We start from the raw sequence: 72,089 nt of genomic DNA on the forward strand, positions 1-72,089 counted from the left end.
CCGTCAAGATTCACAGCACAGCACAAGTCAGAATACATCTAAAAGTTTATAAAGACTTACTAACACCACAAACAAAATAGTATAAATACTTACACTACAATAATATGACATTAGATGCTACGTGAAATACCAATGATTATTTGTTTGAAAATACGACATAAAATTGTATATGACCTTGGTTTACTATACCCTCAAAAGCTTTAGCCCTTGACTGTATTTATAAATCTCCATTCATATTCACTTTTATCTGACTCTAAATTTGTCACTGCAGCAAAGCCTTGGAGAGATCCATTCCTAACTGTCTCCAGAAGATCAACTCTGTCTGCAGTTCTCTGGCAAGCTGTCATGTAGTCAGTCATAGAGCCATGGAGCTACATACCATACAGAAACAGGCCCTTTGGCTCAACTCATCCCTGTTGACTAACTTATCTACCTGAGCTAGCATAATTTGCTTGCATTTGGCCCATATCCATCTAAACCCTTCCTATTTGGAAATAGGCAGGCAGGTGGGACTAGTGTAGCTGGGACATGATAGCCAGTGTGGGTAAGTTTGGCTGAAGGGCCTGTTTCCACACTGTATCACTCCATGACTTTATCCATGTATCCGTCCAAATGACATTTATATGTTATAATTCTACCCTCCTCTACCACTTCCTCTTGTTGTTTGTTCCATATACTCACCATCTTCTGTGTGAAAATGTTGTTCCCCAAATCCCCTATAAAGCATTCCCCTCTCATCTTCCTGTGTTAGAGTGATACAGTGCCTTTTAGCTTCGGACTCCCCTATATTGAGAAAAAGGTCCTTTAACTGTAAATATTATTCACTCTTTAGCTTTAGATGATTTTGTACATAAAAGTCACCCGACCAATAACTCAGAGCAGTCTGTAGCCAAGTGTCCAATTCTTTAGTGACTGCCAACCCCTCATGCCACTGCGTTCAAACTGGAAGTGGACAGGTTTTGATTTCCTGAAACAGCTTTTGTCACGATACTAACCAACTTGTTTACAAGAGTTAAGATGAAGCTGGTGATAGCTCTTTCTTTCTACATGTCTGATGTCTGACTGCTGAATGCTTCAGCAAAATACTTTATCTCAGATTTCCAGCGTCCACAGTATTTTGCTTCGTTATGGGTTAGACAATAGACAATAGACAATAGACAATAGACAATAGACAATAGACAATAGACAATAGACAATAGACAATAGACAATAGGTGCAGGAGTAGGCCATTCAGCCCTTCGAGCCAGCACCGCCATTCAATGCGATCATGGCTGATCACTCTCAATCAGTACCCCATTCCTGCCTTCTCCCCATACCCCCTCACTTCGCTATCCTTAAGAGCTCTAATTGTCCAAAAAAAACAACATTCCGAACTGATGAATTATGACCTGAAAAGGTGATAGGGCAGACAAAGACGCTGGTATTTATGCTTACATTTAACCACTGTTAATGCCAATAGTTTATCAATATATTTCTGAAGGAGATAATCCGATAGGATTCTTTGAAACAAAGCATCTACATAAATAGAACCTTACACAAATTCCAATCTGCATACTGATATGATACTGATATAAAATTAGACATACTTATGAGCCAAGACGGTAAAATATAAAGGACAGTTAAATCTAGATTTATGGACATTTAATAAATGTCAGGCAATGGATACTTTTTGACTTAATGAACAATCCATAAAATGAGGGGGGAGGGGGTTGGGGGGGGGGGGGGGGGGGGGGAGCAGCAGGGAGAAACGGTTTTGTTGATATTAGCAATATATTAGCCCACTGAGTCTACATTGATCATTATTTTATATAATTTACACCATTCCTATACAAACCCTGTTTTATTTTGCCTACATTTCCCTTACATGTAGATGCAACTACTTGCCTTTACATTAGAGGCCATTTATCATGGCCAATGTACCTATCAAATCTGCATGGCTTTGGAAGTGGGAGGAATCTGGAGCACCCAGTGGTGATCCATATAGTCACAGGGAAACCATGCAAACTCTGCGCAGGCAGCACCAGAGATCAGCATTGAACCTGCGCCGCTGGAGCTGTGAAACAGCAGCTGCACTGGCTGCAACACTTTGTTTTTTCCTGTGGCAACAGACAATTTTCCTGAAGTGCTGAAACGTATCATTGGGGTAGGCACTTATTCTCCATAAAGCAGTTAACATGGTCTTTTGTAAACGGATGTCCTCATGGATGTTCATCTCAAGGGATGGTACATTTGCTCCAGGGTTCAAAGTAGCTTTGCTCCGCTTCTTCGAAGTAATGCGAACGGTGACTGTAAGCTAAAGTCTCTTCTAATTTACCATGCAGAGAACACAAGGGTTCCAAAAGGTTATTAAAAAAGGCCAATCATCCACTGGTGTAGTGATCTCATTAAAAATTCTGGATGACAATAGACAATAGACAATAGACGCAGGAGTGGGTCATTCAATGTGATCGTGGCTGATCATTCACAATTAGTACCCCGTTCCTGCCCTCTCCCCATACCCCCTGACTCCACTATCATTAAGAGCCCTATCTAACTCTTTCTTGAAAGCATCCAGAGAATTGGCCTCCACTGCCTTCTGAGGCAGAGAATTCCACAGATGACAGTACTGTTCCTCCACAATATTATCACTAAATGATATTATGGAAGGACGAAAGAGACCTGCTTGTTTAGTTTAGTTTAGAGATACAGCATGGAAACAGACCCTTCGCCCCACCGAGCCCATGCCGACCAGCGATCCCTGCACACTAACACTATCTTACACATACTAGGAACAATTTACAATTATATCAAGTCAATTAACCTACAAACCGAAACGTCTTTGGAGTGTGGGAGGAAACCGGAGCACCTGGTGAAAAACCACGCTGTCATGGGGAGAACATACATGAGACAGCACCCATAGTCAGGATCAAACCCGGGTCTCTGGCGCTGTAAGGCAGCAACTCTACCGCCCCTACTCCATAATGACAATGACTATCAATGACAATATCCATGGATGTCTGGTTAATTACGAGGAGATGGCTGACAACATCCAGGTCCAGATCCAGATCATAAGTATGGGAAGGTAGAGAACAAACCAGAGCTTGCATCGATGACTCAGGAAAGTTGGAGCTCATTATGATCCGTTGTTGGCTGGGGATGAGGTGTTATTGAAGGAATACATAGAGGAAAAAATCAAGTGGGCCTGAGTGATGAGGAAATGTTACAAGAATTACACATTAAGGAGCAATGAATGAGGTTTTGTTAGAACGTGGGTGACAGGCACCACTGGAGGATCAAAATTCCATCAATATGGCACCACAATTCCCAAAATCACTCACCATAAAGAGGTTTTCTGAGACATTCAACAATATTGAGAAAGTGATAATAATCTTCAAGGACGACGACTTCAACATGGGACACAGTATTAGATGTGGCTACATGGGCGGCACGGTAGCGCAGCGGTAGAGTTGCTGCTTTACAGCGAATGCAGCGCCGGAGACTCAGGTTCGATCCTGACTACGGGTGCTGCACTGTAAGGAGTTTGTACGTTCTCCCCGTGACCTGCGTGGGTTTTCTCCGAGATCTTCGGTTTCCTCCCACACTCCAAAGATGTACAGGTATGTAGGTTAATTGGCTGGGTAAATGTAAAAATTGTCCCTAGTGGGTGTAGGATAGTGTTAATGTACGGGGATCACTGGGCGGCACGGACTTGGAGGGCTGAAAAGGCCTGTTTCCGGCTGTAGATATATGATATGATATGATATGATGATAATGCTGTATTTTACTATGGAACACTTTATCAGATGAAGAAGAAGTAGAGAACAGTTAAAATGCTATCACATGTTTCTAATTATATGCTTGAATTCTTTATGAGCACAGAAAATTGTTGAATATTGGCTGGCATTGGAATATCCTATTAGTGGCCAGTAATCTATTTTGATGAAGATCATAGAATATAAAACAGCATATAGATTTAAAATGGTATTCTTTGAACTAGAAATAACAGCTTTTTTAATCTACATATCTTCAATTCTCTTTGTTTTCAAAATACTTCTGATTTTGAATGAAAAGCTTCTCAAAAAAGAGGTCGGAAAGAACGTTCACAATTTTCTGAATTATTATCTTGGTTTGAACGGACATTTATATTTCTGACTATTTTCTCATTGTCCAATATAAACAATAATCAAGATTTTTACAGAACTTCCATGCAGGTGCTGAAGGCAACATCGAATTGTTCTCTTTTCCCTTGTAAGGAAGTATTACCACTCAAACTCCACAGTTTAACACCCCCAATCTCTATCCCCTTGCAGACCAGATTCTAACACAACCTCCACAACCTCACAGCTCAAAAGTCTGCCATTTCTTCCCTAAACCTCTCTTTTTCTCTATAACACCCTGCTTTAGGACGCGTGAGAAAACATACCTTTTTGAGGCTGCCTTCGTTGCCTAATGTGACATGTGGTTCCAATATTATTTCGTCATTACTGTTGTGTAACTCTTTAATTAAAGGTGCTATATGAATGTAACTTGTTTTTGCAATATCCTGACATTGAGTACCTGGATTATAAATATTGCAACATGTGGTAGCTCAGAAATAATGCTCAACCTGTTAAATCTCACACACAGCCGTCAAGTTGGTTTTATGATAATTATAATAGACTCTAATAAAATTTTCATTAGAAACATATCGCTGACATAATCCTTCCCTGGTGAGATTTGTCACTTATCACATCTAGTATTAAAAACAAATTTGTGTAAAATTGCATTCTCAAGCACATTGCAAAATTAACATCTGTTGTCATATTTACTCTAGACCGCCACTGAATCTGAGTTCTTGGAAAATGAAAATTCTTAAACTCAACAGTAGTGTCTCTTCAATTTATCTGCATCAGGAGAACAACCTAGCGCGAGTTATTTAGTGAGACTTGAGGCCTTTAATGTTTCAATATGCTCTTTTGCATTTTTATACATGTGTTGTATGTATGCTTGCAGGTGCTGCTTACAATGTATGTTCATGAGTTTCATATGTTGCAAGTTCCCAGTTCAAATGTAATACCGTTGTGTTGTACCATTAATTTTCGGAATAGATTAAACATTGTCAAAAAATAACGCAAAAATAAAATAGAATATTTTATAATGTATAAAAATTCAGACAAGATTTGTCATGAGGTGATGAGATAGGATATAATTCTCTCAGTTGTCCGGGAAATTCTACTTTGTGAATAGTTGGTGATGAGGGAGCAAATTTGAGCAAATCTTTAAGGATGGATGACAGGTTAATAAAAAGTACATGGGAATGATTCGGAATTTGTATTGAGATAAGCGATCAGCTATGATCATGCTGAATACTTGACTAGGTTTAAAGGGCTGAAGAGCCTTCTCTTGTTCTCTTTTATCTATGTTTCTATTTACGATACGATACGATACGATACGATAGAACTTTATTTACTCCAGGAGGGAAATTAAAAACACAAAATACATGAAACATGAAATTAAAGTGATGAGTGGAAAGGCTTGGGGAATGTGCAAAGATTGGGGGGGGGGGGAGGGGGCGGGGGTGCGAGTCAGTCTCAGGCCATTGTTAGCTGTTTGTTGGGTGAAAACGACAAGCTGGTGTGACTTGGGTGGGGGAGGGATAGAGAGAGAGGGAATGCCAGGGTTACTTAAAGTTAGGGAAATCAATATTCATACCACTAGCTGTAAGCTGCCCAAGCAAAATATGAGATGTTGTTCCTCCAATTGCATTTAGCCTCACTCTGACAATGGAGGAGACCTAGGACAGAAAGGTCAGTGTGGGAATGGGAAGGAGAATTGACGTGTTTAGCGACCGGGAGATCAGGTAGGTTCAGGTGGACTGAGGGACGGTGTTCAGCGAAACAATCGCCTGGTCTTCGTTTGGTCTCGCTGATGTATAAGAGTCCACATTTTAGAATCACGGACACAGTAGATGAGGTTGGAGGACGTGCAAGTGAACCTCTGCCTATCCTGAAAGGACTGTCGGGGTCCCTGGACAAAGTTGAGGGAGGAGGTATAGGGACAGGTGTGCATCACCTGCAGTTGCAGGGGAAGGTACCTGGTGAGGGGGTGGTTTGGATGGGAAGGGATGAGTTAACCAGGGAGTTGCAGAGGAAATGGTCTCTGCGGAAGGCGGAAAAAGGTGGAGATGGAAAGAGTGCCCATAGCTATGCCTTGGACTTGGAAGAAGTGAGAAGAGTAAAAGGAGAAGTTGTTGAGGGTGAGGACCAGCTCCGCTAGGCGGAGTAGAGTGTTAGTAGAGGGAAATTGGATGGTTCTGCAGTCGAGGAAGAAACTGAGGGCTTTAAGGCCTTCCTGGTTGGAGATGGAGGTGTAGAGTGACTGAGCGTGAATAACGATTAGTGCAAGATAAAGTCCAATTGAAGATAGTTTTCATGGAGTGGTTTGCATGGGAAAAACTATGTTCCGCTAGATCTCTGGTGAGAGAATTGCACTGTGATTCAGGAAACATTTCTTCTGCCACCAGGAGGAGATGGTTAAGGAGGCAATGACATTCTCGTGAGACTTCTCCATAGTTATAGCAGTCAGATTCCTTCCTTGAAGATTATTATGACTTCAGCATATCTGAGGTTCCCTCCATGTTATGGAAACAGTCATCAGATGATGCAGCATAATAATAATAATAAATAATAATAATAAATTTTATTTGTCATATGTAGGTTGGCACTGGGTCAACGGTACAATGAAATGTATTTGACAAAACAACGGGTCACCTCAGCAGTAATATTCCAAGGATAAATAAGATTTAAAAAATGACATTAGTAAAGTAAAAAGACAATATTAAAAATAGGTAAAAAAAATATTTAAAATAATCAACATATATGATTTGAAATGTGTTTGAGTTCAGAAGCCTGATGGCCTGATGGTAGAAACTGTTCTTAAGTCTGGTGGTACGCACAGCCATACTCCTGTATCGTCTGCCTGACGGTAACAAGGAGAACAGCCTGTGTGCTGGGTGGCTGTGGTCCTTGATGATGCTGTGTGCCTTCCGCAGGCACCGCCGGTACAAAATGTCCTGAATGACCGGGAGACAGAGAACTCTTGGTTTTCCAGGTTCTGACTCTAGTGCATTTCGGGTTACATCTTAAATGTGGTTAAGGTACTGTTTTATAGTCAGAATACTGTCAAAATGCTGTAAAGTGCTTCATTGGAACATGTTAGGAAGGCAGTGAGAGAGATGTGTGATTTTGTTATTCCTGTGGGATTCTTCAATACGTTGCAGAGACTGTTGTTCTTCTTCTTCCACAGTAGATATATCAGTAAATGTCTTGTACTTATTGTTCTTAGTTTGTTATCTTCCCATGTGAAAACATTCTCTCCATATCCATCTTATCAAATCATATAAAATCTTAGAGGGGCCTGATAACATTACTGAACCAGCATCTACAAGACAGAATCATTGACCCAGAAAACTTAAATCCCACGGCTGCTGGGCTATTTAAACTCAAGTAATTAAATGAATCTGGAATTAAAAAGACAGTTTCAGGGAAGATGATAATGAGATGACTGTATTGTTGAAAAGCCCATCCAGCTCAATGATGTCCTTCAGAGAAGAAACTCTATCTGATATCCATGTCAAAGAGTCATGGAGTCATCGATGCATAAGTTAGACACAAAATGCTGGAGTAACTCAACGGGACAGGCAGCATTTCTGGATAGAAGGATGGGTGAGGTTTTGAGTCGAGACCCTTCTTCCCCACATTTTAGTCATAAAGTCAAACAGCACGGAAACAGGCCCTTTGGCCAAACTTGTCCATCCCAACCAAGATGCCCCAGATATGGGGGTCCCATCTGGATGCTAGTCTACAATTGGACCATGTAATTCTAAATATTTCCTATTCATGCACCTGTCCAAGTATATTTTAAAGAGTGGCGCAGCAGTAGAGCTGCTGGCTCACAGCGCCAGAGATCCGGGTTCGATCCTGACTACGGATGCTGTCTGTATGGAATTTATACATTCTCCTTGTGACCGCATGGGGTTTCTCTGGGTGCTCCCACACACACCAAAGACGTACTGGTTTGTAGATTAATTGGCTTTTGAAAATTGCCCCCGAATGTGTAGGATGTGAACGTGGAATAAAATGAACGGGTGATCGCTGTGCAGCTTGGATGCAGTGGGCTGAAGGTCCTGTTTCCACGCTGTATCTCTAAACACATAGCTAAACACAAATGCTGTTATTATTCCTTCACTGGCAGTTTGCTCCATATACCCACCACCCTCTGAGTGAAAATGTTGCCCTTCAGCTTTCTATTAAATCTTGCCCCACTCACCTTAAACCTATGTCCTCTGGTTCTTGATTCCCCAAACCCGGATAAAAGTCTCTGCATTCACCAGACCACATGACTCCAGATGCAGCAATGTGGCTGAGTTATTTGGTAAGGGCAATTGTGGATGGACAATAATTGCTGGCATTTTAGTTGTGTCATGTATAATTGGAAAAAAAAGACAATCACTTATCCACATTGGTCTAATCTCCCCCTTGTGAGATTCAGGCTCTTTTACATACAGAATACCGAGTCAAAATAAAATGCTTCATTGGAACATTTTAGGAAGCAAGCCCTCTCTTAAGAGAGCCCCCAGTCTGAGGATTAATGCTGTGCCTTTCATGTTGAATAATAATTATAATATGTAATTTATATATCTTTAATTTTTCTCACAATTAATTCACAGAGCCTAATTGATTAAAAAAAATTGACTGACTTTAAAGTTGATTACAAATTAGTGCTCTGGTAAGAACCCCCTGAGGAGATAAGAATAATATATGTATCTAAAATGGAAAATTACCCTGTTGTTGCACGCTGTCAACTAACTGTATACCTCATGTCACATCTTGCTCACGACACATGTGCTGGCCTGTTTCATCACCACCCCCAGCCTTTCACGTTATTTCTCATGTATCCTGATGTAACCTGATTGGAGACATTCGGACTATTCCTATCTGTGTTCACAATTACTGGCTTCATCTTGCACTAAACAATATTCACATCATTCCCTTTATCATGTATCTGTGCACTGTGGATGGCCCGATTGTAATCATGTGCAGATGCTCCTCGACTTACCATGGGTTTACGTTCCGATAAACCCATTGTAAATCGAAAATATCGTAAGTTGAAAATGCACCTAAGTTACCAAACATCATAGCCACCTAACCTATGGTTTCTACTGAATGTTTAGTTTAGTTTAGTTTAGTTTAGAGATACAGAGCAGAAGCAGGCCCTTTCGGCCCACTGGGACCGCGCCGACCAGAGATCACCGCACATTAACACTATCCTACACCCACTAGGGACAATTTTTACGTTTACCAAGCCAATTAACCTACAAACCTGTATGTCTTTGGAGTGTGGGAGGAAACCGAAGATCTCAGAGAAAACCTACGCCGGTCACGGGGAGAACGTAAAGACAGCACCCCTAGTTGGGATCGAACCCGGGTCTCCAGCGCTGCATTCGCTGTAAGGCAGCAACTCTACCATGCCGAATGTGTATCTCTTTTGCACCTTCGCAAAGTCGAAATATCGTAAATCGAAGCATCGTAAGTTGAGGAGCATCTGTATTGTCTTTACGCTGACTGGTTAGCACGCAACAAAAGCTTTTCACTGTACCTTGGTACATATGACAATAAACTAAAAGCTTTTCACCATACCTCAGTACACGTGACAATAAACTAAACTCATGTTTCAACTACAAAAGGCAGTCTTCTTAATTGCCTATCACTCGTTAATTTCACATTTCCAGCTCTCCCCCCCCCCTTTCCATGGTTATATCGGAAATCAGAAATGAAAGAAAATCATGGGAAAGAATAGATTGAAAAATAAGTTCCATTACGACAACTCTCTGCTTGCATATACTCAAGGTTAGGTGGTGACTCTGGTGCAATTGAACTTTAAATCCTGCCTATAACTTAATGAGTTGTTTTAAAGTTCTGTGATCTATAATGCTGATACTCCAATAACATCAGAATTGGTGCTGAAGATGGACACAAAATGCTAGAGTAACTCAGTGGGACAGGCAGGCCAAGAAATGTGTGTCATTTCTGTTCGAGACCCTTCTTCAGACTGGAGAAGAGTTTCGACCCGAATCGTCACCCATTCCTTCTCTCCAGAGATGCTGCCTGTCCCGCCGAGTTACTCCAGCATTTTGTGTCTATCCTCGGTTTAAACCAGCATCTGCTGTTCCTTCCTGCTCAGAATTGTTGCTGCTTTTTCTTGCAGGATTATGAATACAAAGATTATACAACCTTGCATTCATTTGGTAACATGATTAATATTGAATAATATTACAAAGTAAAATTAGAAGCCATCATAAAATATTTCACAGAACTGTCTGAATATTTTAGCAAAAAGCTACTGATGTTGGGAGAATTTAAATTTTCAAAGCTGAATCTGATAAATTCTTTTTAGGCTGACATTTCTGAGGGAGGAATGTTGCTAAATCAAGAGCAAAAGCTGAAGACATAAATCAGATAGTGATAGATTGTGTTTAAGGGGCTGAATGGTTCACTGTTCTGTTGAAGAATAAAGAAGCTTTCTAATGACATTTTTCTCATTGCTATTAATACCTTGCACTGCGATAAATGTGCTGAGGAAGTTTTTGTTGAGAAATGGAAAGAAGCCGAGATCAGTTTTTTTGATAATTAGATTAGTCGAACAAACAAAAACTCATCTCTTTTTTCCTCTCAGTGCATATATTTGATCCTATTTCATTTCTAATTCAAGAAATAAAAGTGAATAATTTTTAAATCATGGAATTCGAAACTGAAAACAGGAAATGGTGGAAATAAACAACAGGTCAGGTAGAATGTGCTATAAGCTAATTCCCCTTTGAGCTGTGGATACCTCTATATTGTCAAGGCAATGCAGAAAAATGCCTGATGTTGTGCAGGAATTTACAGACAATTGGACAGGGAACCGGGACTATCCCTGCGATCACCTGTCAGACTCTGAGGGAGGAATGCATCACAGACTTTGACAGCAAGGACATGAGTGCGACTGGGTACATTTCCATGGAAACTAAGGAACTATGGATTAACTGGAAGGTTCTACACTATCTACATACCAAAATTGTGGAGTAATGGTGAAAAGTGGCTATGCTACTATACCTGAGGCCAACATGTAGAAAACAATGCCACATCGTTTGGGCTGCCAGCTGCCATCTGTTCCATGTAGGACCCTGCATGGGTTTCAATCCTGCTTTAGCCAACTCAGAAGTTTGCATCGGGCCCCTCAATGACTTTGATGGTTGGACTTAAGAAGAAGAGAAAGTTGATTTAGAAACTGTGTTGGAAGGAATTGCAGATGCTGGTTTACACCAAAGATAGACACAAAAATGCTGGAATAACACAGCGGGTCAGGCAGCGTCCCTGGAGAAAGGGAATAGATGACATTTTGGGTCGGGACTGCAATCTGAAGAAGGGTCTCGATCCATAACGTCACCTATTCCTTTTCTCCAGAGCTGCTGCCTAAGCCATTGAGTTACTCCTTCATGATCTGGACACTGAAGGATAATTAATTCCTGAATAAATATTATACAGTCATAGTGTGTACAGTATGGAAACAAGCCCAGTGGCCAACATATTTGCTGACCGATTTGCCTAGCCATGCTAATCTAATTTTCTTGCATTTGGACCATATCCCTTCATTCCTTCACTATCCATGTTCCAGCTGAAATGCTTTTTATATGTTCTGATTTAATCTGCCTCGGCCACCTCCTCAGGCATCTTGTTCCACATACCCACTTGTTCTGTATGAAGAGCATATCTCCTGGATCTCCTTTAAATATTTCCCCTCTCCCCATAAACCTATTTTTAGACTCCCATATCCTATGACTAAGATGGAGATTATGTACCCTATCTATGTCGCCCATAAATGTTGTAAACTTCTGTATTGCTCAGCCTCCTGTGCTCCAGTTGGAATAATCCCAACTCATCCAATTTCTCCTTGTAAGTAAAGCCCTCCATTCCAGCCAAACATCCTGGTGACTCGCAACTGCACTCTTTCTAGTGTGATGATGAGAACTGCATACAATATTCCAAGCCTGTCCCAACCAATGTCTTGTACAGCTGTAACACAATGTCCTGACCCTCATACTGAATTATCAATACCCCTTCCTATTAAGGCAAGTAAAATAAGTGCATTTTCATCACCCTATCCACCTGTGTTGCCATTTTCAGGGCATTATGAACTTGTATATCAATGGTTTTAGCAGCCCTGCTGTCTACTACATATGTCTGGCAAATATTAGATGACCCAAAACTTGTTCCCTCACACTTGTCAAGATCTGCCGCCATTTGGCTCAACTTTCAGTCTGATCTGTGTCCCTCAGTATCTTTGGACAACCATTCTTACTATCTTTGTGTCGTGAGGAAACGTTTTGCTGAGACGCCCAAATCTTTTCAAGACCGGATATCTGTTTTCTTTACTTATTTCAACAACTTCAGGAGGGCTGGGAAAGCCAACATTGGATTGAGACTCATGAGGGCACCATAAGTGCAGGGCAGGTCTAACTATTGCAACTACTGGCTATTTTCCAAATGGAAATAGATGAAACTCCTGGCTTTGGTAATTGATAAATTAGTGACTGCTTAATTTAAGTGCTGACTGCAGTGACTGTAATGGACACCACATGCCACCTCCCTGAAAGGAGCCTTCCACATTAACACTCAGCCTCTGGCCAGTCACTGCGGTGTCAATTCTTGCAGTTACTGACCATGGGATCTCACTCAACCTACTTCTCAAATTTAACGATTAGTGCATTGTAATGTTATGGCATCATTCGTGATTCACCACTTGGACAGTGTTTTCAGAACAGCTCATATATGGGGTCTTAGCCCTGTTACGTGAGCAATAGAATAAAAATAGACTGAAGTATCTAAGGTGCAAACACACATTTGACAGGCATGTGTGTTTTGATCCGACTCTTCCCAGTTAGATGTGCAGAGAGAGAGGTTTGCCCATGGGCTGAGTAACAGCTGCACAAAGTATCTTATTACCATGTTTAGTTGCAATAGTAAATACAAGAGCCAAGAAACTGGGATAGAAATAATCTAGTCACACTCGTCTTTTAAACATAAACAGTGCACATTACATAATTTTGGGCATGTTTAAAAGCGTTAACACATATCTCCTGGTGAAGTTCGACCTATTGTGCAATAGTATTCGGCACTTCACTCTAATTTCCCCAGTATATTTTGCACATGTGATAATGTTATCCATGTGCACAGCAAGCGTTATTTATTTAACGGCAGAAATTGCACCAAAGGTCACAATTTATAATCTGCACTATTGAAGCACAGTTCAAGAAGGAAGACTTCATGTTGAAAGTAGTGAAACCTGCAGGATTTAAAGTGTCTCTCCAGTCTAATACATTAAAAGTCTTGCCTTTCAATTTATATTTCTAAAACCAATTTGTTGCTGGCGCGCTCTATGGTTGGGCCGATGAAAGGGTGGCACGGTAGCGCAGCGGCAGTGTTTCTGCCTTACAGCGTCAGAGACCCAGGTTCCTGACTATGGGCGCTGCCTGCACAGAGTTTGTACGTTCTCCCTGTGACCATGTGGGTTTTCTATGGGTATTCTTCCCACATTTCAAAGACGTGCAGGTTTGTAGGTTAATTGGCTTCTGTAAATTGTCCCTAGTGTGTAGTGTGCAGGATAGAACTAGTGCACGGGTGATCACTGTTGGTGTCGTGTCCATGAGCCTGATTCCACGCTGTATCTCTAAAACTAAAACTAAAAAAACTAAAGCTGCTTACTGATCCAATAATCGGTGACCAACGTGACCCAAAGGGAGATTGCATCCCCGAACATATTCTCCCTTCTCACCTCTGTCATTTACAATTCTCCCTCCCACCATTTTGTTTGATGCCAAGTCCATGATTGGCCAGGTATGTCGAGTTTCGGCATGCCCTAAAATGGATAAACCACAGCCACATTATCATGCAGACAGAAAATCCCAGGTCAACCATATATTCTGTGTTCTATGATTTTTGACATTAGTGTTAAACTTATTAGTGCACCACAGATGGGGGCAACCCAGTTTCTAGGCAATGCAACTGTAGGCAGGACCACTCAAAGATAAAGGAGGGAACCAATGCTTTGAGTCGGAGGATGTAGGTGAGGTACCAATTGAATACTTTGCATCTGTATTCACTGAGGAGGAGGACTTGGAGGACAGCAAGTTCGGTGTGGAGACCACAAATATGCTATGGCAGTTTGAGATCAAGAAGGAGATGCTGTTGAGGCTCTTGAAGAGCATTAATGTGGATAAGTTCCCACACCTGATGGGATATATCCCAGGTTATTGATGGAGGCAAGAGAAGAGATTGCGTGGGCCTTGATGAGGATTTTTGTTTAGCCACAGGCAAGGTCCTGGAGGACTGGAGAGTGGCCAGTGTTGTTCCTTTGTTTAAGAAAGGAAGTAGAGAGAATCCTGGAAACTGTATGCCAGTGAGCCTCACGCAGTGGTAGGGAAACTATTGGAGAGAATTCTTTGAGATAGGATTTACTTCCATTTGGAAGAGAATGGGTTAAGTAGGGACATCCAGCACAGCTTTGTATACATGGATTTTGCTAAGGGTTTTTATAAGGCCCCTCATAGTAGACTGATCCAGACGTTTAAGATGTACGGAATTCACAATGACTTGGTCGTATGCATTCAGAAGTGGCTTAGTCATAGACGACAGAGGGTTGTGGTAGAAGGTAGATATTCTGGCATGACTATGCCACCCAAGCTCAAGCGGATGTGAAGAAGAACATCAAAGTTAGCAATCTCTGATTTACTTCCAATGTTGAGCCAAGAGACTAATTGGGAACATCCAAGGTAGATGGATGAACTTTCTTCTATGGGTTTCTCAAGTAATGATAGAACAATTTCCTGCTGCATCAATATTTGTTTCTACTGATTGGTTACTGATATGTGCTTTGATCTTAAAATCCTTCTGTTTCCTGTCATCTTTATTGATAGCATTTCTGTTGTAAAAGTCTTGCTTTATTCTGTGTGGCATTGGTTCAGTATTGGAGAAATAAGTAAAGACAAATTAATTCTAGGCGCATATACAGAAGAGAAAACAATAGACAATAGACAATAGACAATAGGTGCAGGAGGAGGCCATTCGGCCCTTCAAGCCAGCACCGCCATTCAATGTGATCATGGCTGATCATTCTCAATCAGTACCCCATTCCTGCCTTCTCTCCATACCCCCTGACTCCGCTGTCCTTAAATAGCTCTATCTAGCTCTCTCTTGAATGCATTCAGAGAATTGGCGTCCACTGCCTTCTGAGGCAGAGAATTCCACAGATTCACAACTCTCTGACTGAAAAAGTTTTTCCTCATCTTAGTTCTAAATGGCCTACCCCTTATTCTTAAACTGTGGCCCCTTGTTCTGGACTCCCCCAACATTGGGAACATGTTTCCTGCCTCTAACGTGTCCAAACCCTTAATAATCTTATACGTTTCGATAAGATCTCCTCTCATCCTTCTAAAAACAAATGAAGCAAACAAACAAGTAAAAAATGCATTAAGTCATGATGCCACCCATTCTTCAGATCAAGGAAAACTACAACACCGGGGGGCTGAAATAAAATTAAGAAAATCCAAGCATTTGAGGAAACTCGATGAAAACCCAACCTTGTAGATATTGTGAATGTGGGAAACAATCATTTGAAGAGAGAAAATTAAGAGGTGAATTTTAATTGTAATTTTCACGTAAGTAATGTTTTTAGTTTTCAGTTTTAGAGCTACAGCACGGAAACAGGCTCTTCGTTCCACCGAGTTCCCACCGAGTCCAGCGATCCCCGTACACTAACACAATCCTACACACCAGGGATCATTTACAATTTTTACCGAAGCCAAAACCTGCAAACCTGTAGGTCTTTGGAGTGTGGGAGGAAACTGAGTACCTGGGGAAAACCCATGCAGTCACGGGGGAATGTATAAACTCGATACAGACAGCACCCATAGTCAGGATCGAACCTGGGTTCCTGGCAGTGTAAGGCAACAACTCTACCGCTGCGCCATCGTGTCACTCCACGTCTTTGATGTAATTATGTCAGCTTAGGTATTGCTGGACAGCTGTTTTTTCAATCTATTGTAAGAAGTTAGTACCAGTCTGAATCTTTCTATGTCTCTAAGAGTTTACTTGGTGCTGTGTTCCCCAGCTCCATAATAAGTCCAAATATTCTGTCTGAGTCAATAAAAAAGAGCCTGCAGAGATTTCTAAATGGGAAATGGTGTTTCACTAACCTGGTCGAATTTCTTCATAAACTAATAGAGAAGGAAATCTAATAGATGTCATCTATGTGGAACTTCAAAAGGCATTTGATAAAGTCCCACTTGAAAGATTGGTTACTCATCGAATTAAAGGCTGACTGGCAACATGGATAGGGAATTAGATTAAAGGTACAAAGCAGAGAGTCATGTTAAGTAGTTGTCTTTGAAACTGGAGGAAGATAGTAGTATTCCTCAGGTTCAGTCACTGAGACCACAACATTTGTGTACATTAATGACTTGACCATGCACCAAAAAAGAAAAAAGGTTGAATATTAGTATCAGGAAGTCAATTATTTTTAATATCCATTGTTGTGACCCAATATTGGTTGCCCCCTGCAGCTCTGTCCTGCTGCTATCCCCTGCATTTCAACTCTATTTAGCTCATCCTTGTCACTACTCCTGTTGCTCCGTCACTGCATCCCCCCCCAACCCATCATTCCTACCCTCCCCCACTCTTGTTCCCAGTATTGCTCCTCTCCCACTGCTCACCCTTTCCTGCAGCAACCCCTGCTGCTCCCTCGGTACTTTTCTCTTCCTGCTCCTTCTCACCCTCTGCTGTTCCTCCTCTCAGCCCTTGACTGCCCTCTCTGGTGCCATTTTCTATTGCAAGATACAAGGGCGATGGTCATTTTGGCTCTTACCTGAGATCCGGTCTATGCAAATACAACAACACCCATCTATCGTGCAAGTAAGATAACCACAAAAAAAGTAATAAGTGCTCTGTTCAAACCTTATCCACATGCAGGTATGAATGTGGCTGTGAATGTCGAGTACTTAGTGGCGTGCTTTCGTGCAATTGATTGTTCATTAATTACCTTAACTTGCATGTGCCAGTAAACCCAGGGATGTGCTGGTAATTTAAACCTTTATACCAATTAACATGGGATAAAAGGCTGCCTATCTTGCTTGAAGTAAACAACCCAATTCACTTCTATTAAAGAGCTTGACACAACCATTACTCTTGGTTTCGATTCCTTTACCTTGATCTGCACCCAAAACCACAGGTCCCTTCAGGTTATAACTCCCCTCAATACTTTTGCTAAAATCATGGATGAAGTATGATTGTACATTAAGCATTTGTGCATTGATTATGGAGTCCTGGCCTTTAATGGACTTGGAAGTTTGAGCTCATCCCCCATAGCACTGAATTTCCTGTGGCACTGCCACATCTGCAATAAACTGCATACTATATCTTTTAAAATGATAAAAATACTGCTGAGTATCATAAAACCACCAACTAAGCACAGAACTAACAAAACCTGCATTATTAATTTGTTGCATACATTTCCATAATGCAATTGATTGCTCTTCAATGGATATTGATGCGTTAATATTTAAACAATGAGTATAAGCTTTAAATTAGGCCTCTCTGTATTCGTATCTATTGAACACATTTAGCTATAAATTCTCTATAAACAAGCATTTGGTTTAATTTTCTTCAAGACATTTTATTTTTTTATAGTCTAAAAAATTCTATCTGTTCCATCTGCATCACCCAGCACTCAGTCGGTCTCCCATTAATGCCATTATATACCTTGCCCCTAATGTAAAAAGGTGTATCTCCAGTGTCAAACTGTCCACCAGGTTTCCGGTTTTAGACAAGCCTGAAAGGCCCCAAAGAGTAGAAGTTTCAAAATGACGACAGGATCTCACCAAATGATCTCATTTTATAAACCAGGTGACCTAATTACAGCAACGATTCAGATTTTACATAATTCCCGAATGCAATACAGTTCCCACAAATCTTGTGGTTTGTAGGTTAATTGGCCTCCTTAAATCGCCCTCAGTGCATAGGGAATGAATGCGGAAGTGGGATGCCATAGAATTAGTGTGAACTGCTGATCGACGGAATGGACACTGGGGGCCGAATAGGCCAGTTTCCATATTTAGGAAGCAACTGCAGATACTGATTTAAACCGAATATAGACACAAAAAGCTAGAGTAACTTAACAGATCAGACAGCATCTCTGGAGAAAATGAATAGGTGACGTTTTGGAATGAGACCCTTCTTCAGGCTGAGAGTAAAGGGAAAGGAGTGATATAGGCGGTGATGTGGAGAGATATAGAACAAATGAATGAAAGTTATGCAAAAAAGTAACGATGATAAAGGAAACAGGCCTTTGTTAGCTATTTGCTAGGTGAGAACGAGTACAGACAATGAGACGCAACATGACACCTTTCAAGCTGCTATGACTCATTTGTTCTATATCTCTCCACATCACCGTCTGTATCTCTCTTTTCCCTTTCTCCTGAGTCTCAGTTTGAAGAAGGGTCTTGACCTGAAACCTCAGCTATTCCTTTTCTCCAGAGATGCTGTCTGACCCGCTGAGTTACTCCAGCTTTTTGTGTCTATCTTCTGTTTCCATGTTGTACTTTTTCAATCAAACTTTATTCAAAGGATAGTGGCTTTATTCAAATGCATTCTGAATTTAGTAAGCAAACTTTGATTCTGTGGAAATGAGGCAAACAAATCCTTATGTGGAGTTTTTTGTCTGCATAATAGCTATGTTAGTGTGGTAACCATCACATGGCATGCCTCTCTCAACATTATTGCACCTGCAGATTTCAGTTCAGACAGAGCTACTGCCTTCAATTAAGGATGTTCTATTTTTAGCTCCTATTTATTTGGCTAAAACCTACTCGGTCTACTCTAACAAAGGTGTGTAGCAGACGATGCTAAGGGAGACATATTTGTTGAGAGGGTTTAGCTGGAATACAGAGACATAAAGAAATACAATAGTCCTGATGCACATTACACTAGGCGAACCGGCTTATCCATTAAGAGACCTCAGTTCAAACCTTATTGTTTGCTAGTTGCTGTTAGAATTCACAGAGTGCTGAGAGCAATGATTTGCGAAACATAGGTCAAGTTGACCTGCACTTGGTAAAAAATCCCCAGCAGTTTTCCATGGAATAAGCCAGTTGGCCATCTGCCCGTTTCAATCATTAATTCGCCTTTGGTAATAAAAGCGAGCAGCACAGTGGCATAGCTAGTACATAGTACATAGCACATCGAACAGTACAGCTCAGGAACAAGCCCATCGACCCACAATGTCTGTGCCGAACATGATGCCAAATTTAATTAATCCCTTTTCCCTGCACATGATCCAGATCCCTATACATTCATGAGCCTATCTAAAATAGTCTTTTAAAGCCACTGTTGTATCTGCTTTCACCACCATCTCTGGCAGTGCTTTCTGGGCATCTACCACTTTCAATGCATAAAACATGCTCTTTACATCGCCTTCACACCTTCCCCCTCTTACTGTAAAGCCATGCCTTCTAGCATTCGCCATTTTGATCTTCAGAGATTATGCACACCAGGAACCTGACATTGTTAACTCTCTCCACCACCGACACATTGATGAAGAATGGTGATTGTGAATCCTCGGCCTTTCTCTTCAAAAGTCGACAATCAGCTCTTTGGTCTTACTGACGCTGCATGCAAGGATGTTGTTCAGGTAGCATTCAGTCAAATGAACGACCTTTCTCCTATACTCTGACTCATCATTACCCATAATTTGTCCAACAACTTTAGTTTAGAGACACAGTGCGGAAACAGGCCCTTCCCCACACATTAATACTATCCTACACGCACTGGGGACAATTTACACATACACCAAGCCAATTAGCCTACAAACCTGTACGTCTTTGGAGTGTGAGTGAAAACCGAAAATCTCGGAAAACCCACACAGGTCTGGGGGAGAACATACAAACTCCGTACAGACCAGCACCCGTAGTCGGGATCGAACCTGGGTCTCTGGCACTGCAAGCGCTGTAAGGCAGCAACTCCACTGCTGTGCCACTGTGCCGCCCAACTTTTGCACTGTCGGTAAATTTGAAGATGGAGTTGGAACTGTGTCTGGCTACACAGTCATGGGTATTGAGTGAGTGGAGCAGAGGATTGAGCACATAGCCTTGAGTTGTCTCTGTGTTGATGGTTATTAAGGAGGAAGTGGTGTAGTCAATTCTTACCGATTGTGGTCTGTTGATGAGGAGGTCGAGGATCCAGTTGCAAAGGGATGTGCAGAGACCCAGTTCCCTGACCTTGGTAAGAGGGTGAACAGGTGAAAAAATGGTCAGATTAGGCTCGGTGGACTGAAGGGCCAAAAGGTCTGTTTCCAGGTTGAATCACAAACTAACTAAAAAATAAGTTGTGACAGGGAGTAAACAGACAAATAATTTCAATTTACATAAATCCTGCATTGGCAAGAATGTACCAAAATTTGACACTGAGTTATGAAAGATATGTTACGACAGGTTTCCAAATGCTGAGTTGAACATGAAGATTTGAAAGAATGTGAATAGACTTTGAGTGGGAATTCCAGTCCACAGATAATGTATACTAAGGAAGAAAAAACTGATGGATATCTGTGCACAGATGATGATCACAACTCAGGTGAGAGTTGCAACCTATATGAAAGCCACATTGTAGGTAATATTGATTGCAAACAAAGACTTTCTTTCATAAAGACCTTAAATGGGGGGCCACCATCGACTCCACAGTCAAAAAGGCCCAACAGAGGATGTACTTCCTGCGGCAACTGAAGAAACACAATCTGTCACAGGCAATGATGGTCCAATTCTATACTGCTATCATTGAGTCCGTCCTCACCTTCTCCATCATGGTCTGGTTTGGCTCAGCCACCAAGCACGACATCCAGAGGCTGCAAAGGATCGTTCGCACAGCTGAGAAGGTTGTTGGCTGCAACCTTCCCCCCATTGATGAGCTGTACACTGCAAGGGCCAGAAAGCGAGCGGGCAAGATCATCTTGGACCCCTCTCACCCCGGCCACAAACTCTTCGAAGCACCTCCGTCTGGAAGGCAACTCCGGACTGTCAAAGCAGCCACAGCCAGACATAAAACCAGCTTTTTTTCCCACGAGTGATAGTTCTACTCAATAACCAAAGTCAGTAGTCTCTTTTTTGCTCTGGTTTATTTTCACCCACATGTTTAGACTGTAACGTTGTATCCTTATTGTTTTGATGTGGTTATGCTTTATTCTTAATTGTTAACTGTATGTTTGTGTTGTCATTTGTGAGCGGAGCACCAAGGCACATTCCTTGTATATGCATACTTGGCCAATAAATGTATTCATTCATTCATTCATTCATTCATTCATTCATTCATTCAATCATTCATTCATTCAAATGAATGTGGTCATAGGAGCAAATGTTTCTGTTAAGACTCCTCTCCATCAAGTCGTGTAGCATTGCAACACTAAATCTTTTCTCAAGTGACAACTGCAGAACTACAGTAAAGCCTCACAATAATGGACCATGCGTGGGGGAGTGGTGCTTTCCGTTATTGCCGATTGTCTGCTATAACTGTGTGAGGGGATAAAATTGCACCCAAGACCGGGAGTGAAGAAGCGGAGCATTGGGGAGATTAAATGAGTGGGAATTCAAAGGCTGGGGAGCCACAGAGCCCCTGTGCCCACATGCAGTATGCTGGGGACGTCTCCAGTACTCACACCGCCCTAAAGCTTTTCGCTCTCTGTGTTCCCGCAACCGGAAGCACGCCACGTGGCACCAGAACAATAGGTAAGTGTCGGAAATGGGGGGGGGGGGGGGGGGGGGGGGGGGGGGGGGGGTGGGCGGTGCAACATGAGTATCGTTCCCCGCTTGGGCGGCTTACAGCCCAGTGGTATGAATATTGATTTCTCTATTTCAGGTAGCCCTGGCATTCCCTCTCTCTCTATCCCTCCCCCACCCAAGTCGCACCAGGTTCTCATTTTCACGCAACAAACAGCTAAAAATGGCCTATTTCTTTTATCTGTTATTTTTTTGCATATCTTTCATTCATTTTCTTTATCTCTCCACATCAATGTCTATATTTCTCATTTCCCTTATCCCTAATCAGACTGAAGAAGGGTCTCGACCTGTAACGTCACCCATTCCTTCCCTCCAGAGATGCTGCATGTCCCGCTGAATTACTCCAGCATTGTGTGTCTATTCACGTTCCTTTATAACCAAAATCCGTAATGTGGAGGCCCGTTATTGCGAGGGTTTACTGTATTATTTTTGGCTCTTTACTTCATTTCTATCTATCTTAATAACTTGCAGTTAATATCACTGCACAGAATCAGTGCTCCATTTATTTGGAGTGAAATTACTGTGCATTATATTATATTGTAAGGCACCCATGAGAATCTTTGTCTTGAATTCTCAAATTGAATTGAAATCTTGCTGTATCGGTCATTCGTTTTAGGTACTCTGAAGCTCAATACTGTTGAATGTATTTCCTTAAATATCTGTCTTGTTGAACAAGTATGAAGAGCAGTATGAGAATCAGGCCCAGAAGCACTTGTACAGTGATTTGCAAATGATCCTGATCATAAAGGAAGTAATCTGCTCAGGATTGGTAATTAGAGGGCCACGGAGGAGGAAGAATAATTGCATTATGCTTATAAAGCAGAGACTTACCGCCAAAGAGGAGAAGGAAAGTCAATTACTATAATTTGAACATTAAAAGCAAAGCAGGGGAACATAAAGAAGAACTGATGGCAACAGATGGAAATTGCCACTGCATTAGAATTTGCTTTCATTTTCTTGTCCTTCAGGGATGCTATCTTCCATTATTTTCTTAGCTTCAGTTTATTACTTTCTATTATCTTTGAAGAGATCAGATGGACTGAAATATTGCTCTGTTTCTGTCTCCTGAGTATTTCCATCATTTTCCATTTTTATTTCATATTTCTATCATTCACAGAGATTACAATTAAAAGGAGAAAAAATCAATTTCACAAATAAAGTAAGGTTATTGTTATATCCATCCAGGTTGGGTCATAGTTCTTGTTCTTGGTTCTTGGTCCTTCAAAATATGCCAAATATAGAGTCATAGAGGAAGGGTCTCAACCCAAAATGTCACCAATGGCTTTTCTCCAGACCTGCTGAATTACTCCAGCATTTTGTGTCTATCTGCGGCATAGAAACAGGCCCTTGGGCCCAATTCGTTCATGCTGACATGCTTGTTCAACTGATCTAGTGCCACTTGCATGTGCTCGGCCCATATCCCTGCAATTTTGTTCTTTCCACGTATCTGTCTAAGTATTCTTTAAGTGTTGTAATTGTACCCGCCTCCACTACCTTCTCTGACAACTCAGTCCCTGCAGCTCGTTTCGTTGAATCAATGTTGCTTTTGGCTACCATGCCGTGCATTTTCTGTTCCTGGGGGTTGGAAGAGAGGCTGGTAGTTAATAGGTGGAACCTGATGGTAGGAGGATAATGGGCTGGTGGAACTCAGTGGGGGAGGGAGGTAGGATAGAAGCTCATAAATGATAGATGGAATCAGATGGGGAGTGCATAATCGGCAGAACAAACCAAGTGATAGGAGGGGAAGGTGAACAAAGGCGAAAACATAGAACATAGAAACATAGAAAAATAGGTGCAGGAGTAGGCCATTTGGCCCTTCGAGCCAGCACCACCATTCAATATGATCATGGGTGATCATCTAAAATCAGTACCCCATTCCTGCTTTTTCCCCATATCCCTTGATTCCTTTAGCCCTAAGAGCTAAATCTAACTCTCTCTTGAAAACATCCAGTGAATTGACCTCCACTGCCTTCTGTGGCAGAGAATTCCACAGATTCACAACTCTCTGGGTGAAAAAGTTCTTCCTCATCTCATTCCTAAATGGCCTACCCCTTATTTTTAAACCGTGACCCCTGGTTCTGGACTCCCCCAACATGGGGAATATTTTGCCTGCATCTAGCCAGTCCAATCCCTTAAGAATTTAATATGTTTCTATAAGATCTCCTCTCATCCTTCTGAGAGTCCGGTTTAAAATATAAATCTATAAAAACAGTGGATCGCCCTGTAACATTGTTCTTGGGTTATATATGCCATCTAAGAAAAAAGTATAATTTGCTGTGCGCCTCACAGCTCATTGTACCATTGCTAAAAAAAAAACCTATGCATTTTCTGGCATGCTCCTTCAGTACCAACAACATTGTGTTCTGTAACTAAGTGTGGTCTATTCTCTCTGTGGAAACACTGCAGTAGTTGTGAGTTGACACAATAGTTGCTTGTGAAGTTGAGTTATTTGAAGTAGATTTGAAGTAGATAATTACTGTTCCCTAGGGAATAGTAATAGGCAGTTCCTCCTACTCTGACTGTCTCTTAATAATAATTTGCATTTATATTAGGTCTCTGACATAGAAAAACATTCGAAACCACTTAATAGATGCGTTAGCAATCAATATTTTACACTGGTTTGCATAAGAAAATATTGGGTGAGGTAGACTCAAAAGAGAGTCTTAAAAAGAGAAAAAATGATGGAGGGGTGTCGGAGTCCAAGGGGGCAGGGTATGGGCAAGTGGGGAGGGGTGGGGGGGGGGGGGGGTGGAGTGGGTCAGTGGGCGGAGGAGGGGGGATAAGGGGGATTGAGTGGGGGGGGGAATTGAGGGTGCTACACCAATACAGGAGAGACTATGGGTCCACGGCTCACTCAGTCACACCCTCTCCCCTTCCCTGTTCCCCCTCTACGAGGAACGGACCCAACAGGTCCACTTGGTCTGGTATATTACTAAAACTCTCATCTTGTATATATATTTGATAGTTTGTACGAACCCGAAATACAGCCAGAACGATACACGATAGTTCAACAATTTTAGGCCCACCTTACTCACCATTGGCCTGCGGTTCAAATGGTTGTTATATTTTAAAGTTATTCACTTTTTAAACTTTAAAAATCCCTTTTAAAACTTTAATAAATCCCTTTTCCACTTTTCCTGCCCGTCAGCCGCGCCTGCGCAGTAATACCTCCGTGTTCGACGTCACAATGGGAACCCAACGGGTCGCGCCTGCGCAGTTAGGGTCCATTGATCTAATACAGATGCTCCCCGACTTACGATGCTTTGACTTACGATATTTTGACTTACTATATTTTGACTTTGCGATGGTGCAAACGGCAATGACCCGTAACGAATCGCAGCTCGCTTCCGGCCACGTGATCAGGTGTATTAAATGCATTTAGACTACCCGCAGGAGAGGTTTGGACCCAACTGGTCCATGTGTTTGTTTGGCTGTTTGTTTGTACGTACCCAAAATACAGCCAAAACGGTACACGATAGCACAAACAAATTATGCCCACCTAACTCACCATTGGCCTGCGGTTTAAATGGTTGTTATATTTTAAAAGTTATTCACTTTTTAAACTTTAAAAATCACTTTTTAAACTTTAAAAATCACTTTTTAAACTTTAATAAATCTCTTTTCCACTAGCCCTGCCCATCAGCCGCGCCTGCGAATTAATACTTCCATGTTCCATGTCACAATGGGAACCCAATGGGTGCCCACCTAAGCAGCTGGGGCCCGTTGATCTAATACAGATGCTCCCTGACTTACAATGTTTCAACTTACGATAATTCGACTTTGTGATGGTGCAAACGGCGGAGGGGTGATAAGGGGGATGGAGGGGGGATGGAGTGGGTGAGTGGGGGGAGGGGGAGGGGGGGATAATGGGGATTGAGGGGGGATGGAGTGGGTGAGTGGGGGGAGGGGGAGGGGGGGATAATGGGGATTGAGGGGGGATGGAGTGGGTGAGTGGTGAGTGGGTGAGTGGGGGGGAGGGGGAGGGGGGGATAAGGTGTATTGAGGGGGGATGGAGTGGGTGAGTGGTGAGTGGGTGAGTAGAGGGGGGATAAGGGTGTTTGAGGGGGGATGGAGTGGCTGAGTGGTTGGGGGGTGAGGGGAGGAGGGGGGATAAGGGGGGGGTTGTGGGGGATGGAGTAGGTGTGGGTAAGTGGAGGCCAAATCACTGGATGAATTTAAGAGAGAGTTAGATAGAGCTCTGGGGGCTGGTGGGATCAAGGGATATGGGGAGAAGTTGGGCACAGTGGATGATCAGCCATGATCACAATGAATGACGGTGCTGGCTCGAAGAGCCGAATGGCCTCCTCCTGCACCTCTTTTCTATGTTTCTATGTTTCTAGATGCGAAGCTATAATTAAGGGAAGATATGCAAAGTAGTAGGATTATTTCCAATAGAGCAGAACTAACAAAATGTAGATTTAATAAAGGTTTTTGAAAAAATTATGAGGGTCTTTGATAGAGCGAGGAGGGAAAGAATGTTTCCAGGGTGGGTTATTCAGAGGTCATCAATTTAAAATTGCCATCATTGAATAAGGTGCAAGCTCAGGAGAAATTTATTCATGCAGATTGTTGAATAATTGAATGCATTGCCATACGGAATATTTGAAATGGTTACCGATATGTTTTTTAAGGGAAAGTTGGATAAATATTTATTATGATGGAAAAGACATGCCTTTGGTGAGGGAGGTATAGAGTTGAGGCCAGCAATGGGTCAAATGTCTATAGTTTTATGCTGATTTTTATTTTAGTAAATAATCAAAGTGCTCAGCTGATAAAACAGCGTCTGGAGTGCAATAAGTAGGTTTAATCTTTCAGATCAGTGCTCATAGAGATTTGCCAACAGAGGGAGTTAAAACAATCTTTCAGTTGCAGAGTCATTGGTAAAGAACAACCAGAGATGATTGACTGGAAAGTCAAATGACAAAAGAGATGGAGGACAAACATGGATGGTAATGGGGCAAGTAAAAAACCAAAGGGAAGGAAAGAAATGTTAATGGCAAGAGATAAATTATTCACCTGCAAGAGTTGAAATCATTCTTGTGATACGATAGACACATATCTTATGCCTCTCTTTCCCTCCCCCTTCCCAGATCTCCCATTGTCTTCCTGTCTCCACCTATATCCTTCCTTTGTCCCGCCCCCTGACATCAGTCTGAAGAAGGATCTCGACCCAAAACGTCGCCCATTCCTTCTCTCCTGAGATGCTGCCTGACCTGCTGAGTTACTCTAGCATTTTGTGAATAAAGACCTTCGATTTGTACCAGCATCTGCAGTTATTTTCTTACACTACCTGATATGTAGGAAAGAACAGCAGATGCTGGTTTAAATCGAAGATAGATACAAAATGTTGGAGTAACTCAGTGGATCAGGCAGCATCTCTGGAGAGAAGGAATGGGTGACGTTTCGGGTCGAGACCCTTCTTCAGACTGACCTTCAGATGTGTTCCCTACCGTGGGGCCTGTGGACTTTAACATCGTGAAGCCCGTGGCCTCTGGTAAGAAGAGGCCGACTCAGGAGCTCCATGCCGCGGAGAGTTTCAACTGTTCCGAGGGTTTCGGGAGCAAGCTCAGGAGAACTGTTGAGGGAGTTTCGATCATCACGACGCAAGGGCTTCGGACCGTCGGCTGCAGGGGCTTTGATCGGGGGCCCCGACTGAGGATGGTTCAACAAACCTGACCGCAGGAGAACAAAGGGGAAGCTGATTGAACTTTATTACCTTCCCTCACAGTGAGGAATGTGGAATCCATTGCCTTGGATGTTTATGTTAAATTTTATTTTATGTGGCTGTGTGTCTTGTTGCTTTTCACTTAGTCTGGCTGTATGGTAACTCAAATTTCACTGTACCTTAATTGGTACATTTGACAATAAATTGATCTTGAAATCTTGAAATCTTGAAATCTTGAAATCTTGAAATCTTGAAATCTTGAAATCTTGAAATCTTGAAATCTTGAAATCTTGAAATCTTGAAATCTTGAAATCCTGATATGATATATCTGTTTCAAAAGATGCAGTGATATCTGTCAAACAAATGCTGAATTTTGTTTGAACAGTATGGGAGGTTGGGGGCAGGGGCTTGGGGGTAGGGTGGGGGGTTGAGATGGGAAAAGGTAAGATGAATCTGGAGGCTATGCTTACCGATTGAACGTATGTGTTCCCAAAAGCGGTTAACAAAATGCAGTTGCCTCTAAAATGTAAAAAACCCCACAGAAACACAAATCTGATACATTATAATGAAAAATAAAGGTAACTTGCTGTTTCACCTGGAAGAACTATTTAGGGCTCTAGACCGGATAAGAGAGAGGGTAAAAGGCAGATGTTGCACCTCCTATGTGGAGTGAGTGAATGTGGTAAGGGGTGAGGGTGTGTGAAGTGAAAGAATGGATCTGAATGTCTGTGCAGATGACAAAATGAAGATCTTTGATTCTGGTAATCCTGCCATTAAAATTCTCAACATATACAGACAGATACTGGAAATCTGAAATAAAACTGAAAATGCAGCAAATACTTCCAGCATTTTAATTTTTTTATTTCTGTATATCTTATGAGTTTCTGTTCAATTTCTGATAAAATTTAAAAAAAAGAAAAATTAACAGTACTCCAATCTTCATTTGTGATATCAATGTACACCACTCTTAGTTACTTCAGCTTGAAGAAGGGTCTTGACATGAAATTTCACCTATCCATGTTCTCCAGAGATGCTACCTGATCTGCTGAGTTACTCTAGCACTTTATGTCCTTATTTGTATTAACCAGCATCCTAGTTTAGAGATACAGCCATGGAAACAGGCCCTTTGGCCCACCGAGTCTGCGCCGACCAGCGATCCCCATACACTAACACTATCCTACATACACTAGGGACACTTTACAATTTTTACCAAAGCCAATTAACCTGCAAACCTGCATGTCTTTGGAGTGTGGGAGGAAACTGGAGGACCTGGAGAAAAACCACTCAGGTCACGGGGAGAACTTAAAACTCTGTACAGACAGCACTCATAGTCAGGATCGAACCTAGGTCTCTGGCGCTGTAAGGCAGCAACTTATCTGCTGTGCCACCATGCTGCTCACAACATAGAGTCATGGCGTCATGGTGTGAAACAGTGTGGAAACAGACCCTTCGGCCCAGCTTGCCCACACCGGCCAACAATGTCCCAGTTACACTAGTCCCACCTGCCTGTGCTTGGTCCATATCCCTCCAAATCTGTCCTATCCATGTACCTGCCTAACTGTTTCTTAAACGTTGGGATAGTCCCAGCCTCAACTACCTCCTCTGGCAGCTTGTTCCATACACCCACCAGCCTTTGTGTGAAAAAGTTACCCCTTTGATTCCCACCTGCAGTTCTTTGTTTCATCATTCAGGTTTTGACTGGACAACTCAATGAGCCATTGGAGGAGCCAGCCGAGAACATTTTAAATATTTTTGCAGATATAATTTATTCCAGCTGTCCCTATTGATCTCCGACTTATGCAGTTTTGTAATGTTTGCCAGCTCATCCAATGGTGCTGACAATTTTTGCCCATGATTGCTTGGAGAAGAGGGGAGTACACATATGGTTTCCCTTTACAAAAATATTTGGCCAGGTCACTGGCAATATGTCTAACCTTTAAACAATATATCTGTTTACAGCTGTCAGGTGGAATCTTAGGCTGTGAATTCAAGGGAAGGACATGAGGAGCTCCTGCAGATGTTACAACGCCTTATCAGAGCATCCCATGTTTTCCTCGACTTGTTTCAGTTTGAATTATTATAACTGATTGCACATATCGGGTCTGGAAACATATCTGAGAGATGGGATTACACACTATTTAAATGAAAGCGTTTTACTGAAATATTTGCATTTTGAATAAGCCCAGTGACTTATTTCAATATTTCAAAAGCAAAACTGTTTCTTGACATGTGATGGAAAGCATGTAATTCCACAGTTCTTCTTCAAACTGAGAACAATTTCTCCACTAGATATTCACATTGGTTTGCCTAAAATTAGTGAAGAGAGGAATTGTGCTCCCATAATTTCTCGATGAGATGTTTAACGACCCAATAAAATGGATTTAATTAATCTACGTAAAGTTTCACAACTGGTCAAGGGAAAAGACTGCACAGGAGCAAAGCAAAGCCATGGAAAATTAGATTTCTGACTGTTTTGATGGATACTTCATATTATCTTATTCCTTGTTTACCTTGTTTATTCTGCCAATTTCTCTGTTAAAGTTCAGACAATATTTCCTATTTCCTCTCTCCTGTGATAATTTGGCTTCAATTTTGCATATGATTTGGATGCAGTGGCTTTCAAATATGGAAGTACGCATCATTAACATGTAATGGCATCTGTTATTTATGTTTAGTAGACTGATTTCCCAGTTTTTTTTAACATCAATATGAATTTCTCAAGGCCCTTGAATTTTACTTTAATGTGCCTAAGGTGCAAATCTTTAAAAATAAACAACGTCAATGAAAGTTTTTCAAAAGAAAGTAAATCTTGGCAAATTACTGAATTGCATTATTGTGTAAAATGGCAGTTAAATGTAGTTAGGATAAAAAAACATTCAAGAAACATTTGGACAGACACAGGAACAAGCAGGGAAGGAGGCATCTGGACCAAGTGCAGACAGATGGGATTAGTTTAATTGGTATCGTGTTCGGGCAGACATGAATGGTTGAAGGACCTATTCTTGCGCTGTGTTAATATGTTCAATGTTCTAAGTAGCTACAGTAGATGAGCATTCACATTGCCAAAACAGAGAAGGCCACAGATGAAATGTTGGGCAGTGGGGATTAGAGTAGATCGTTCTTGATGGTCAGCATGGGTATGGTGGGCCAAAGGGCCTGTTTCTGTGCTCTAGGAAGCTGTTAGTTGAAAGAGAGCCAAGGTATAATTCTTGCATTTGGCCAGAAAGAAAATCTGGGCTAGTAATTGTCTCATAATGGATAGCAAGGAAAGTTACATATTAGAACACCAAAGATGGGCACAAAGTGTTGAGTAACTCAGCAGGCCAGGCAATATCTCTGGAGATAAAAGGCTGGTTGGCGTTTTGGGTCAGTACCCTTCTTCAAATTACCTACTTATTGGTTTATTTAACAAGCAACCTTTAAGGTTTATAAGGCAACACTTTAAAAGGGAACACTCAATTCTGATGCAATTGGTCTTTATGTGGCTAGTTTTCGTGGAATGGCAATAAAATTCTAAAAGGGCCATTGCTATTCACAGCGATCCGAACCTTTATGGATGTATGTGTGCTTCTTGAATCCATTCAAATTAGGAAGCAAACCATGGAAAAACACTAAGTATTTTTTGACACTCTTTGACACTCACCCATGTTGCATTTTTTTGGGACCATTGTTACCTACATTATGTTCAGTTCTGGTTGCACTGTCACAGGAAAGATGTTGTGAAGGTAGAAAGGGTGCAGAGAAGATTTACGAGGATGTTGCCTGGACTCGAGTCCTGAGCTATAGGGAGAGGTTGAGCTGACTAGGACTTCATTCCTTGCAGCGCAGCGGGATGAAGGGTGATCTTACTGAGGTATATAAAAACATGAGAGGATTAGATAGGGTAAATGCACATAGTCTTTTACCCAGAGTCGGGAAATCAAGAATCAGAAGACTTAGTTTAAAGTGGAGGAGAAAAGATTTATCAGGAACCTGAGGGGCAACATTTTTACACAAAGAGTGATAGGTTTATGGAACGGGATGCCAGAGGAGGTCGTTGAGGCAGGTACTATCACAACGTTTAAGGTACATTTGGACAGGTACATGGATAGGAAAGGTTTGGAGGGATATGGGGAAAATGCAGGCAGGTGGGACAAGTGCAGATGGGGCAAGTTGGTTGGCATGGGATATTGGGCCGATGGGCTTGTTTCTGTGCGGTATGACTTTATGGCTCTATGACTCTAAAAAAAATTAAAAATGGAGGGAGATGATTCAACCAATCTGAATTTCAGAAAATATGGATAAATCATTCAAGCTTCAATCATATGCATTGCAGGTTAGTAGATTTATAACCCTCCTTTTTCAGTAATTATTCATTCCTTTGTGCCACACAATATAACAAAAACCAACTGACCTCTTACCTAATAACCACACAGGTGTATATTCAATGTTTCTGGATTGTTGGAACACTCACCAGTGTTTCCTGATGACACAGGAGCAGTGATAATCATCTGTAGCATCCCAACTGATACCTTTGGTTGAGATCTTCTCATTTAATGTATGACCTTGATTAAAAGCAGGAGTTAACTTTCCCTGCTCTACTCTGATAATCAATGGAGAAATTGCCACAGGAGACGTGATTTTGTAATATTATTTATGAGCCACCTAGTTCTAGTAATATTCATATATAACTCCTGAGATGACCTCTCCTAGCCTATTTGCATGCAACAGTTATTGCCAATTTTTCAGCTCGGAGACACAAGAGTGCAGATGCTAGACTCTGGAGCAAAGAAAAACAAACTACTGGAAGAAATGAGTAGGTCCAGCAGTTTGTCTGTTGCTAATTTTCAATTGATCTCAATAGACAATAGACAATAGGTGCAGGAGTAGGCCATTCAGCCCTTCGAGCCAGCACCGCCATTCAATGCGATCATGGCTGATCACTCTCAATCAGTACCCCGTTCCTGCCTTCTCCCCATACCCCCTCACTCTGCTATCCTTAAGAGCTCTATCCAGCTCTCTCTTGAAAGCATCCAACGAACTGGCCTCCACTGCCTACTGAGGCAGAGAATTCCACACCTTCACCACTCTCTGACTGAAAAAGTTCTTCCTCATCTCCGTTCTAAATGGCCTACCCCTTATTCTTAAACTGTGGCCCCTTGTTCTGGACTCCCCCAACATTGGGAACATGTTTCCTGCCTCTAATGTGTCCAATCCCCTAATTATCTTATATGTTTCAATAAGATCCCCCCTCATCCTTCTAATTTCCAGTGTATACAAGCCCAATCGCTCCAGCCTTTCAACATACGACAGTCCCGCCATTCCGGGAATTAACCTAGTGAACCTACGCTGCACGCCCTCCATAGCAAGAATATCCTTCCTCAAATTTGGAGACCAAAACTGCACACAGTACTCCAGGTGCGGTCTCACCAGGGCCCGGTACAACTGTAGAAGGACCTCTTTACTCCTATACTCAACTCCTCTTGTTATGAAGGCCAACATTCCATTGGCTTTCTTCACTGCCTGCTGTACCTGCATGCTTCCTTTCATTGACTGATGCACTAGGACACCCAGATCTCGTTGAACTCCCCCTCCTCCTAACTTGACACCATTCAGATAATAATCTGCCTTTCTATTCTTACTTCCAAAGTGAATAACCTCACACTTATCTACATTAAACTGCATCTGCCATGTATCCGCCCACTCACACAACCTGTCCAAGTCACCCTGCAGCCTTATTGCATCTTCCTCACAATTCACACTACTCCCCAGCTTAGTATCATCTGCAAATTTGCTAATGGTACTTTTAATCCCTTCGTTTAAGTCATTAATTTATATCGTAAATAGCTGGGGTCCCAGCACCGAACCTTGCGGTACCCCATTGGTCACTGCCTCCCATTCCGAAAGGGACCCATTTATCCCCACTCTTTGCTTTCTGTCTGTCAACCAATTTTCTATCCATGTCAGTACCCTACCCCCAATACCATGTGCCCTAATTTTGCCCACTAATCTCCTATGTGGGACCTTGTCGAAGGCTTTCTGAAAGTCGAGGTACACCACATCCACTGACTCTCCCCTGTCAATTTTCCTAGTTACATCCTCAAAAAATTCCAGTAGATTTGTCAAGCATGATTTCCCCTTCGTAAATCCATGCTGACTCGGAATGATCCTGTTACTGCTATCCAAATGCTCAATCTCAATCTAATAAACTTCTGATTTCATGATCTTTAAAGTTATTTACAACTTTAAATTTAAATGGCTCATTGTACCATTTCAGATTATTGGATGTGATGTGAGCGGCAGTTTAAGACAAGACATTTTACAGTTAGATATCATTTAAAAAAAGAAACACAATAATGCAAGAGAATAATTGTTTAGAATGGTACACAGTAGTGCATGGAGAGATGGTGGTTATAAACAAATTCAACAACTTTTTCAATCATAGTTTTCATTGTCAGTATCACTAATAGAAATAATACAGCTGTATGGTTAAAATCATGTGTTAGGATTATTTTGGATTTGTCAACCAGAAACTGTAAGACTCTGCTAATCAATTAAGAGGAAACAACTAATTAAATATTTTGCTTGATATGTTATGCCTTTAATAATTTAAGAAAACTTACACAAGTGGAAGTTTAAAAAATCATCAAATAGATCTTAGTTGCTTGCATGAAATCCAGTTGGAGATCATTTTAACATCTGATGATTATATCAGTTGGAAAGAAAGAATTTTATATTTGCTGGTATAAAACATATACCTTTTGCAACATTTGATAGATCTTTTTAAAAAAGATTTAGAGATACAGCACGGAAACAGGCCCTTCGGCCCACCGAGTCCGCGCCGCCCAGCAATCCCCGCACATTAACACTATCCTACACACACTAGGGACAATTTTTACATTTACCCAGTCAATTAACCTACATACCTGTACGTCTTTGGAGTGTGGGAGGAAACCGAAGATCTCGGAGAAAACCCACGCAGGTCACGGGGAGAACGTACAAACTCCGTACAGACGGCGCCCGTAGTCAGGATCGAACCTGAGTCTCCGACGCTGCATTCGCTGTAAGGCAGCAACTCTACCGCTGCGCCACTGTGCCGCCCTAGCTGTTAACGTCACAGATTCTGCAACATTGTCCACTTAAGCAAGCTCAATCAACAATCAAAGTGCATCATTATTTTAAGTGTGTTAACTGCATCACTTGAGTAATTTAAGCACTTGTTAAATGTTTCATCGGGGGCATGAAAATTGACTGCAGAGACTGGTAGATTGGTTAAACGACTTAAATGGGTTGATTAGATACTGTTTTGACAGTGCATCTTTGGCATTAGTTTTCAACATTTGCAGTGGATGGTGCCAAGGAAGTGCTTTAACACATCTAGCAGAATCCATTAATGGAGGAAACGAGAGCAGCTCTGAGGAGGTCACATTTCCTTTCATTTCACACAACCACCAGCATAGCTCAGGAAGAAGTGGTGTTAGTTTTTTTTTTTTGGTTTCAAGATATCTGCTTCGTTTCATACATCAGAGCCTAAAAATGATTGTTAGCGGTATTAGAGTACATAATATCTTGCTGGATATTAGGTTAATTCCTGTGTTAAAACAGCAGATGGGAGAGAGCTGTGCATATCCAATTAGCATTGGTTTGCATTTTGTACCCGCAGTGACTTATGTCCTTGTGAAAAAGAAACAAATGTTAATAGTATTCATGTATCAGTCACAATCCTATTCCTGTATCATGACTCCTTTTAGACTTTGGACTTTAGAAATACAGCGCTGAAACAGGTCCTTCAGCCCATCGATTCTGGGCCGACCAATGATCACCCTTTACACGAGCATTATCCTACACACGAGCATCAATTTACAATTTTACCAAAGTAGCACTATTCTACACACTAGGGACAATTTACAATTTTACTGAAGCCAATTAACCTACAAAACTGTATGTCATTGGAGTGTGGGAGGAAAATGGAGCACCCGGAGAAAACCCATGCGGTCACAGGTAGAATGTACAAACTCTGTATAGACGGCACCCGCAGTCAGGATCGAATCTGGGTCTCTGTTGCTGCAAGGCAGCAACTCTACCGCTACACCACTATGCCGTCCTATTGCAATAAAAGTATGAAAATTAAAACCTTGTTTTCATTTCAGGTTTAAATGTGACAGGTAATTTGCTTTTGGAAGAAAAAGTCAATTATCATCTCTCCCTGAGCTTATTCGAAAGGCATAGGTAGTAAGAGCTAGTGATATTGCAAAATTTGCGGTCAATAATGTAAATCTGGACGATAAGGGAAAAGTTAATGTCAGTGATGGAAACAATTGGTGTTGTTATCTAAGCTCCATCTAGTGTCCTGACCGGAACAAAATCTGAACAAGTGTGTAGGAAGGAACTGCAGATGCTGGTTTGCACCGAAGATGGAAACAAAATACTGGAGTAACTCAGCTGGACAGGTAGCACCTCTGGATAGAAGAAATGGGTGACGTTTCGGGTCAACACCCTTCTTCAGACTGAGAGTCAGGGGAGAGGGAAACACAGAGATAAGGAAGTGCAAGGTGTGAAAACAAGACATCAAAGGGGAAGGAGATCATGGAACATGTATAATAGATCATTGTTAGCTAGGAGGTGACAGCGAAGCATATAGAGATGAAATTTAATCAGGCGGACAGTCAGACTGGTCGGAGAACTAGGAAGGGGGAGGGAGAGGGAATACTCTACTTGAGGTTAGAGAACTCAATATTCATATTGCTGGGGTGTAAGCTGCCCATGTGAAATAGGAGGTGCTGTTCCTTCAATTTGTGCTGGGCCCCACTCTGACAGTGGAGGAGGTCCAGGACAGGAAGGTCAGTGCGGCAAAGGGAGGTGGAGTTAAATTGTTTAGCAATCGGCAGATCAGGTAGGTTTAGGTGGACTGAGCGGAGGTGTTCAGCAAAACGATCGCCTAGCCAGCGCTTGGATTCGCCGATATATTGAAGTCCACACCTGGAACAGCAGGTACAGAAGCTGAGGTTGGAAAAGGTGCAAGTGAACCTTTGCCTCACCTGAAAAGACTTTTGGAGTCCTTGGACAGAGTTGAAGAGGGAGGTATAGGAAATCCTCCGACAATGGAAATCCCACCACTAGCAACACCTTCCCATCTCCACCCCTTTCCACTTTCTGCAGAGACCGTTCCCTCCAACACTCCCTGGTTAACTCGTCCTATCCCACCCAAACCCCCCTCTCCCCAGCTACTTTCCCCTGCAACTGCATGAGATGCAACACCTGTCCCTATATCTCCTCCCTCAACTCCGTCCAAGGACCTCTCTATGCCCCTGAAGGAATCTGAATAAGGATGTGAGGCAATTGAGAGAGGCCAGCCTAGAGATTCACCATATTGTTGCCTGGAATGGAGGGCTGTTGTTGTAAGGTGAGATTGAATAGTCTAGGTTTATTCTCACAAGAATGTAAGAGGTTGAGAGGTGACCTATACTGGTTGAAACAATTATGAGGGACGTAAAAAGGATAGATAGTCAGAGATTTTCTTTCCAAAGTGCTGGGGTGTCTACTATTGAAGGCCTCAGTTTTAAGGTGTGAAAGAAAATAATTCCTGAGCCCTGAGTGATATGTTTTGCACTCAGAGGGTGGAGGTTATGGAAACAAGCTGTCACAGGAGATGTTAGAGGCAGATTGAATTACAACATTTAAAAGGCATTTAGACAGGTATTTAAATAGCAAAGGCATAGAAATATATGGGCCTGATCCAGGCAAATGTAATCAATGTAGTTAGGCATCATGCTCGGCATAGACAAGGTTGGCTGAAAGGGCCCATTCCTGTCTTGTACACTTCGATGATTCTATGATTGATCTATGGTCTTTACCTGCTCTCATCGATATCTGTCCCACCAATGTGTTTGATTCTTAATCTGCCTGCTCAGCATAGGGGACAATTATAGAGTCATAGAATCATACAGCATGGAAATAGGCCCTTCAGCCGAAATTGTCCACACCAGCCAACAGTGTCCAGCTCCACTAGTCCCTCCTGCCTGCGTTTGGCCCATATCCCTCCAAACCTGTCGTATCCATGTACCTGTCTAACTGTTTTTTAAATGTTGGGATAGTCCCTGCCTCAACTACCTCCTCTGGCAGCTTGTTCCATACACCCACCACCCTTTTGTGTGAAAAAGTTACCCTTCAGATTCCTATTAGATCTTTTCCCCTTCACCTTAAACCTATGTCCTCTGGTCCTCGATTAATCTACTCTGGGCAAGAGACTTAGTGTATCTACCCGATCTATTCCTCCCATGATTTTATACCCCTATTCCTCTCATGATTTTATACACTTTTATACATTTTATGCAATTATACATTTGCAATAAATGCCTACCTTGCTGACAGCACCGCATCCCATGAATGAATTTTGAAAAAAGCTCATTACTACATTGCAGAAGTGTCAGATGCATCTCTTATTATTCTCCTTTGTGACAATGAGAGCGATGTGAAGATCTTGAAGACGAGCTGCCGTAGAGACATAGAGTCAGATACAGCATGGAAACAGGCCCTTCAGCCCAATTCATCCATGCCGACCAAAATGACCCATGTAAGCTTGTCCTATTTGCGTGCATTTGGCCCATATCTCTCTAAACATTTCCTATCCATGTAACTGTTCAAATATTTTTTAAATGTTATTGTACCTGCCTCGACTACCTCTGCTGAGAGCTCATTCCATATACTCACTGCCCTTTACGTGAAAAGTTGCTCCTCAGGTTTCTATAAAATCTTTCCTCTCTAACCTTAAACCTATGTCTTCAGGTTCTTGATGATTTTATACATCTCTATAAGATCGTCTCTCAGTCTCCTGCACTCCAAGGAATAAAGTCCGAGCCTGCCCAATCTCCCCCTAAAGCTGAGGCCCAGGAGTCCTGGCAATATCCCTGTAAATCTTATCTACACTCTTTCCAACTTAATGACATTATTCCTAAGGCAGGGTGATCAAAACTGAGCATACTACTCTAAATGCAGCCTCACCAATGTCTTGTACAACTGTAAAGCATGATAGAATTGTGCAGGGCAGAAATGGGCCCCTTCAGCCGATCTAATCCATGCCAACCATGATGCCTATTGACCTTAATTCCACATGCATTAGAAAATTGTGCTGTTGGTGTCATTGAGAGTTTTTAACAGAACCTATTTGTCAGAGACTCTTCCAAAAGTGTAATCTCCTGGACTCTATACATCCAGGAACACACCAGAAAAGTTGCTACAATTTGAGCTTGCAAACCATGATGGAAAGTTGCTATATTTGGGCTAAATGTGTTTAATTGTCCCCTGTGCTGAGTAGGCAAGTTAAGAGTCAAATACACTCTTGGGTCACATATCAATGAGACTAAAGACTGCAGATGGTACGAATAATAGAATAATAGAATTCATGGCAGAAACAAATGGCAACGTGTAAAAGTGAAAGCTCTGCTTTAGAATTCCTTTCCTCTTATTATTTTATTGAGCTGTCAGAATTCTTCAAGCTTAACTTATGTTGTGAGGAGTATTTGCTACCAGAACTGACATTGTTACATTAATGTTACAGCTTTTATAATGGCTTTGTTCACTTCTGAAAAATGTATAACATGGTTTTCAAAACACAACAAAGATCTGCCTAGACAGATCACTTTGAAGCTTGTCTTGTTTTTTTTGTTCCACCTGCATCACCTACATCTCACTTAACCCGTCAATTCACTTAACCATCTCAATGTCAACTTCTGTCCAAATGTGTAACTTCCTGCCCCATTTCATAATTTCTATCCATATTGTTGGCTCCTTTTATACTAATCACAATTGTTAATTCCTGTCTGACCTCTTAATTTATACCCACATTGCATATTTCTACTCACTGAGTGAAAATGTTGCCCTCTTAAATCTCTTCCATCTCGCTAAGCCTATACCTTCACGTTTTAGAATCCTCTACCCTGGGACAAAGACTTTGACCATTCACTCTATCTACGATTTGTATAATTCAATAAAGCCTCTTACACTTCACATGAAAAACGTCCCAGCATATCCAGCCTCTCCTTATAACTCAAGCCCGCAGGTCCACTTAACATCCTGGGGTATCTCTTCTGCACCCTTTCCAACCAGAACTGCACAGGGTACTCCTGTAGTGGTCCCACCAATGATTTGATGGGTAACTTTTTCACGCAAAGTGTGGTAGGTGTATGGAATGAGCTTCCGGAGGAGGTAGTTGAGGCAGGTACTATTGCAATGTTTAAGAAACATTTAGACAGGTACATGGATAGGACAGGTTTAGAGGGATATGGGCCAAATGCAGGCAGGTGGGACTAGTGTAGGTAGGACATGTAGGCCGGTGTGGGCAAGTTGGGCCAGGGGGCCCATTTCCATGCTGTAAGACTCTATGACTCTATAGTAACTTCCGCAGCTGTATCATGATGCCCCAAATTTGTGCTCCATACCCTTCCCAATGATGGCAAGTATGCCAAGTGTCCTCTTCACCATCCTGCGCACCTGAACTGCCATTTTGAGGGAACCATGAACCAGTATTCTTAAATTGTACTCCATAAATTGACTTCTGTCAAGTTACGTTATGATTGGACTTCATCGCGATGTCTGCATTCTCCATCTCCATTCTAAAGTAAGTTTTTATCTGACAGATAAAATGCACTTGGCTGATATGCTGTCGCCTGGCAACAGATGGTGCTTTGGATTTTCACAAAGTTATTGTGCATACAATCACAGAAAGCCCAATGTATACCTGATGTATATTAAGTTCCCGTCTAGTAAGCAATGCGACTTGTCAATCTATACCTAGCAACATCTTAAGACACTATTTATTACCTAATTGGATAGTTGCCTGTTGGAATATTCATCACGTTACCCATTGTTCCACCCCTGCGTCAAACATATATGTTGGGGAAAATAATTTTTTGTTAATGGAACAAGCCAGAGATATAGGAGGTGTGTCGGTGTTGCAAAGAAAGTTGAGGGAGTGTTAAGAAAAGAGGAAGGAGTTTGGAGAAGGAGCATAAAATGGAGGTGAGGAGCCAGCTTCACATTGCGCATTTTCTTATAAATGTTCCTCCATGCAATGCACGGAATTATGTTTACATTCATAATTATATTTGTGTCACATGAATGTTTAATGAAAATGCAAAGCTAAATATAAAATGTATGACTTTAGAATGGAAACTCTTTTCTTTCTGTGCATCCTGTTTACATGATTCATCAACCGTTAACCATTAGCAATGCTTTACCAGAACGTAACAGTTGTATCTAGCATCCTTTACAATAACAGAGTAAATATCATGCTTTGGCACCTTGAATATTGAAAATACTCACTACACTGCCCTTTACAGCATCAGTGTGTACCTTGAGTTCATATAATACGTTTTGAGGTGAAACGGGAAACATTTAAAGGAGACTAGACCAAGTGGACTCGTTGGGCCCAAACCTCTCCTGCATTGGTGCACCACCCTCTCCCCTCTACCGCCCTCCCCTCCCTCCCCCTCCCTCCCCCTCCCCCTCCCCTCCCCTCCCCCCTCCTCCTCCCCTCCCCTCCCCCCTCCTCCTCCCCTCCCCTCCCCCTCCCTCGAACCCCCCTCCCCCTCCCCTCCCCTTCCCCTTCCCCTCCCCTCCATCTTCTCCACCCACTCCATCCCGCTCAACCCCCCTTATCCTCCCCCCTTGCCCCCTCCCCCTCCTCCCTCCACCCTCCACCCCCTCCCTCCCTCCTCCCTCCCTAGGAGATAGATTTAAACTTTAAAATGTGAATAACTTAAAAAATATAACACCGATTTCAATGAAACTTTTTCCATTAGCACCAAAGGGATGACAGTGAGTAAGGTGGGCCTAAAATTGTCGCGCTAACGTGTACCGTTTTGGCTGTAGTTCAGGAACAAACAAACAAACAAACAAACGAGAGTTTTAGTATATAGATGTTCGAGGTATGTTTTTTACACAGTGTGTGATGGGTGGCTGAAACACGCTGCCAGGGTTGGTGGTGGAGGCAGGTACGACAGTGGCATTTAAGATGCTGTTAGATAGGCACATGGATATGCAGGGAATGGAGGGGTATGGATCATATGCAGGCAGATGTAATTAGTTTAGTTGGGCTAATATTTGGCACTGAGATTGTAAGCCAAAGGGACTGTTCCTGTGCTGTATTGTTCTACATTCTCTGTTCAAATATGGAGCCACTTGCTGAACTTAATCCACACCATCCTTTAAAAAATAAATACAAATCTAATACATAAATTACCTCAAGGTTACCAACTATGCAACTATCCAGAGAGCTGGATAGAGCTCTTAAGGATAGCGGAGTGAGGGGGTATGGGGAGAAGGCAGGAACGGGGTACTGATTGAGAGTGATCAGCCATGATCGCATTGAATGGCGGTGCTGGCTTGAAGGGCTGAATGGCCTACTCCTGCACCTATTGTCTATTGTCTATTATTTAGTTTTCAGTTTTTCATGTGGGCATGGCTGTTCTTGAATTGGACAAAATTGCTTTCAACCTCATATTTCTTTCAGTGAATCTGTTGAACAATTACTTTCCCTTCTATGGACCAGGCTGTACCTAATTTTATTTCTACTCTACAATGCCGTTTTCAATCCACATTGAATAAAAAAAACCATGGCTTTCTATTATTTATCAATAAAAGGTTTATTACCAAAATTGCTCAAGCAAATCATATAAGAAGTGAGCTAAACCTGAGTAAAAGGTAAAGGAAATTTTATTTTACAATCGTATTTGACATTTCTAATACTTCTGTTTTTTCGGCTTTAAACTATTTCCCACCATTGATACCAAATGGACAATTGCTAATACAAGTTGTAGTGATTTACATTTTTACTCTTGCGGATCATAACTGATGGCAAGTGAGCTGACTAATAAAAGGCAGAGGAAAAAAAACATGACTATTGAAGGTTTGTAAGGAAGAATAGCTATGTTGCAAAATGAAAAGCAAACATGAAACAACATTGGAGCAGATTCATCTCTCTTAAAAGTATGAGTACGGGCAGATGATGGCATGTCTATTAGGAATCAGTAGAAAGATGAAGAGATGAAGTGACCAGTTTCTGAACCTGAAAAATCTGTGCAGCTTGTCATTTTAAAGACAATAACACATTTCAAAGTTGTCATTGGTTGCAGCAATGAAAATTAAATGTGCTGTCAGTATTTCAGTTCCTATACATCTCAAACACATCAAAGATGGTGCTCCTCTGTAATCCTTATGAAATATATAAGGGTTCACAATTTATTTTCCTTCCTGGTTATTGCGCACATTGGCAGTGACAAGCTGACAGTTGTCATTTGTAACCCCCGTGGAAAATGTTGGAGTGTTTAATGTTATCGGAACACAAATAAAAGGGCAGCCATGGTGACTTCTGACTGAGGAAACTCGCACACTGGCAACTGAGGGGTACAGACAATGGTGGAAGAATCTGTCTTATGTGAAACTGAATTTAAAATGTGAACAAAGTTTAAGTTGTGTAACCTTTCGGGGAAGGAATTTACATCAGTAGATATCATTAATATTGCAAGCTGAGAGAACAAACTACTGCCTTTTCTTTATGTAACAACCCGGAAATTTATTTTTAAAGGCTGCATTCTCATTCCCATGCGGCCACACCTCCTCCAAGTTGTATGCTGTTTTTGCTAATCAGTGGCAGAGTCAAATTCTCATGCTTAGAACATAAAACATAGAACAGTACAGCACAAGATCAGGCCCTTCAGCCCAGAATATATATGCTGAACAAAATGCCAAGACCAACCCTTAACACATAATCTATATAGTAAAACTCTTGTTTGTTTGTTCCTGAACTACAGCCAAAACGGTACACGTTAGCGCAACAATTTTAGGCCCACCTTACTCACCGTCGTATCTAATGGAAGAAGTTTAATTGAAATCGGTGTTATATTTTTAAAGTTATTCACATTTTAAAGTTTAAGTCTATCTCCTAGGCAGGGAGGGGGGGGGGAGGAGGGAGGATAAGGGGGGTTGAGGGTGATAGAGTGGGGGGGGAGGGGAAGGAGGGGAGGGAAAGGGGGGGTTGGGGAGGAGGGGGGAGGGGAGGGGGGAGAGGGGGGAGGGAGGGGAGGGGGGGAGGGGAGAGGGGAGAGGGGGAAAGGGGAGGAGGGGGAGCGGGAGGAAGGGGAGGAGGGAGGGGGTGAGAGGGGAGGGGGAGAAAGGAGGGAGGGGGAGGAGGGAGAGGGGAGGAGAGAGTGGTGGGGAGAGGGGAGGGGAGGGGGGGGAGTGGAGGGAGAGGGGAGGGGGGAGGGTGCTGCACCAATGCAGGAGAGGTTTGGGCCCAATGAGTCCACGTGGTCTCGTACATAGTAAGACACAAAATCCATATCCCTCTATTCTCTGCATACTTATATGCCTATTCAAAAGTCTCTTAAATGCCATTATCGTATCTGTCCCAACCACTACCCTTGGCAGCACATTCCAGACACTCATCACCCTCTGTGTAAAGAACGTGCACCACACATCTCCTTTAACCTTTACCCCTCTCACCTTAAAGCTATGCCCTCTAGTATTTGATTTTTCCATCCTGCAAATAAAGGTTCTGACTGCCCACCCTTTCTATGCCCCTCATAATTTTATATCATATCATATATATACAGCCGGAAACAGGCCTTTTCGGCCCACCAAGTCCGTGCCGCCCAGCGATCCCCGTACATTAACACTATCCTACACCCACTAGGGACAATTTTTACATTTACCCAGCCAATTAATCTACATACCTGTACGTCTTTGGAGTGTGGGAGGAAACCGAAGATCTCGGAGAAAACCCACGCAGGTCACGGGGAGAACGTACAAACTCCTTACAGTGCAGCACCCGTAGTCAGGATCGAACCTGAGTCTCCGGCGCTGCATTCGCTGTAAAGCAGCAACTCTACCGCTGCGCTACCGTGCCGTACTTCTGTCAGGTGTCCTCACAACCTCTGGGGTTCCAGAGAAAATTATCCAAGTCTGTCCAACCTCTCCCTGTAGCTAATACCCCCCAATCTAGTTATCAATCTGGTAAACCTCCCCTGTATCCTTTCCAAAGTTTCCGAATCCTTCCTGTAATGGGGTGACCTGAACTGCACACAATTCTCCAAATACTGCTTAACCAAAGTCCTATAAAGCTGCATTTTGACTTCCTGCATCATGACATGGCTTGAGTTTGAGTCCGAAAGTTCAAGATCAACTTCAGAAACTCGAGCATAAAAAGTTGGCCTTTTCTTTGGTTCAGTATTTAGGGAGTGTTTCTCTGTTAGACGGATTGTCTTGTAAATAACATATTTGCCTCTGTTTAAGATTACAGGAACTGCAGATTCCTCACAGAAAGTATAACATAGCAAAGAAGAGTGGGAAGACAGAGGATTGGGACTCTTTTAAAGAGCAACAAAAGTTAACTAAAAAGGCAATACGGGGAGAAAAGATGAGGTACGAGGGTAAACTAGCCAATAATATAAAGGAGGATAGCAAAAGTTTTTTTAGGTACGTGAAGAGGAAAAAAATAGTCAAGGCAAATGTGGGTCCCTTGAAGACAGAAGCAGGGGAATTTATTATGGGGAACAAAGAAATGGCAGACAAGTTAAACCGTTACTTTGGATCTGTCTTCACTGAGGAAGATACACACAATCTCCCAAATGTTCTAGGGGCCGGAGAACCTAGGTTGATGGAGGAACTGAAGGAAATCCACATTAGGCAGGAAATGGTTTTGGGTAGACTGATGGGACTGAAGGCTGATAAATCCCCAGGGCCTGATGGTCTGCATCCCAGGGTACTTAAGGAGGTGGCTCTAGAAATAGTGGAAGCATTGGAGATCATTTTTCAATGTTCTATAGATTCAGGATCAGTTCCTGTGGATTGGAGGATAGCAAATGTTATCCCACTTTTTAAGAAAGGAGGGAGAGAGAAAACGGGTAACTATAGACCAGTTAGTCTGACATCAGTGGTGGGGAAGATGCTGGAGTCAATTATAAAAGACGAAATTGCTGAGCATTTGGATAGCAGTAACGGGATCATTCCGAGTCAGCATGGATTTACGAAGGGGAAATCATGCTTGACAAATCTACTGGAATTTTTTGAGGATGTAACTAGGAAAATTGACAGGGGAGAGTCAGTGGATGTGGTGTACCTTGACTTTCAGAAAGCCTTCGTCAAGGTCCCACATAGGAGATTAGTGGGCAAAATTAGGGCACATGGTATTGGGGGTAGGGTACTGACATGGATAGAAAATTGGTTGACAGACAGAAAGCAAAGAGTGGAGATAAATGGGTCCCTTTCGGAATGGCAGGCAGTGACCAGTGGGGTACCGCAAGGTTCGGTGCTGGGACCCCAGCTATTTACGATATACATTAATGACTTAGACGAAGGGATTAAAAGTACCATTAGCAAATTTGCAGATGATACTAAGCTGGGGGGTAGTGTGAATTGTGAGGAAGATGCAATAAGGCTGCAGGGTGACTTGGACAGGTTGTGTGAGTGGGCGGATACATGGCAGATGCAGTTTAATGTAGATAAGTGTGAGGTTATTCACTTTGGAAGTAAGAATAGAAAGGCAGATTATTATCTGAATGGTGTCAAGTTAGGAGGAGGGGGAGTTCAACGAGATCTGGGTGTCCTAGTGCATCAGTCAATGAAAGGAAGCATGCAGGTACAGCAGGCAGTGAAGAAAGCCAATGGAATGTTGGCCTTCGTAACAAGAGGAGTTGAGTGTAGGAGCAAAGAGGTCCTTCGACAGTTGTACCGGGCCCTGGTGAGACCACACCTGGAGTACTGTGTGCAGTTTTGGTCTCCAAATTTGAGGAAGGATATTCTTGCTGTGGAGGGCGTGCAGCGTAGGTTCACTAGGTTAATTCCCGGAATGGCGGGACTGTCGTATGTTGAAAGGCTGGAGCGATTGGGCTTGTATACACTGGAATTTAGAAGGATGAGGGGGGATCTTATTGAAACATATAAGATAATTAGGGGATTGGACACATTAGAGGCAGGAAACATGTTCCCAATGTTGGGGGAGTCCAGAACAAGGGGCCACAGTTTAAGAATAAGGGGTAGGCCATTTAGAACGGAGATGAGGAAGAACTTTTTCAGTCAGAGAGTGGTGAAGGTGTGGAATTCTCTGCCTCAGAAGGCAGTGGAGGCCAGTTCGCTGGATGCTTTCAAGAGAGAGCTGGATAGAGCTCTTAAGGATAGCGGAGTGAGGGGGTATGGGGAGAAGGCAGGAACGGGGTACTGATTGAGAATGATCAGCCATGATCACATTGAATGGCGGTGCTGGCTCAAAGGGCCGAATGGCCTCCTCCTGCACCTATTGTCTATTGTCTATTGTCAGGCAGCAAACATGGAAGGAATGGATAGTCGGCATTTCTAGGTCGGGATATTTCTTCAGACTCTGATCCGAAACGTTACCTATCCATTCCCACCACCCACAGAGGCTGTTTGACCCACTGAGTTCCTCCAGCATTTTGTGTTTTATTAAACAAAGTCTAGTCTGGCATCTCAGATGCACAAGATGTATGGAGAATCCCCCATGATGCTATGAACAAAGACGAAAAGGGCAGTGTTATAATACCTTTTCATCCCTCCCTCATTAAAGATCAACCATCTGCACAGTATTAAACTGTTTTTTTGTGGGAGATAGCTCTTCAAAAATTGGCTGCCATGTTTCCAAATTGCAACAGTGATTGATTGGACTTCCAAAATCCTCTGAAACAGCTTGAGGCTGTGGAAGATGATTTATAAATGTAAGTCTTTCATTCTATTACCCATTCACTAGGTAACCAAATGAACCAACCCAAGGAAATTTGAGGACTTTATTTACCATACATCACTCTTGACACTTGAATCTTAACCGTCTCACGCAAACAGCCGTAAGCTGTTCCAATCAATTCAACAGTAAATGCAAGCATACCTACTTGCTTCCCACACTGTGCTTGATTTTGTCATATTTTTCTTTCTCTTACTTTATTTAGTGCTTGCCCAAAGAAAAATCTGATATTCAGTATCATGAGATGCGGTAAACTGGTGTCTGAGCTATATAGGCTCGCTAGTCTGCCGAAATCACTATCTCATGGAAGATGGCTCTAGAGCAGCGGTTGTTAACCTAGGGATCGTGACCCCCGTGGGGGTCATTTGGTTTTATTTGGGGGGTCATGAAGGGGTCATAAATGAAATTATCCCATCCCATTGACTTGAGTATTGGCAGACATGTTTTCATCAATCAGCCTGTGTCTTTTTTTTCCAATTTTTGTTTCGGGGGTCATGGTACTGACCAAGAATGTCTGATGGGGATGTGGGGCCAAAAAGGTTAAGAACTGCTGCTCTGGAGAGCAGGCCAGTCTTTCTGGCAGCTCATAGTTACCTCCTGCTTGCGAATTGCAGATGACTTTTATTATTTGGCTTTTCCGTGAAATGGCAACCTTTTAGCAGGTTGATATGATCTGCAACTATTTCACAGCATCACAGTAGAGTTCAGACGAGCGAGGCATTCTCGTAATTTTTCAAAACATTCATCTAAATTCTTTCAGTTCTTCAGATTCACTGCCAGGGCTTGAATCAATGCTTTGCAATTCCAACATTGAAGTGCTTCACACATTCGTTCAAAATTCCTCACTGCTCTGGTGTTATTTAATTAAAGAAATGGAGCTTCCTGTGTAAGTAGCAGAGGAATGTAGTTTTGGCTGCACAGGCTAAACAATAGTATCCCACTGTATGATTTCAAACTTCCAAGCTATTTCATACCTCATGGACTTTTGCAAATGTCTAAAATTAATTTTTACTCTATCAAGTATGATATATATAAAACCACAAAGCAATTATTGATTCAAAATCATTTTGTCATCTGGCAACTGACCCACCCTATTACCAACTAGAGAGCGGTCCTGACCTACCATCACCCTCATTGGAGACTATCTTGGGCTCTCTTTAATCGGACTTGACTTGACTTTATCGTGCACTAATCATTATTTCCTTTATCTTGTATGTATACACATTGGACGGCTTTACTGTAGTAATGTATGGCCTTCCGCTTACTGGGTAGCATGCAACAGGTAAGATTTCCACTGTACCTCAGTACCTGTGACAATAAATTAAAGTAAATATAAAAAAAGCTATTTTTACCTCCTGCCAATTCTTCTTTCCACAATATTTTGTTAGATTCCTCGTGCTAAAGTGACATATCAACTTTATATTAGGTGCTGCAGACTCTTTGCTATCGGGTAGGGCTATTTATTTTTCATTCGCGATCGCTGGTCTCCACAAATTCTGTTCTCTGATTGATGAAAGCTGTGACTTTTGTGATGCTTGCAGTAATGAGGAAAGCTATCATCCAAGTACTCTTCATGTGGCATAACAATCTTTGTAACATCGACTGCAGGATCGTGCCTCTTGCAGCCAACTAGTCAGATAAGTGTTTTTGGGTACTCAGTTTCGATCTCCACATATGCTACCTACCTGAGTATTTTCTGGTTTGTTTTAGTTCAAAGGTGCATTCGGACTGGTTCATTGCATATTCAAAATGGTGGTTCTTTAGATTTCTGCTTCATTACGAGTACACATCTGGTTTTACTTCCACATGTGAAAAGTATCAGGAAATTGGGTTCATAATGAACACAACCCTTAAATGAGTATAATTATGTGGCAATCATCTGCTTAAAGCCGTGCCTTTGTGCACTGCTGCTCCCAAACATCTAATAACGATATATCTGGTGGCACGGTGGCGCAGCGGTAGAGTTGCTGCCTTACAGCGAATGCAGCGCCGGAGACTCAGGTCCGATCCTGACTACGGGCGCCGTCTGTACGGAGTTTGTACGTTCTCCCCGTGACCTGCGTGGGTTTTCTCCGAGATCTTTGGTTTCCTCCCACACTCCAAAGACGTACAGGTTTGTAGGTTAATTGACTGGGTAAATGTAAAAATTGTCTCTAGTGTGTGTAGGATAGTGTAAATGTGCGGGGATCGCTGGGCGGCGCGGACTCGGTGGGCCGAAGGGCCTGTTTCCGCGCTATATCTCTAAATCTAAATCTAAATCTAAATCAAACCAAATTTAGGCACAGAGAAGGGGGCACAGTAGCAGAGTTGTTGCCTTACAACCCCAGAGACGCTGGTTTGATCCTGACTATGGGTGCTGTCTGTGGAGTTTGCACTTTCTCCCTGTGACCCAGTGGGTTTACTCCGGGTGCTCCGGTTTCCTCCCACATCCCCAAAACGCACAGGTTTGTAGGTTAATTGGCTTTTGTAAATTGTCCTTAGGTTGTTGGACAGAGCTAGTGTATGAGTAATTGTTGGTCGGCACGGACTCGTTGGGCCGAAGGGCCAGTTTCCATGTTATATCTCTCTACCAAAAGACAGGTATTGCAGAAGCTGGTTTCTAAAAAAATCACAAAATGCTTGGGTAACTCAATGGGTCAGGTAGCATCTCCGGGGGACATGGATAGATGACGTTGCGGGTCAGAACCCCTCTTTAGACTCAAATTTGGGCATGATGCAACATATTAGTAATCAACCATTTGAAGATCTTGATTGAAAAATCCAAACTATTTGATGGGATTGCCCCAGAACCCAGCACAGCAGAATGGCTTGTTGTCCATGGTCCCCACACATTCACACTTATACTTTTTCAAGTTGATGTCTGGCAGGTATCCATCTGGTTGACTAACTTTTGTCTATTCACCGGCTGTCAACTGGTATTTAATAATATTTATATAGCTTTAATAGTGAAGGACATTTTAAAATTAGTTAATTAGATTTAAATTAAAACATAATTTGTTATGTTCATGTTTTAAAGTAAAACATAACTCACATCTGTGGAGTCATTTAAGTTCCTTTGAACCATCATCTCCAGGGACCTTAAATGGGGGGACCACCATCGACTCCACAGTCAAGTAAGGCCCACCAGAGGATGTACTTCCTGTGGCAGCTGAGGAAACACAATCTGCCACAGGCAATGATGGTCCAATTCTATACTGCTATCATTGAGTCCATCCTCACCTTCTCCATCATGGTCTGGTTTGGCTCAGCCACCAAGCACGACATCCGGAGGCTGCAACGGATCGTTCGCACAGCTGAGAAGGTTGTTGGCTGCAACCTTCTCCCCCATTGACAAACTGTGCACTGCAAGGGCCAGGAAGCGAGCGGGCAAGATCATCTCTGACTCCTCTCACCCTGGCCACAAATTCTTTGAAGCACTTCCCTGTGGAAGACGACTCCGGTCTGTCAAAGTAGCCACAGCCAGACATAAAAATAGCTTTTTTCCACGAGTGGTAGTTCTACTCAATAACCAAAGTCTGTAGTCTCTTTTTTGCTCTGGTTTATTTCACCCACATGTTTAGACTGTAATGTTGTATCCTTATTGTTTTGATGTGTTTATGCTTTATTCTTAATTGTTAACTGTATGTTTGTGTTGTCATTTGTGAGCGGAGCACCAAGGCACATTCCTTGTATATGCACATACTTGGTCAATAAACTTATTCATTCATTGTTCATTCATTCATTAATTAAAGTAATTTTTTTTAAATTGAAAGAAATTAAATGTAATTGCAAGCTCATGAAAACATCAACAAATCATTATGAATGATTATAAAACTTGGAGTGGAGGAGACAATGGTGGGCTCTGATAGCGATGTACTAACTTATCAAGTTGTTATCAAAGATGTTTTCAAGAGAAAGTTAGATATAGGTCTTAGGGCTAATGGAATCAATGGATATGGGGAGAAAGTAGGAACGGAGTACTAATTTTGGATGATCAGCCATGATCATATTGAATGGTGGCGGTGTGGCTCGTAAGACCGAATGGCCTGCTCCTGCACCTATTTTCTATGTTTTTATGTTTCTGTTATGCAAGTCGTATGTACAGTAGATTGTAAAAACCTTTTCTCTTGGGCAGAGGCATCTAAAACTAGAAGGCAACACTTTAAGATGCAGAGCAAGAGTTTTAGAGGTGATTTGGGGATGAATATTTTCTCGCAGAGGATGGTTGAAGTCAGGAGCGCCTTGCCAGGTACGTGGTGGAAGGCGATAGTCTTACAATATTTTGATCAATTATCTTTTTCCGCAACGCCTTTTAAAAACATAATAAACTAAACTAAACTAAACTGAATTAAATTAAACTAAATGAACAGTTACCTTTCACACACCAGTCATTTTATGATGTAAGGGCCTTGTGCAAAGTGAGGTACTGACCTGACTTTGGGTTCAATGATGCAATGGGGTGAATAGTCAAACATGCCAACAGCTTCAATCTGAAGAAGGGTTTTAACCCAAAATGTCAACTATTCTTTTTCACCAGAGATGCTGCCTGACTTGCTGAGTTACTCTAGCATCTTGTGTCTGTCTTGGGTGTAAACCAGCATCTGCAGTTCCTTCCTACACAATTGTTTAACTCACCCTTTGCTTAAATTCGAATAAATGCTGATCTGAACCAAATCTCATATATATATCCAGTGATTGGAATTGTTGAAACTAAGGCTTATAACACATTGTCATCTTTAGTTTTTAGTTTAGTTTAGAAATACAGCGCGGAAACAGGCCCTTCGGCTCACCGAGCCCGCACCGATCAGCGATTCCCGCACATTAACACTATCCTGCACTAGGGACAATTTTTACATTTATACCGAGCTAATTAACCTACAAAACCTGTACGTCTTTGGAGTGTGGGAGGAAACCGAAGTTCTCAGAGAAAACCCACGTAGGTCACGGGGAGAACGTACAAACTCTGTCCAGACAGCACCCTTAGTCAGGATCGAACCTGGGTTTCTGGCACTGTAAGAACTCTACCGCTGTGCCACCGTGCCATCCAAAATATGCCTTTACATATAATGACAAATTTGTCAAACATCTCAGGCAAAAAGAGGTAGCAGAGCAAGTGAGCAAGAGCTTGATCAAGTTGTTTGTGTGTAAAATATGGAGGGAGAGTGGTGGAGAGGCAATTAACTGTTTGCATACTGTAGATGTTGGAGTTGTGTGACTATATGCTACTGCTGGTTGCAAATAATCATTTAGATTTTCCTTGCATTTTCCATTCTGTTGCTGCTTGAACAATATTGGTTGAAAATGACATTCTTCTCATTAATTCTGCATTAAATCATGCAAAATTCATATGAAATGCATGTTTAATAGATAGGAGCAGAATTAGGCCACTCGGTCCATCAAGTCTGCCTTTCAATCATGGCTGTTCTATTTTTCCCTCTCAAACCCATTCTCAACTCCTCAAAACCCTTGACACCCTTACTAAACAAGAATTTGTCAATCTCCGTCTTAAAAATACCCAAAGACGGCCTCTCCAGCCATCTGTGGCAATGAATTCCACAGATTCGCCACCCTCTGACTAAAGAAATTCCTCCTCATCTCCTTTCTAAAGGTACGCCCTTTTATTCTGAGGCTGTGCCCTCTGGTCCTAGATTCTCATGCTAGTGGAAACATCCTCTCCACATCCACTGTATCCAGGCCTTTCACTATTCGGTAAGGTTCCATGAGGTTTCTCCCCTCATTCTTTTAAACTCCAATGAATATAGGTCTGTGCCATCAAACGCTCATCAAGTATTAACCTAATCATTTAGATGTTTAGAGATTCAGCGAGGAAACAGGCCCTTCGGCCCACCGAGTCCGCGCCGCCCAGCGATCCCCGCACATTAACACTATCCTACACACACTAGGGACAATTTTTACATTTACCCAGTCAATTAACCTACATACCTGTACGTCTTTGGAGTGTGGGAGGAAACCGAAGATCTCGGAGAAAACCCACGCAGGTCACGGGGAGAACGTACAAACTCCGTACAGACGGCGCCCGTAGTCAGGATCGAACCTGAGTCTCCGGCGCTGCATTTACTGTAAGGCAGCAACTCTACCGCAGCGCCACCGTGCCGCCCCCCAATAATCCCCAATAATCTGTTGGCAATGACATCTAATAATCACGCCCAATAATCTGTTGGCAATGACATCTAATAATCACGCCCAATAATCTGTTGGAAATGACATTTAAATCAATTCTTGAGGTAGGTTAGGAGAATAGAAATAATGGGTTAATATCAAAATCATTTTATAGACACTTAAAAAAGTTGGAAAGTAATTGGAGAAACTTCTACTGTAACAGCAAAATAAATGTTTTAGTGGCTAAACACTAATAATGTTTTGTGGTGTTCTTCAACTAAGAAATTCTTCAACTTCTGACTCGAGGCTTTGATCATCAATTTTGATTCTCAGCCATTATTATTCAATCTATCAAAAACTTAAATGCCATTGGATACAAGAGTCTGAGTTCATTACCAGGCCCATACAGGAGTAAAACTGGGCCTCACTCTGACAATGGAGGAGGCCCAGGACAGAAATGTCAGATTGGGAATGGGAGGGGGTGTTAAAGTGTTGAGCAACCAGGATATCAGGTAGGCAAAGGCAGACTGAGCGGAGGTGTTCAGTGATACGATCGCCAAGCCTGCGCTTGGTCTCGCCGATGTACAGAAGTTGACACCTGGAACAGCGGATACAGCAGATGAGATTGGAGGAGGTGCAAGAGAACTTCTGCCTCACCTGAAAAGACTGTTGGGGTCCTTGGATAGAGTCGAGGGGGGAGGTAAAGGGACAGGTGTTGCATCTCCTGTGGTTGCAGGAGAAAGTACCTAGTGTGAAACACCTCATCCTGGGTGCAGATGCGGCATAGACGGAGGAATTGGGAGTATGGGATAGTTTTTACAGGAAACAGGGTGGGAAGAAGTGTAGTCAAGATAGCAATGGGAGTCAGTAGGTTTGTAGTAGATGTTGATCACTAGTCTGTCTCCTGTGATGGAGCAGGTGAGATCCAGAAACAGTAGGGAGTTGTCGGAGATGGTCCAAGTATATTTAAGAGCAGGATGGAAATTAGTGGTGATATTTATGAAGTCAGTGAGTTCTGCACGAGCGTAGGAGGCAGCACCGATGCAGTCGTCAATGTAGTGGAGGTAGAGTTCGGGGATAGGGCCAGTGTACGCCTGGAACTGGGATTGTTCGACGTACCCTACAAAGAGGCAGGCATAGCCCATGCGAGTGCCCATTGCTACGCATCGGATTTGGAGGAAGTGGGAGGAGTCAAAGGAGAAGTTGTTGAGGTTAAGAACCAGCTCTGCTAGGCGAAGGAGGATATTGGTAGATGTAGATTGGCTGGTTCTGCGGTCGAGGAAGAAATGGAAGGCTTCAAGACCATCCCGATGGGGGAATGGAGGTGTAGAGTGACTGGACATCCATGGTAAAGATGCAGGAGTGGGGGCCTGGAAACCGGAAGTTATTGAGGAGACGAAGAGCGTGTGAGGTGTCTTGGACATAGGTGGGGAGGGATTGGACCAGGGGGGATAGGATGGAACCGAGGTATGTTGAAATGAATTCGGTGGGACATGAACAAGCAGAAATAATAGGGCTGGCCAGGACAGTTCTGTTTGTGGATTTTGGGGAGAAGGTAAAATCGGGTCGTGCGGGGCTGGGTTGGAGGCTTTGGACAGCAGAGAGCCGGAAGTAATAAAATCAGAAATGGTGTGTGATATTAAGGTCTGGTGCTCGTCTGTGGGGTCATGGTCCAACGATAAGTAGGAGGAGGTGTCTGAGAGCTATGGGCCTGGCCCCAGCCCGTTAGAGGTCAGCGCGTCAGACTACCACGGCGCCTCCCTTGTCGGCGGGTTTGATTATCAAGTCGGGGTTGCTGCAGAGTGATCTGCATATGTTCAGATATGAACACCGTGATGTGTTTGTGCTTTTAGTACATTCTCCAAACGCAAATAAATCCAATTTTTAAAATAAAATAATTTCCTTGGCAACACACCACGAGAGACTTTATATCACCATGAAAGCCGTTTTGAAATAAGTTTGAATTATTAGTCAAAAATCCCATAAACTATTTTAAAGAGCAAAATTGCTGGCATTATTTGTTGAATTTTGAAATATAGGTCTGTAGAAGGGTCTTGTCCGAGAAAGTCACCTCTTCCTTTTCTCCAGAGATGCTGCCTGATCTGCTGAGTTACTCCAGTTTTTTGTGTTTGTCTTTGGTTTAAACCTGCATTTGCAGTTCTTCCCTACACATTTTGAAATATTGGTACAAAATGCTGGAGTAACTCCGAGGGAGTAACAGGCAGCATCTCTGGAGAGAAGGAATGGGTGACGTTTTGGATTGAGACCCTTCTTCCGACTGATGTCAGGGTAGTGAGTGGGACAGAGATAGAATATAGTCGGAGGCAGTAAGACTGGTGGGAGAACTGGGAAGGGGGAGGGGATGGAGAGAGGGATAGCAAGGGCTATTTAAAGTTAGAGAAGTCAATGTTCATAATGCTGGGGTGTAAGCTACCCAAGCAAACTATGAGGTGCTGTTCCTCCAATTTGCACTGGGCCTCACTCTGACAATGGAGGAAGCCCAGGACAGAAAGGTCAGATTGGGAATGGGAGGGTGAGTTAAAGGGCTGAGCAACTGGGAGATCAGGTCGGTTAAGAGCGGAGGTGTTCAGCGAAACGATCGCCAAGCCTGCACTTGGTCTCACGTCTTCCTGCACCTTGAAATGTAGGTAATTAGCTTGAGAAAAAACCCATCAAGGGTATGCTGCAAAATTATTTTTTAAAGGCAAACTGTCTGTGGTTCAAAGGAAACGCAGAGGCTGTGAAGGACACGGGGCTGCGAGCCTCAAAATAGTGAAACAAAAGCTAGCAAGGATTTAAAGCTGACAGTCAATATGAAGGAGCACAGAGACAAAAATAGCTGCAAGCATTACCCTGTAGGAGGAATAAGAATAAGTAGTTCAAATTGTAGTGGCATAGATAATTTATTTCAAGTCTAATTAACATTGATATAGAAAAAAACACGAATTCAGTCTTGCAAAGGAATTTCACAGTCGATGCAGTCCCCATGGAAACAGGGAATTTGGAGTTATTTTTTTTACCAAGAGATAGGTTTAGGTTTAGGTGTACTATTGTCACAGGTACCAAGGTAAAGTGAGAAGCTTTGTTTTTGCATGCTTTCCAATCAAATCAGATAATGCAATAATTAATATAATCAAACTAAACCCAAGTACAACCGATAAAGTGAAAGGTAGGATACAAAGTGCAGAAAATAATTCTCAGCATTACGGTACATCAGTTCCAGAGAGAAAGTCAGATCTCCGCAATGAGACAGAGGAGAATGGAAGTGTATCCTAGTTTATGGAAGTGTCGTCCAGAAGCCTGATAACAGATGGGTAGAGGCTGTTCAGGATTTGTTCCAGACATACTCATCATTAAACCCTTTCTGCAAGTACTGGATACTTCTTTAAATGTTCTTTTGATTGGAGCAACATTGAAACCATTGCACTAAATTACTAGGTTCTTTGCTATGGGTTTTATCCTGGAGATGTGTTTGGTGTGGTAGCCCTCGTGATCATCCTGCACATATTTCTTCCAAGTATGGCTCCGAGGTTCCTGCTCATGTCAACTTGATGGACATATTGCGAGCATATTTGATGGAAAAGCTGCCCATACAGCTGAAGAAGAGTCTCGACCCGAAACGTCACTTATTCCTTTTCTCCAGAGATGCTGTCTGACTCACTGAGTCACTCCAGCTTTTTCTGTCTATCTGAAAGATGGATGGTGCAATAGGGGAGAGGTGGGAGAGGGTAGGGTTGAGGGTAGGGGTATGGTTCACAAGAATGTAATCCCTATGTAGTTACTGAATGGGATCTGATGCTGATGGGGGGGGGGGGGGGGGGTGGGGGGGGGGGGGAGTCAGATTAGAATGGAGCTGGCGCTATTAACTGGGTAGCCTTCTGGGCTTGGAAAGAAAATTCTTGCTCCTGTTATCTCACAGGAAGGAGGTTCCTCTATCAGGTTTGATCTAATTTTCTTGACTAGTTACAGAAGCAATATTATGAACAAGTTTCCCAAGGGTAGGACCATAGGTTGTTAGTTTTCTTTGTGGAGATATAGCATGGAAGTAGGCCCATCCACCCATTGAGTCCATGCTGAGCATCGATCATCCATTCACACTTGTTCTAAATTAATACCACTTTTGCATCCACACCCGAAACACTGGGAACAATTTACAGAGGCCAATTAAGCTACGAAACTGCACGTCTTTGGGATGTGGGAGGAAATCGGAGTACCCGGAGGAAACCCATGCGGTCATAGGGAGAATGTGCAAATCCACACAGAAGCACCTGAGGTCAGTTTCACGGGTTGCTGTGAGGCGGCAGCTCTACCAGCTACACCACTCTGCTGCCCCTTAGGGTAGGACCCGAAGAGATAATAGAACTATAATTAAAATACATGGATCATTTGATATTTGCTTGGACACACTTAAATAAATTAAGCCCTTGTCTAATAATGCAGTTGGTTCCATTGATATTTAATGGAAATAATTTGAAAAGTAAATAGAGCATCATGCAAAGTCTCAGCGAATCTGCAATTATGGCAGATCTGAGAATAACTATTTTCTTTTAATCAAGGCATAACAAAGTTACAAATGAGCAATCCTACGAACTGGACTAGTTATTTGTTGTCTGCACTAGCAGAATCGTACAATTGTTACAAAAAAAAGAAAAAACGAATTTGACCTTATGCCAGCAGTTTGTAAGAGCAATCAATCTAATTGAATTCCTCAGCTCCTTCCCTACATTCCCATATCCTTAGTTAAATTAGCAAGCACTCAATTTCTTGCGATCATTAAATCTACTTTAACCGCCCTTTCAGTCAGCGAATTTTAGATCATTACTTTCTCAACCTCCCAGTAAAGGCAGGATTTAAAAAAAAAGCATATTAATTTTGCGAATAAATTTAGAAATCATGTCCAGAACTAGTGTGAATGGGTGATCGATGGTTGGCATGGACCTGATGACCGTAGGGGCTGTTTCCATTCTGTATCTTTCAATCAACCAAAAAAAAAGATGCAGAGTTCAGGTTACTAGAATGCAATCATCAGAAAACAAAGAACCATGAAGATTTAAGTTGCTCCAAGATGTGAAACCTGAGTTTAAGGAAAGATCACCTCCCAACTGTTCTAAAAGCGAAAAAGAGATGCACGCAGAAGCACAAATTTAATTAGAGTGAAGGATCATCTATCATTGGTACTTGTCTCCAACATTGACCTGAATCATTGGAGCATAATGAGATAGAAGGAAGCTATCTGGCCTTTGCATGTCCTGGTTTCTGATTAATAAATTCCATCAGTCCCATTCCTCATTTCTTCCTCCATTGCCCTGCAAATTATTTCTCCTCAGGTTTCAGCTCTACATTTGTATCATTAAGCATCTATATACTAAAACTCTCATTTGTTTGTTTGTTTGTTCCTGAACTATGGCCAAAATGGTACACGATAGAGCAACAATTTTAGGCCCACCTTACTCACCGTCATCCCTTTGGTGCTAATGGAAGAAGTTTCATTGAAATCGGTGTTATATTTTTAAGGTTATTCACATTTTAAAGTTTAAATCTATCTCCTAGGGAGGGAGGGAGGGGTTGGAGGGAAGGGGGGAGAGAGGGAGGGGAGGGTGGAGGAGGGAGGATAAGGGGAATTGAGGAGGATGGAGTGGGGGGAGGGGGAGGTGGGAGGAGGAAGGAGGGGGGAGGGTGAAGGGAAGGGGGATGGGAGGGCGGGGAGGAGAGTGTGCTGCACCAATGCAGGAGAGGTTTGGGCCCATTGTGTCCACATGGTCTAGTACAACATACAATGCGATGAAGTAGAAAGAAGAAACTGAAGATGATGGTTTATACAAAGTGATGCAAAATGCTGGAGTAACTCAGCAGGTCAGGCAGCATCTCTGGAGAACATAGATAGGTGGTGTTTCAAACTAGAACCTTGCTTGAGATGAAGGGTTCCATGCCAAAAAGTCACCTATCCATGTTCTCCCGAGAAACTGCCTGGCCTGGTGAGTTACTCCAGAATTCTGTGCCCTTTCATACAATTATATGGTTTCTTTTATTGGCGTCTACTTGCCCTTTACTATGTGCACATTTATATGGATAAGAGAGCTACTTGTATTAGTTGGCACAGATTAGGGGGTTATATTGAGAAATATTTGAGATAAGACATTACATTTTTCTAGTTTCAAACTTACTTTATATTCTTTTTGGTTGCAACTGTAAATTAAGCTCTTTTTAGTTTCTCAGAAGTTCAAATTGCACTGCGCTGCAAAACAGGAGTAAAGGGAACATTTTCAAGGATGCTGCTTATAATGGGACCATTTAAATGTCCTGGATGGAAAGGCAATGGTTGAACAACTACCAAGCTTACCTGCTTCTTAAAGGCCATTGTCACTAATCGCTGTGTAATTATATATTTGTGTACCTATCATAAATGAAGTATTGCCTCTATAGAAATTCGTCACCAGAACTGTTTACTGACTCAGGAAGGGAACATAAATGATAACCTTTTCTTCTGGGACCTAAACAATCTTTTTCTAAAGGTTACAAAATAAAGTAAATGTCTAGATATTCTCAGAAGTCATGCAGGTTTAATAATCTCTCCTGAATACATAGTGAAAAGCAATAAAAATACAGACCATGAACTGAGTCTGACGAACCATCAAAATTAATCATCTTTGGACCATAGTTACATAAAGTAGAAATTGAAAAGGAGGCGGATGAGTGTAGAACTATTTTGTTCAGAAGCAAATCGTTTAAGGGTAGATTCTCCAGCAATGGTGCTATTGTTGCAAGATGATTTGTCATATCTTGCACCCTTCTCCCTATTTTACTTGGACGGAGCTTCACCTTGATGCTGAAGATGGGTGAGTTTAGGAATACAATACAATGTTGTTGTATTCAGTCTGAAGAAGGGTCTCGACCCGAAACGTCACCCATTCCTTCTCTCCCGAGATGCTGCCCGACCTGCTGAGTTACTCCAGCATTTTGTGAATAAATCGATTTGTACCAGCATCTGCAGTTATTTTCTTATACTACAATGTTGTTGTTGTTGTTGTTCGTCCTTCGGGTTCAAAGATGACCATGACTTCACTTTCAGTTGGAGGATTGGTGACTGTGGGTCCGGAAGTGACTGGTGAGGCCAATCCGGGCCCGGAAGGCACGCCCACACGTAGGACACAAGTGGATGGCTGCTGCAGTGGAAGTGGAGGTAGCCCGGGCCTTGCGCGCGGTGCGTTTCATCTGGGCCTCTGCAGCGCGTCTGTTCTCTGCTGCACGGGCTCCTGTGGTGAGCTTGCTACGCCAGGTTGGACGGTCCAGAGCAAGAGACTCCCAAGTGCTGAGGTTGATGTCCAAGTCTTTGAGGGACACTTTGAGGCAGTCCTTAAACCGTTTCTTCTGTCCTCCTACTGAGCGCTTGCCCTGACACAGTTCTCCATACAGAAGCTGTTTTGGCAGTCGACTCTCGGGCATTCTGACGACATGGCCTGCCCATCTGGCTTGGGCTTTCCGTAGAAGGGTGTGGACGCTGGGGATTACGGCCCGTTCCAAGACCTCTGTGTCGGGAATTTTGTCCTGCCACCTGATGTGAAGGAGTCTACGTAGGCAGCTCAAGTGAAAGTGGTTGAGCTGTTTGGCATGTCTGCTGTAGACAGTCCAAGTCTCACTGGCATAGAGAAGAGTGGTGAGTACCACTGCACGGTAGACCTTCAGCTTGGTGGTAAGGCTGAGTCCTCTTCGCTCCCAAACATTCTCATGGAGTCACCCAAAGGCAGCGCTGGCCTTGGCAATCCTGTTGTTGACCTCAGCGTCAATGTTCACCACTCGCGAGAGTGTACTACCCAGATAGGTAAAGCTGTCGACTGCCTGTAGGTTCTGCCTCTTCACCGTGATGTGTGGTTCCTGATAGGGTTTTCCAGGCGCTGGCTGGTACATAACTTCAGTCTTTTTGGTGCTAATGGAGAGACCAAAGTTGTCACAGGCCTGTGAGAAGCAATCCATTTCATGCTGCATCTTCTGCTCTGTGCTAGCGTTGAGGGCGCAGTCATCAGCAAACAAGAAATCTCTGATGATGGTCTCCTTCACCTTTGTAACAGCTTGCAGGCGCCTGAGGTTGAACAGCCTGCTGTCAGTCCTGTACCTGATGTGTATTCCATCCTGGCAGTCACGGAAGGCATCAGTCAATACAATGCAATACAATACAATACAATACAATACAATACAATACAATACAATACAATACAATACAATACAATACAATATATCTTTATTGTCATTGTATTGGGGTACAACGAGATTGGGAATGTGCCTCCCATACGATGCAATAAATTAATTAGCTAGTCAGTATTAATTTAAACAACCCAATGAAACAAATTAGAACAGTTTTAAAACAGAATAAAGTGCAAGTAGATCTGTGCCAGTTCACTGTGCGATGTGACCATCCGGCTCAGCAGGACCGGTTCATAGCAGCTATGGCCCTGGGGATGAAGCTGTTCCTGAGTCTGGAGGTGCGGGCATAGAAGGCCTTGTATCGTCTGCCCGATGGTAGAAGTTCGAACAGATTGTTGCAGGGGTGCGAAGAATCTTTGTGGATGCTGGAGGCTTTTCTGAGGCATCGTGTGTTGTAGATGCCCTCCAAGGCTGGTAGCTGTGTCCTCTGAGCTCTATGGACTACCCGCTGAAGAGCTTTCCTCTCTGCCTCCGTGCAGCTGAGATACCACACAGGGATGCCATGTGTTAGGATGCTCTCTATGGTGCAGCGGTAGAAGGTCGTCAGCAGCTGTTGGGGTGGACCAGACTTTTTCAGCGTTCTTAGGTAAAACAGTCGTTGCTGTGCCTTCTTGACCAGCGCAGCTGTGGTAGTGGACCATGTTAGATCCTCCGAAATTTGAGTGCCCAGAAACTTGAAGCTGGACACTCTCTCCACACTGTCCCCGTTAATAAAGATCAGGGCGTATTCCCCGTTGTGTGACCTACGGAAGTTGATGATCAGCTCCTTGGTCTTGGTGGTATTTAGGGACAGGTTGTTATCAGATCACCAGTCTGCCAGGTTCTGCACCTCCGCTCTGCAGTTTGTTTCATCACCATTGGTGATCAGCCCGATCACCGTTGTGTCGTCGGCAAACTTGACAATGGTGTTGGTGTTGAATGCAGGAACACAGATACCGCAATTTAAAGATCAAAGGTTTATTGTGGATCAAAATTTAATGTGGTAGTACAGATGGTTTTATCTAAATATGTTAATATATTACAAACAACATTAACAACACCAAATATGATTTTCTGTCTGTTTTAGTGATTCTGGCTCTTCCTGTCCATCTGGAGGTGACAAATGCTCTTCTTAACCTGCTAACTAGAAAAGGTAGAATTGTTGACAATGAAATCCGTACATGTAGAACAAGGTAGTGATTGATAGCAGATTATTTTTTATAAGGATAATAAGGATATGTGCAAGATGTTTTTGATGCCAGCAAAACATGAAAGCATCCAAACATATCAAGAAATGCTGCTTCAAATCTTAACAATCACTCTGTCACTAACTCCCCAGATAAGTGCTACTTAATGCAGAGTCAAGCTGTTTCTCCAACAAAAGCAATTGATCAATGTAGCAAATTAGCTTTAATTCTATTTTTTTTGTCTCTCCACCCAGTGGTGCTAAAGACTAGTATTAAAAGGGTATTTATTCACAAAATGCTGGAGTAACTCAGCAGGTCAGGCTGCATCTCAAGAGAGAAGGAATGGTTGACGTTTCGGGTCGAGACCCTTCTTCATTAAAAGGGTACACTGGAGTACATGTTAATTCTTTTGCTACTATTTCATCTGAGGTGTGGTGCTTTAGTTTTATATCTCACCTCACTAGGCAGCATCTCCTGAGTGTAGAATATCACTGTAGGAGAGATGCCAACCATGACATATCATGAATTGCTCTTGAATTTATAGCCATAGAATTTAAAAATGTAGAAGGAGGTTAATTTGCCCATCGTGTTTTTTTATAATATTTTGAAATTATTCCTCATGCAGTAATCTTTCTGCATAGCACATTTTCTTCTCAGCTTCCAAGGCACTTTTATATTAGGCCAGATTTACAGTGCATAGGCATTTTCCACTTATCTGCATATCAGTGAATGGTAGCAATATTTAGCTGTTGCAACAGCACAAAAACCTACTTGTGTTATCCTTACTGTCACTAATAAGGATAGCATAAGTTTTCATGTCACGGCAATTCAGAAAATGTTCAGAAATCATTTATTGTTTTATTTCTGAAGGCTGACTGATGACAACTGATTAAAAAATGTATTGAGATTAAACCTTATGACATCCATATAAAAAATGGATTGAGATTAAACCTAATGACTTCCATACTTATGTTATGTTATATACTATGCCGCATCTGCTCCCAGGATGAGGTGTTTTTCTCACTAGGGCATCAGAGATGTCCTCATTCTTTAGGAAACGGGGCATCCCCTCTTCCAGTATAGATGAGGCTCTCACCAGGGCCTCCTCTATATCCCACAGCTCTGCTCTTCCTCTCCCTCTCCCCATTCATAACAAGGATAGAGTTCCCCATGTCCTCACCTTCCACCCCATCAGCCAGCGTATACAACAAATTATCCTCCACCATTTCCGTCACCTCCATCGGGATCCCAGTACTGCCCACATCTTCCCATTTCCTCCCCTTTCTGCTTTCCATAGAGACCATTCCCTCCATAACTCCCTGGCCCACTCGTCCCTTCCCACTCAAACCACCCGCTCCCAAGGTACTTTCCCCTGCAACCGCAGGAGATGCAATACCTGTCTCTTTACCTCCCCCCTTGACTCCATCCAAGGACCCAAACAATCTTTCTAGGTGAGGCAGAGGTTCACATGCACCTCCTCCAACCTAATTTATTGTATCCGCTGTTCCAGATGTCAACTTCTCTACATCGGCGGGACCAAACTAAAGGCTCGGCGATCGTTTCGCTCAACACCTTTGCTCAGTGTGCCTTAACCAACCTGATCTGATGGTGGCTCAGCACCAGCTCCTCCTCCCACTCCCAGTCTGACCTTTTTGTAATGGGCCTCCTCCATTGTCATAGTGAGGCCCACCATAAGTTGGAGGAACAGCATCTCATATTTCGCTTGGGCAGCTTACACCCCAGCGGTATGAACATTGATTTCTCTAACTTCAGATTATTCCTCTGCCCCTCTCTCTCCCCTCCCCTTCCTAGTTCTCCCACTGTCTTCCTGTCTCCTACTACATCTTATCTTTGTCCCACCCCCTCCCCTGACATCAGTCTGCAGAAGGGTCTCGACCCGATACATCATCTATTCCTTCTCTCCTGAGATGCTGCCTGACCCACTGAGTTACTCCAGCATTTTGTGATACCTTCGATTTGTACCAGCATCTGCAGTTATTTTCCTACTCCATACTTCCATTCCTCAATTCTATATCTATCGTTCTATCTTGACTTTGGCATCCACAGTCAAGGTAATTCAAGATTTACAGTGAAGTTTCAGGTAGAAAATCTTGAAACATCACAACTATGATTAGGTTATGCTGAGACCTTCCAGAAAATTGCATATATAATGGCTTACTTATTGGGAATGTAGGGTTAAGGGGAAAAGAGTTAGCCTGGAGATTTGAAACCATTTTGGTGGAATTATTTTAAAGTCAGTCTGATGGATGCCAATGAACAAAGATTGTTGCCATATTATAGGTGAATTAATGGCAATGGAAAGGAAGCTGTAATATTATAGCAATTTTCTAGATGTTCAACATTCATTTTAAGTTGAAGCAGAAGGATTATTGTGGCTTGAGTCAAAACTTAACTGTGTATTAAGTAGATTCGCTAAACCCCAATTTTGTGAAGTTGAAGTGTTATCCTACATGTAAACTATTCGTAATTATAGTTTGGAAAATGTTCCAAAATTAAACATAGAAACGTAGACATAGAATAGGCCAGACATGTGTTTTTTGATCTGCAACATGCTCCATTGTACCACACTGCAGTGTACAGGCAGGGCTTCGGAACATGGGAAGAGACTTTACTTTACTTTAACATAGAAACATATAAAATAGGTGCAGGAGGAGGCCATTTGGCCCTTTGAGCCAGAACCGCCATTCATCGTGATCATGGCTGATCATCCACAACCAATAACCTGTGCCTGCCTTCTCCCCATATCCCTTGATTCCACGAGCTCCTAGAACTCTAACTAACTCTCTTTTAAATTATCCAGTAAATTGTATGACAATTACAATGCACAGGAACACAAGAGGTGGGCTCAGCCCAACTCAGGCCCTGGCATCAAAAGCATCTAAATGAGGCAGTGCATCAAGGATCTCTATCATCCAGTCCATGCCCTCATCTGACTACTATCATGGGCAGGATGTGAAGAACCTCAAACTCCCACACTACCAGGTTCAAGAACAAGTACTTTTCTTCAACTGAAGGTAGAAACAAAAAGCTGGAATTACTCAACGGGTCAGACAGCATCGCTGGAGAAAAGGAATAGATGACGTTTTGGATCGAAACCCTTCTTCAGACCCATCAGGGTCGACCTGCACAACCTCTGTTTTGTGTCTATCTTCTGCACTTAATCCTTCTTTAGCAACAGACCACTTCTTGCACTACCATGGACTTCTGATTGTGCTTTGCACTGTCTTTTTTTGCACACTCGTTCTTTTTATTGTCTTATATGATTTACGCATAATTTTGTGTATAATCTATGTTTTGCGTGTTGTCTGAGTCTATGTGCCTGTGTTGCTCCTGCAAGCAAGATTTCCATTGTACCTGCAACCCACTGACTTGACCTGATACTATATGTCTTGTCTGAAGCAAGCTCTCATCATAATCAGCCAGGAAATACTGAAAATGATAGTAGTCAATGAATGAAAAATATTGTATTTGACAAACAACATTTCTTCACTTCTATTTCAATCAAGGCACAAATGCACTTTGCAACAATGATCTCTCGGCTTGCAGATGCATCAGTTGTTTTCCTCTGGGTTCATGCTATGAAAAGCTAAAGCTGATGGTGAAACATTCAACCCAAAATTGTAGCAGAAACCGCTCTTGAGGTCAGAGGCCTGATATTTTTTGGTGCTGTTTCTGCTTAAATCTGCACTGGGATTTTTTTTCCTAGTGTCGGCTTTCTGTTTATATTACTGGCGGTTCTACTGGCATTGTCTCCGCCAATCTTCAGTCAAATACTTCAGATCCCTTGTTTGCCTGACTATCAGCTGAAGGTGAAATAACAGCAGACCATTAGATGCTGTGCAATGGACGAGGTTGTCAATGTTTGTTTCTGTTTAGCACAAAGGCACAGAATCTGAAAGGAAACACAGATTGTATCGCACTTGACTGCTCTTTCAATCAGACACTCATGGGAGCATGTCTTTTGCCTGAGGATCAACTACTTGAATATGACTGTAGAACACAGCATTCAATACCAGTAAAGACCCAGGGAAATATTATTAAGTTCCACCATCTCATTACATCTTGAACTTGAAAGCAATTTACTGTGAACACAATGCTGCTGGGGCAACTAACAGAATGCTTCAGGTTTCGTGGCAGCCATGGGAGATTTGACAGGAGCAAAGTGCAGTATTCCCTTGTTGCTCCAATGCATTCACAGGAGCATAAAAGGACAAGTAATTAATGCTCAGTTTTTATCATGGCACGCTGGATACCAGTGAGCTACTGGAAATGGATTCTGCTGATAAAATGTCAGTGGGAGTTTGTAGCGTTCTGGGTGATCTGCAATCACTGCCAACATCTTGAAGATGCGTGAGACGGAAAGAAGAGAAGTTGTGAAGAGCATAGGAAGGAACTGCAGATACTGGTTTAAACCGAAGATAGACACAAAATGCTGGAGTAACTCAATGGGACAGACAGGAGCTCTGGAGAGAAGGAATAGGTGACGTTTCAGGTCGAGACCCTTCTTTAGACTGGAAGTGGGAGGAGTCGAAGGAGAAGTTGTGAAGGGTGAGGACCAGCTCCGCTTGGCGGAGGAGAGTGTTAGTAGAGGGAAATTTCTAATCATAAGGTTGTGGCAGCAGAAGGAATGACTTTTATTGGTGGAGCTACAGCATTCAGGACATTTAGAACGGAGATGGGGAAGAACTTTTTCAGTCAGAGAGTGGTGAAGGTGTGGAATTCTCTGCCTCAGAAGGCAGTGGAGGCCAGTTCGTTGGATGCTTTCAAGAGAGAGCTGGATAGAGCTCTTAAGGATAGCGGAGTGAGGGGGTATGGGGAGAAGGCAGGAACGGGGTACTGATTGAGAGTGATCAGCCATGATCGCATTGAATGGCGGTGCTGGCTCGAAGGGCTGAATGGCCTACTCCTGCACCTATTGTCTATTGTCTATTGTCTATTGTCTAAAATATTTCCAAACAATTTGCGCCTTCCTTACTTTCTAAATTTAGAAGATGGTTTATATCATGTCAATTTTTTTGATACATGTCATTATGCTGGAAAAAGTACAGTGAAGATTTTCGAGGAGTTGCCAGGACTCGAGGGCTTGAGCTATAGAGAGGGATTGGGAAAGTTAGGACTTTGTTCCTTGGAGCTCAGGCAGCTAAGGGGTGATCTTATTAGTTGTATATAATTATGAGGGGAATTGATAGGGTGAATGCAGAGTCTGTTATCCAGGGTAAGGGGTATCAAGAACCAGCGGATATAGGTTTTAGTTGAGATGGAAAAGATTTAATAGACACCTGAGGGGAAACATTTTTATTCTGAGGGTGGGTGTATATGGAATGAGCTGCCAGAGGAGGTAGTTGAGCCAAGGTACAATAACAACATTTAAAAGACACTTGGATGGTTATATGGATAGGAAGATTCAGAAGATATGGGCCAAATGTGGGCAAATTGACTAGTTTAGATGTGGATATCTCGGTTGGCATGGATTAGTTGGGCTGAACGGCTTGTTTTGTGCTATAGACTATAGACAATAGGTGCAGGAGTGGGCCATTTGGCCATTTGAGCCAGCACCATCATTTAATGTGATCATGGCTAATCATTCTCAATTAATACCCCGTTCCTGCCTTTTCTCTATACCCCCTGACTCCGCTACCTTTAAGAGCTCTATCTAGCTCTCTCTTGAATGCATTCAGAGAATTGGCCTCAACTGCCTTCTGAGGCAGAGAATTCCACAGATTTACAACTCTCTGACTGAAAAGGTTTTTCCTCATCTCCATTCTAAATGGCCTACCCCTTATTCTTAAACTGTGGCCCCTGGTTCTGGACTCCCCCAACATTGGGAACATGTTTCCTGCCTCTAACATGTCCAACCCCTTAATAATCTTATACGTTTCGATAAGATCCCCTCTCATCCTTCTAAATTCCAGTGTATACAAGCCTAGTCGCTCCAGTCTTTCAACATATGACAGTCCCGCCATTCTGGGAATTAACCTAGTAAACCTACGCTGATCGCCCTCAATAGCAAGAATATCCTTCCTCAAATTTGGAGACCAAAACTGCACACAGTACTCCAGGTGTGGTCTCACTAGGGCCCTGTACAACTGCAGAAGGATCTCTTTGCTCCTATACTTAACTCCTCTCGTTATGAAGGCCAACATTCCATTGGCTTTCTTCACTGCCTGCTGTACCTGCATGCTTCCTTTCAGTGACTGATGCACTAAGACACCCAGATCTCGTTGTACGTCCCCTTTTCCTAATTTGACACCATGCAGATAATAATCTGCCTTCCTATTCTTACCACCAAATTGGATAACCTCACACTTATCCACATTAAACTGCATCTGCCATGCAGGTTGCCCACTCACACAACCTGTCCAAGTCACCCTGCAACCTCATAGCATATTCCTCACCGTTCACACTTCCACCCAGCTTTGTATCATCTGCAAATTTGCTAATGGTACTTTTAATCCCTTCATCCAAGTCATTAATGTATATTGTTATTAGTTGCGGTCCCAGCACCGAGCCTTGCGGTACCCCACTAGTCATTGCCTGCCATTCTGAAAGGGACCCATTTATCCCCACTCTTTGCTTTCTGTCTGTCAGCCAATTTTCTATCCATGTCAGTACCCTACCCCCAATACCATGTGCTCTAATTTTGCCCACTAATCTCCTATCTCCTATGTGGGACCTTGTCGAAGGTTTTCTGAAAGTAGAGATACACCACATCCACCGGCTCTCCCCTGTCAATTTTCCTAGTTACATCCTCAAAAAATTCCAGAAGATTAGTCAAGCATGATTTCCCTTTGGCTGGGTAAATGTAAAAATTGTCCCTAGTGGGTGTAGGATAGTGTTAATGTACGGGGATCGCTGGGCGGCACGGACTTGGTGGGCCGAAAAGGCCTGTTTCCGGCTGTATATATATGATATGATATGATATGATAAATCCATGCTGACTCGGAATAATCCTGTTACTGCTATATGACTCTATGACAGTGACATAAAGTGTTTGAAAATAAGTTCAATTACCTTCAGTAAAATAAATTAAGAATATAAGTTCAATTATCTTCAGTAAAATAAATTAAGAATTTAAAAGAAACAGGATGAGACACATGGGCCCTTATGCCTACTCAGCTATTCTAAAGATCATGGTTGATTTGATATTGGAATCAAATTCAATTTTATGCCACTTTGTCACAACCTATGTCTTCTTTATCTGTGAAAAAAATAACTTTGCCTTGAATATATTCAATGACTCCGTTTCCACAGCTTTTCGGGGTTTATGATCTAACTCAGTCTGAAGAAGGGTCTCGACCCAAAATGTCACCCATTCCTTCTCTCCTGAGATGCTGTCTGACCTGCTGAGTTACTCCAGCTTTTTGTGAATAAATACCTTCGATTTATACCAGCATCTGCAGTTATTGTCTTATTCTAAGGGAAGGCACTTCCTTTATCTGTTTGGGTTAGGAGGGAGAGATAGATCAGCCATGATTGAATGGTGGGGTAGACTTGATGGGCCGAATGGCCTAATTCTACTCCTATTCCTTATGACCTTATGATCTCTGCCTAAAATCTGCCTTAAATAAATTCCTCTTGATATGAATACTTATCCACTAGTTTTAGAGTTCTTTAAGAGTGGAAGCATTGTCACATCATCTAGAGTGTCAAGCTCCCTCGGGAACATAACATTTCAGTAAGGTCATCTAATAATCTTCTAAACTCCTTGAACCACAGGGTAACATTCCTCTTAGCTCCTTTTCTCCTTGCCTCAACACAGTGAGGCAATCTGCCTCCAATTCAAATGTAGTTGATCTTACATACGAAGACCAAAACTGCACAATATTGGTGCATGCTGGAAAATGTACACCTGTGGCACATTCCACTTGCAAGGAGCTGAAGTTAGCCTCATATTCATAAAAGCCCTTGTGCCAAAGAATATGGAATGAGAATGCATTGTTTCAATTTTTTAATTCACTTGTTTTTAGAAGTTATACAATGGTATAATACATTTTCCAAAGAATCCAGTGAGTTCCAAGGGAGTGCAGCAAGCAGGCCCCTGGTGAGTTTAAAGGGAGTATGGAAAACCAGACTCGGGTGAATTTAAAAGGAGAGTGGGGGACAGGACATATTATGACAGATGATGCTTTACAGCGAATGCAGCGCCGGAGACTCAGGTTCGATCCTGACTACGGGCTCTGCACTGTAAGGAGTTTGTACGTTCTCCCCGTGACCTGCGTGGGTTTTCTCCGAGATCTTCGGTTTCCTCCCACACTCCAAAGACGTACAGGTATGTAGGTTAATTGGCTGGGTAAATGTAAAAATTGTCCCTAGTGGGTGTAGGATAGTGTTAATGTGCGGGGATCGCTGGGCGGCACGGACTTGGTGGGCCGAAAAGGCCTGTTTCCGGATGGATATATATGATATGATATGATATGAATCACCAGGATTTCTGCTGTTTGATCGCAGATTATCAGAATTTTCATACTTACGGATACCAAACCCCCTGGAGAAGGTGAAGGTGGCATTGACACATCGGCAGGTAAAAAGCAGGCAGGGATTTGGCATTATGCATCTGATCCCTTTTCTATTTTGAGGATATTGGAGAGGGTAGACTTTAAAATAGAAGGAAACTGGTTGTATATGCTACTGACCCAAGAACCATGCACTAGACAGCAAGGTTACTAAAACATTTATTCACAAAATGCTGGAGTAACTCAGCAGGTCAGGCAGCATCTCAGGAGAGAAGGAATGGGTGACGTTTCGGGTCGACACCCTTCTTCAGACCCGAAACGTCACCCATTCCTTCTCTCTTGAGATGCTGCCTGACCTGCTGAGTTACTCCAGCATTTTGTGAATAAATACCTTCGATTTGTACCAGCATCTACAGTTATTTTCTTACACTTAGGTTACTAAAACATGTCTTATTATAAGGGAAGTTAATGATGTGGCTCCAATAATTTTCCTCTAGCTCCTCAGCAAAACTATTATGCAAGCAAAACTATTGTGCCCAGTCACATGTGACAATAAAGTATTCCTATTCCTATTCTTATTCCTAACTATAATACCACGTAAAGATGTGCCAACCACCCTCAGGATTCCTTGTCTTCATGTGATGGTGTAAGTCGGGTGATTGTAATTTGGCATCTCCCCCCTTTATGTAGGTTGCATTGATTTGAAATTAAGAAAGACGAAAAATGGACCACCTCAACTATTTATATATCCAAAAGTATATCATCAAAGTGTTATTTGTGTACTTGACGCAATGTAAGCATGGGGTCAAATGTTAATACTTGGGTCACATACCTGACGTATGGGGACCCTTTACATTCGTTTCAAAGAAAAAAAAGATATGTTGTTCCC

The sequence above is a fragment of the Rhinoraja longicauda genome, chromosome 8, assembly GCF_053455715.1.
Source record: "Rhinoraja longicauda isolate Sanriku21f chromosome 8, sRhiLon1.1, whole genome shotgun sequence".
Taxonomy (NCBI): domain Eukaryota; kingdom Metazoa; phylum Chordata; class Chondrichthyes; order Rajiformes; family Arhynchobatidae; genus Rhinoraja; species Rhinoraja longicauda.